General features: G+C 40.0%; 1 long non-coding RNA gene, 2 pseudogenes and 3 gene segments (V, D, J or C); 4 read left to right on the top strand and 2 right to left on the bottom strand.

The window, feature by feature from the left end:
- The first annotated feature begins 4,878 nt into the window (after window positions 1-4,878).
- On the top strand, window positions 4,879-5,345 carry LOC122116854. The segment is given in 2 exon segments: window positions 4,879-4,938; window positions 5,038-5,345. Coding segments are annotated over 2 exon segments (357 nt in total).
- A 1,280-nt stretch (window positions 5,346-6,625) lies between these two features.
- Window positions 6,626-14,528, bottom strand: LOC122116732 (annotated as a pseudogene).
- Window positions 14,529-22,950: 8,422 nt separating this feature from the next.
- LOC122116855 lies at window positions 22,951-23,175 on the bottom strand (annotated as a pseudogene).
- Window positions 23,176-40,515: 17,340 nt separating this feature from the next.
- On the top strand, window positions 40,516-41,063 carry LOC122116683. The segment is given in 2 exon segments: window positions 40,516-40,602; window positions 40,724-41,063. Coding segments are annotated over 2 exon segments (378 nt in total).
- Window positions 41,064-45,381: 4,318 nt separating this feature from the next.
- LOC122116736 lies at window positions 45,382-53,111 on the top strand. Its single transcript, XR_006149009.1, has 4 exons — window positions 45,382-45,527; window positions 45,651-45,929; window positions 51,087-51,088; window positions 53,101-53,111. It is a non-coding gene; the product is annotated as an uncharacterized LOC122116736 (long non-coding RNA).
- LOC122116731 lies at window positions 49,321-50,137 on the top strand. The segment is given in 2 exon segments: window positions 49,321-49,382; window positions 49,913-50,137. Coding segments are annotated over 2 exon segments (237 nt in total).
- Window positions 53,112-72,089: the final 18,978 nt, after the last annotated feature.

A 72,089-nucleotide genomic window follows, 5' to 3' on the forward strand; every position in this document is an offset into this window, starting at 1 on the left:
CTTAATTCTGAATTGTTCTTATATGCAGAAATGGTGACATCATTTAATAGCTATAGAATCCCTAACAGAAATGAAGACACAACTTTCTATGATCAATTTTTATTACTCCTTTGCTAACATTTTTAATTTTATGATTATTTGGTTGTCTTGAGACACAGAAATTCCCCACCCCTCTTTTACTTCACAAATGAGTTGCAGATGAGTCTCCATGTGCTCACCATTCAAGAGATGGAACAAGGTTAGACCCGACTTCCAGCTGTTGAATGTCATTGCCGTGTAGTGTCTATTATATAAATATAGCACAATTAATCTGCTATAGGTTATACTGTTTTAGCTATGGATCTTACATAGAAAAAAACTGTGATGGGAACAATTATTTTCCTTGGCTTTTGGAGCTCAGTTCAGGCACAGGATTCTATCTTATTTTTTTAAATCTATTTTTAAAATGTTTCTTTTGGTATTTTATTTTACAATTCTAAAGAACGTGCTTTTAGTCATATTTATTTAATAATTCATCAACATGTTTAGATATTAGATATCTAAAAAAAGTTTTCTAAACACGACAGAGATTTAGTGCAAAAATCCACAGACACATACATCCAGATGAAGACTTCCCCTGCTGGATTCTTCCATGTAGAGTTAGTTATACCATGGATCTAGATTATACCCATTTCCTGCCATGCTTTTAATTATACAACGTGTAGACAAAGAACAGAAACATATAATACATAATATAATACTTAAATATAAGCTTTACTGTGTTGTGCCTACTGTAGTTCTATAGGTGCAAATACAGAGTGTCAGATATCTCTTACTGATTGGCATTCAGCAGTCTACTTCAGTATCCAGACATTTCTGCCACTAGAGTGAAGGAGTTAGAAAGTTCCTTGTTTTATTTTTTAATCCCTACTGAAAAATCATATGTCATTTCTTCAGTGCTTTGGAATAAGAAAACTATTATATGTTCTTATTATTTATTTTCAAATAATTATAAATGTCCATAAAGTTGCAAAGAAAATTACTAGAAGGTTTTTTGCATCCATCCTCCAGCCTATCCCAGTACCAATATCTTGTATAACTTTGTTACATTATGTAAACCAGGAAATTGACATTGGTTCAATCCATAGAGATTCTGCAGTAGTCACTTGCACACTTTGGTGTTTGTTCATGTGCAGATGTGTGTGCATTGGGTGTGCTTATCACATGAGCAGCCCACATGTATGTGTGAATGTTGACAATACATAGGTACAACATATTTGTTTTTCTGTTGTCTACACCATCATGGAGGAACTGTTCTCTATCAATGCCACTGACTCCTGGGGCTTTCCATGAGCCATAGAATTCCCTCTTTCCCTCAGCCCTGCCCTACACTTCATAAAAAGAATATGTAAAAAAGGCCCATTTTAAGATTAGCTGTATTATTCAGTATAGCTTTCTTATGGTTCATCCAGCCAATGTATTTGATAGTTTAGCTCCTGTTTTTAGTAATAGAATGATTTGGTTGAAGAGCCACATGTTCTTTTATTTTTTATCAGTTAGGAATAGTTGGGTAGTTTCTTAGTTTTACTACTGATAAGGATTCTAAGACTATTTCTTTACAAGTTTCTATGTGAAAATGAAATGCATTACTCTGGGATAAGTGCCCTACCATTTATTTTTTTGAAATGTATTTTAACAGAGCTTTCAAGTTTAGAAGGCAATGTCCAAGTTCATATATTTTTTATTATCCAGGTGATGTACAGAGGGGTTTCAGTTACATAAACAAGGTAATAAGTGCATTATTTTTTGTCAAACTTGTTACCCAATTTCAAGGTCATTTTAACATTTCTGTAGCATTTTAAATTCCATTCAGCAATAGATGAATATTCAGCTCCCCACCATGTTTAGCATAGTTCCTGTTATCTTTATCCTTTTTCATTTCATTTCCTCTTGAAAGTTTATGTAGCTTTTCTTCTGATGATATAGAACCTTGTGCCAGACCTCATTCAGGTTCATGGCCTAGACCATAAACAGTTTCCTTCTGAACTGTACTTCCTTCTCCCAGGAAGATCCACAGGAAAGTCTTCCAGTATCCTCCTTCATACAGATCAGCAGCTTCATCTGTCAGGCAGAAACTTAAAACCCATGAAGTGTAAACCTGCCCACAGCTCTGGTTTGAGATCATTATTCCAAATTCTTCCATAGATTCTGGTGCCTGAGTCTGTGTGGACTGAAAATTCACAAGCCAGATGCCACATTTGCTGAAGCCAGCCCTGGAGCATATATCATGAAAATTTCAGAGGTTATCCTTAGAATCTGGCTTCTTTCAACCCTACTTGTGTCAATGCTTTTGTGGCCTCTCTTTGTCAATCTATTAATGTGTCCCCTAAGTTTACCAAGTGGCTTTCACATCTACACAGCATCCAGCTTCTTTGCCTTGTTTTATTTAGTACCAGCTTTGTCTGTTCAGCAGTTCACATGATAAAGGGAGCAAATAACTTACTGCAAAAGACAATAGCAGAGATTTGGGGGAACCATGTGAGAAGATTAGAAGTGAAATTTCAGAGGAGTGGAGGAGACAGGTAAATTTTTAGGTAGGATTATAAATCATCATAAAAAGAGGCTAAAAGAGAATTGTAATTAAAAAAAAAACAAACAGAAATCTTCCTGGAGCAGTTATATTAGCATTAGCGTTAATGTAGAAGTAAAAGATGTTGTCACGAAGACTCAGATGCAGTTCACATAGTGAATTGTAGTGAAGAGGACTTTAGTTATGCAGTGCATTACCTGTGGTTTACTGGTCTTTGAGGAGCAGGTTTATCCTCATGCACCTGCAGCAGCTATTTGGAATTATAATGTCTATTTCTATGTGTTATGTGCTTATTTGTCCCAGGATATGACATCTGCACCATGGAAGGTCTGTGTCCCGCATGCTGATCTCCCTGCTGAGGGAGCTCATCAGTTTTTCTACCTCCATTAGATTGTCCTCCATTCCCCATAGTGAGGATGTCTTTTCCATGCTGTGTGACTACAGTTCATTTCCCTCACACTTGACAATGTTGCATTTTCTCCCTTCTGTGTCTTTTCTAATCATATGGGCCTAAATACAGTCACTAAGAGCGTTTCTACTGATGGAACCAGTGGCTTATAACTGTACTTCTAGCTACACAGGATGTTGGGATTGTAGGATCATGGTTGAATGCTAGCATTGGTACAAAAGTCCATGAGACTTTTATCTCTAATGAGCCACAAAAAAGCTGGAGTTGAAGCTGTGGCTCAAGTGAAGGACCTCTATAATGAAAACTTTAAAAACCTGAAAAAGGAACTTAAAGCAGAACTAAGGAAATAGAAAAACCTCCCACACTCCTGGATTGGGAGGATTAACATCATAAAAATGGCAATACTGCCAAAGGCTATCTAGAAATTCAAGACCACGGATTGGGAGAAGATCTTCAGTAGCCATAAAATGAACAAGGACCTCATATCTAAAATATACTTAGGATTCAAAAAATTAAATATCCCAACTACAAATCCTCAAAGAAACAACTGCCCAATTAGTAAGTGGGCTAAAAACTTGAAGATAAACTTCACTGAAGGGTAAACGAGAATGTCCAATAGGCACATAAAGCACCAATCTTGAAGTACAATATTTCAGAAAAGCTTCTAGTCCCTATGATCAAGCCCCAGGCCAAGTACACACAATATGTCTTTACTTAAGACCTAAAAGATATGAATGATGAGGGACTATGCAGGCTTAAGCAGCACAGTGAAGTTTAAGTAGCGTTGATCCCATGCTTTAGAGAACATCTCAGCTTCTGAGAGGGAACAGGTTCCATTAAGATAGAAGACAAATGTCCTGCCAAAGCTTAGTAACTGTCTGGCACATAAATGCATAATACACACAAATCTAGATATGATGCCATGTCTTTCCCCAAAAATAAAAGAAAATTGCCTGATCTGAGCTGTCTTAGAGTGAGGTGATAGGTAAGAGTATTCAGAAGAGAAAGACACAAGCCATTTATAAGAAAGTACAGGGCACCAGTGCAAAGAACAGAAGACAGTCCATACATCTCAGATCACGAATTTAATTGCACATATTATATTTTTCAAGAATGTTATTGTTTATTGAAATATTCCTATATATCTCATTGTCTTTCTACCTACACATCTATTATCAAGTTTAATAACATTTTTGTCTGGACAATAAAGACCATTATTAGACTTATATGGTGGTTCAGGGAAATAACCCGAATGCTCTAGGCATCTTTTTTCAAAAAATCCACAGATATCAAATGAGGGACACTTCTATAATTAACTTTCTTAGAAATGTTTGCCTTGTTGGGTGCTGGTGGCTCATGCCTGTAATCCTAGCTGCTCAGGAGGCTGAGATCTGAGGATCACGGTTCAAAGCCACCCAGGGCAGGAAAATCCATGAGACTCTTAGGCCCAGTAAACCACTTGAAAACCAGAAGTTGGGCTGTGGCTCAAGTGGTAGAGTACTGGACTTGAGCTGAAGAGCTGAGGGATAGCATCCAAGCCCAGAGTTCAAGCCCCATGACCAACAACAAAAAAAAAAAAAAAAAAAAAAAGAAGAAAAGAAAGAAATGTTTGCCTCTGAGTAACCAAGTTGAGAAAAAAGAAAAAAAAAGAAGTCATGGATAATGTGGGAATAAAAAAATATTCTTACAGGAAAACAATATTATTCTCTTTTTCCTCATCAGGGAGAAACATATATAGAGGCAAATTTGACACATGGGGTCTCTAGGTCTATGTTAGGTCACTGAAATCTACCAGCCTACAGTTTGACCCAGCCCCTTATGATCTGCATGTACCCAGAGCACAGCCAGAGGAGTTCATAGGCTGCTCACACCCTGTGCTGAAGAGCATTCCAGACAGCACACAGCTTGGACATGAAGGCCCCTGCTCAGCTCCTGGGGTTCCTGCTGCTCTGGCTCCCAGGTAAGGATGGACAGTGCTGGGGATTACTTGGCTCTTCATGGAACTACTTGTATAGCATAATTAATTAAATGTGTAAAGTTTTTATGTTTCCATTGTCAGGTGCCAGATATGACATCAAATTGACCCAGTCACCATCCCTGTCTGCATCTGTTACAGACAGAGTTTCCATCACTTGCAGGGCCAGTCAGGGCATTAGAAATGATTTCCATTGGTACCAGCAGAGAGCAGGGAATGCTCCAAAGCTCCTGAACCATTATACAACTAGTTGGGATTCTGGGGTCCCCTCAAGGTTCAGTGGGAGTCAATCTGGGACAGAGTTCATTCTCACCATCAGCAGCCTGCAGCTAGAAGATGTTGCCACTTATTACTGTCAGCAGACTAATAGTTACCTTCCAGAAGTTATATAAGTTATAACATAAACCTCTCAGGGCTGAAGTGAGAGGTTGGACAGCCCCAGATGTTCCTCCTGGTGCCTTCACTTGCTCACAAAGCTTCTCAGATGCAGCCAGACTTAATGGTCCCTGAAAAGTATTAGGAAGAAGGACATGGAGGCATCTCCATACCATAACTCTCAATCCACCTGCTCATCCCAAGCAGCTCACACCTGACAATGACTCTTCTGACTTACAAAGAATGTACATCTGTACTCATGAAAGTACAGGGTGTGCTATAAATTCACATTCACTCAAAGTAGGGTTTTAACAGCAAGGTAGTGTAGTTGTGAAAAAGGTTAAAAATAATTTGTATAGAAAAAATAGTCACTAAAATGTTTTGAAAACAATTTTTATTGCCACGTTACTATTGTAGTTGAAATACATTACGATGTTTTGTTATATGCACACATTTTGCAATGGTGTAAACAATGTAATTAACAAGGAGGTCAAGCACCTTAAACATTTATCAGTTTCTTCTACTAAGGGAATTTTGTTCTTTAGCAATGAGATCTTTGAAAAAAACTATTTCAACTGATATGTTAACCACATATGAAACATTTTAATCTAATTATCAGAAAATTAGTTTCTCTTTGATGCTGAATATCAAATTAATATTTCTCAATACCATTTTTTCATCTCTTGGAAGTAGAATGAAATAATGATTTTATAGTAACTTGAGGAAATACAAAGGAGAAATAATATAAATTTGTATCTTGTTTTAGAATGATTGGACATCATTTTTTTCTAATGTTTATTCAGTGTTTAGATGGTCAAAACACCCTTGGCTTGTGGCCCAGTTAAATAAATACACACATAGATAAAAGTATGAAAAATGTGAATAAATAAAATATATTTAAGACACTTATGTGACTGTATAACAGGTACAGATAAAATAGTGACCCATATTACTTCAGTATTTCCAAGAGTAGACTGAAAAGGATCTTCCGTATACCATACATATATAGAGTCATAAATTCATATTTAATAATTTAATATGCATTTTTATACATGGACATGTTTCTGGAAGGAAAGGAGTTAGATAGGGAAGGACAGAGTAGAAAAATTAAAAGAGTGACATTATTCAAGACGCATTGTATTTATAAACTGACATGTTTAATGATAACACTTTTTTTGCACAACTACAGAGAGATAATAAAAGTAGAAGTAAAAACAAGAAATGTGTATCAAGTTCTAAATTTCTTCTTTTCATGGGCACAGAACCTGGCACTTATTACAGGGGGAGTTAGGGATGCTCATTCGGTCCAGTGGTGGCCTCAGTGCACAGGTAGTACAAGCACATGGCATCCTCAGCCGGGGCCCTGTGTGACTGGAAGAACACTGCCTCCATGTGGCCACACTTCTGGCATGGGTGGTCTTTGATTCACGGCAAAGTGGGGTCCTGGGACATGTCAGCGATGATCTGGGTCAGCTAGTGCACTTCGTGCTTGATTTTTTGATGTTAGATGTTGCTGCTGTCTGCTTCCTGCTGGTAGTCACAGTTCCGGCACGCACACAGCAGGATGGGGTTCTCCTTGTCTTCCTGTGGGTACAGCATGTTTTTACATTCCTGGCAGAAGCGAATACCTACAAAGCCCAGCAGGTTCCATAGTTATGCACTGACCGTCCAGCCTCCCCTGCTTGTGCAGACTGAAGCTCTAAATTTCTTCACTCTCCTCTCTGCTCTCCTGTTTCTTTGAAGGTTATGTTTGAATAGATTGAATCTTTTATGGCTTCTAATCTCAGATGAGATTAGAAGTGATCTCATCAGTGTTGGAAAATATACTTCCAGAAGAGACTGTGATGAGAGGAGTTCACAGCTTATGACCCAGTGAGGTCGTGGTGCAACTCACTGAATATATACAGGAAGGCATTGTCCATAGCGAGAGTTTCAGTCAAACTCAGTTAATGCAAAATGAAGTAGTTATAGACATATATAAGGCACACTTCTCCCAGAAAAGTCCTTCTTGACACATAGGAAGCAACACAACTAAACATAGATGCAAAATTATTTTCTTTTCTACTCAGAATTTATCCAGAAATCAAAATCAGCAGCAGAATCCCCAAGAGCGTGTTACAAATTCAAAATTACAAAATCACCTCAGATCTACTGAATATATGACAGCAAGTTAACAATGATCCCTGTTAGGTTTAGGAATTTGTGTTCAGGAAATGAGTATAACAGATACTACAGATTTGATTTTTACTCCTCAACACATTTAAAAGCATTTTCATTTAAACCATATTTCTCAGACTTTGTTTCTCTATCTCTGTCTCTGTCTGTCATTCTCTGTCTCTCTCTTACACATACAGATAAATGTACACACACACACACACACACACACACACACACACAGCCCTGTACCAGTCCTTTATTATAACAGAGGAATTGACCTAAGCTCTGAATGAAGAAGAGTTTTGTACTCAGGCAAGGACAGTTCTGTCTGTGTCACAATAATATTTATAAATAGAAAACCAGCTTCAAGTTGAGATGGACAAGCATATGGCTGTCTTCACATTATAACAAGTGAATATTATGTGACTCATTTCATGAGAGCAGTTTTAATACTCTCAAGGAATAGACAGCCAATGGTCTAATAATTTCCCATAAGAAACCTCTTTGCAGGGCTAAATTGGGTACATTGTGACATCAGCACAAGCCTTCTTCACTATTTGCTCATAATTGCCAGGTGATGTTCTGCCTACAACAAGTCCAGAATCTTTGGAGACAGGAATTAGAGACTGAAAACTGAGACAAATAAGCAGAAACAAGTTGTTTCGGATTGGGACTGAAGACCTTTAAAGATTGTATGTTAGTTTAAAATAAGCAGAAATATATATATATATACATATATATATATATATATATGTATATATATACATGCTCATCATGTGTATATGTATAAAATTATGTACAAGTATTTACACTAGGGCATTTCAAGTCAACATGTCAGTATACGAATGCGGTACATCTTCATCAATTTCATATTTCCATTACTCTAAAGAGAGAATTTTAAAGAATTATTAGATTAATTTGCTATAGAAATATAGTGTGGAAGAATGGCAGAATATTAGTGGATACAAAAACTATTACATTGAATATATAGTCACACTTTCATGTATAAACATTTCTATCATTTTCCTTTTCCATTATAAAGGCCATCAGGATGCTACCTGTAAGAGAAAATTTTGTTCTCCCTGTCAATTCTTTATCCTAAGTCTTAATAGGAAGTTCCTAGGAATCAGAGTTTCTAACACTCATAGCAAACATCCCTGAACAGATGTGAACTATGCTATCAGATGCATCTTCAGGTAGCTCAAATCTGTGCACTGATTGGTCAGCTCCCTTGAGGATTAGTGCTGCTGGTGGTGACACTGTCTTTTTCTGGACTAGCTGAATTAGGTTCAGGAGAGATCAGCCTCAAATCTATTCCTTTCCTAGAGACTATGCTAGACATAAACTTAACTATCACTGGGTCTCTGATTCTGAATTAGGTTGGTAGGTGCATATGTCTCTTCAAAACCATACTTCCACAGTGGGTCCTTCTTCCCAGTGCTGCAAGCATCATGGATTTTTATTGGTTATTACCAAGCGATGTCACTTTTCTCAGAAGAGCAGGCCTTACCCTCCCCACCTGGCTATTTGCATATTGCTTCCTAAGGACAGCCTTCCTTTCTAAGTCTGAAATAAAAACTCAGCTCTGAACTTGCCTTGACCTGTCAAGACTCCTCATCTCACTCCTAAAATGAAGTCCTTCTCTCAGCTCCTGTGGCTGTAAATGCTCTGGATCCCTGGTAAGAGCAAGGGGAGATGAGGGATGAGAGTGGGTTGAAGGGTGTGTTCTCAGGGCTCAGTTGCGACCTATGCAAGTGTTAGATGTTCAGTTCTTGTTATCTATGGTGGGGCAATTGAGATTTAGTTCTGGGAAATAGAGAAAATTTCAGAAGGATCTAAAACTTATGCTTTTGTGAAGATTCTTCTTGGTTAGAATAATGTAGTTGACTCCTGGATACTCATTTATATTTTAAAAATACCTTTATTTCTAATATGAAATATATTGTAAGCCAAACCATGAAATATAAACAATAGGTAATATATCAAAATACAAATAAAAAGCATGCTTTTCTATGTTTGTACATAACCTTGCACTTCTGTCTTATTCTAAATTCAGGATCCAGTGGAGATGTTGTGCTGACCCAGACTCCACTTTCCCTGCCTGGCACTCTGGGAGAGATGGCCTCCATTTCCTGCAGGTCTAGTCAGAGCCTCTTGCATAGCAACGGAAACACCTATTTGGATTAGTTCCTGCAGAAACCAGGCCAGTCTCTACAACTCCTGATCTATTTTCTGAGGTTCCGGAGATTTGGCCAGTGAGGTGAGGGGGAAGGTCAGGCAAAGATTTCACATGAAAACAGGGTGGAGGCAGAAAATGTTGGAGTTTATTGCTGCTTTCAACATACACATGTCCTCCCACAGTGATACAGCCCTGAACTAAAAACTTCCTTCTCGCTATTTGAGCTGCCTTGAAACATTGCTGGACTTGGGGGCACTAGACAAGATTGTCTGGGTTGCTTTGTATGTTCCTCCCCTTGTTTTTGTTTTCACTGTATTTAATGTTGGTATAATTTGAGGAGGGGAAGGGAAAAAACAAATTATTTAAATAGGGATACAGGTGGACCCATCGCAACAATGAGATGTTCAAGATGTTATGTCAAAAAATGAACTTTACAACTTTGACGGGGTGAGGGGGTGTGCTGGGGGCAGGAGGGTGGAGATGGGAGGGCAGGGATGGTAAGGGGAAACAAAGGAGGTAGCAATAAGAAATGTACTCATTACCTTGCTCATGTAATTGTAACCCCTCTCTCTGTATGGTATTTTCACAATAAAAAAAGAAAAAAGAGAGAGAACTGGAAACAGCACATGTCTTGGAGCTTACTTTGATAAGAATCATTTTATATGCTCATATGCACAAGCTGGTACAAAAGAGCAGACAGGGGAATTTTCCCTCAGCCAATCAGCTTTTCTTTCTTCAGCCAAATGCATGGTTTCTCTCATTCATATTGATCAGCATTCTGTGGAAAAGTAGCAAAGAACTGGGCTCTCTCAGTTAGCTCTGTCCTCTCTGCTTACTTCACACTCCTGGATTCTGTGCTTACTCATCACTTGATGGGTTAACAATGGGGTGGTGTTACTGGTAGGAGGTAAAAGCTCCTAGTTGGAGGAAATACATTTGTGGGACTGTCCTTATGCCTAAATCTTGCCCTCACTTCTTCCTATATAATTTTGGATTCGTGTTTGCCATGAGTTGAATAGCCTGTAGTAGATGGTCCCACATCATGAAGTTCTGCCTCTTCATAGGCCAAGGAAGCTAAGGATTGTAAACTGAAATCTCTGACAAAATGAGCCCAAATGAATACTTTCTTTCTTCTGTTAGGTTGTTCTTGTCAGTACTTGGGTTCAGACACAAATATTAGGAACTCACCTAAATATTCTGACTAGCAATCTGTAGTTTAATCAGGTAACAAGGATCCATGCAAAATTTCAGAAACTAGGCTTTAGCACATGCCTATTTTGGCTAAGAAGATCTTAAGTTGGAAAAAATTATTTAGATATACACAACTACTTATCAATACCATGATCTCAGGCCTCAAAATAATAATGGTTTTAGAAACTTGAGGATATATCAAGACTAAACAATTACTAAACATTTTGCCTATAATCCCCAAAGGTCACAGAAGGAAATAAGTGGATTGAAGTTGAGGCTATATTGGCAAATCATTATCACAAAACTCTCTGCATGAAATCTAGGCATTGTGCTACTATTTTATACTAATGGCTATAAGGGAGGTACAGATAGATGGAACATGGTCTTACCTCTATCTGATAGACAAAACTAAAACAGAAAAGGCTAGGTGTATGGCTCATGGAGTGTGGGTGGTTGGGGAGGAAGGGATGGTGGGACAACAACAAGGGAATGGGTAACAATGATCAACAAGTAATGTACTCATCGCCTTACTCATAAAACTGCAAACCCTCTGTACAGCATCTTTAAAATAAAATGAAATAAAAATAAAACAGAATTGCTTAGCAAGCTCAAGGCTTTGGACTACAAGCCCTTTACAAATGTGTTTCTGTGTTGGGCATTTTGTGACCTGAATTTCTCTATGTACCTTGATCTCTAGATGTTGCTTATGAACTCTAGAAGTGACTCTTTGGCCACTGAGGAAGATCAAACAAAATCCATGTCAGAGGCAAAATGAGTGACCTGCAATACAAGAGCTCCAGTCAGATCAACAGCCATTAAGAGTGTGAATAGTCTTGAGCAGGTGGCTCATGCCTGTGAATCCTAACTACTCAGAAGGCCGACATCTGAGGATGTCAGCTGGAAAGTCCATGAGACTCTTATCTCCAATTGTCACTGGAAAACCAGAAATGGACATGTGCCTCAAAGTGGAGAGTGCTAGCCCTGAGTTCAAGCTCCATGAGTGACCAAAAAAGTATGAATTGCTGATGAATGTAAGTACTTGTGTTGTATGCCAAAAAGTTTTTGAGTGGTTCATTGCACATTATTTTCGTTAAAAACCAATTGCTTCACTATAGATATTTACAAAACAATCGGAAACAGGAGAAATAAAAAAATCTACAAAATATATGAATGAATAGAATAGATTTTAGTTCATTTATGGTAACATCCAAGGAATAGTTAGTACTATTACCAATATTACAGAATTATATAATGTAATATACAGTAATGTGTGGTAATATATAAATGGAGCAATAAAATGTGACTTTATATGTACAATAAAGACTTTTCAAATATCATTAAGTTCACAGTTAAAAAATGAGTGGCATATATCCCTATGGGCTATAGGTTTTAAAACATGCATATAGATTTATTTACTGCTACATACATACATGTATATGTGTGTGTATTTATAAATATCAAGAGAAAGATGCATCATGTGCAGATACACACACAAACACACATACACAAACACAAATTATGAGGCATCTGATGAAATGTAGCTTAGTTTGTCCAGAGCCTGTCCTAAAGACAGAAATGTAAGAATGTAGAGCATGGAGACTTCTGAGGAAACATATATATTGCTAACCTACATATTGCTAAATAATCTTATTTCTACACTTACTATTCTCATGAAAGTTTCAAGAAAACAGAAATACTTTGGGAACCTTTTATAGTAGTTCTGCATTGTCAAATTGGTAGGATTGCTTGCAGATTAAGAAAGTGTATTTCTGAACCTGTCTGTGAGAAACTCTTTAGAGAGAATTGACTGTGAGAGGAAGATCCACCTCATAGTCCACAGCTCCTTTCAGTAGGATGAGGTCTCTCGTGCAATAAAAGAGCCAGGAGAAAGAAGGAGAACATTCACTGTGCTTCTTGGGTGACATGATGTGAGCTCCACTGTACTCTGCCCACATGGCAGCGTAAAATTTCTGATCTAAGATTGAAATAAGGAATTCTTCCCTTCAAGTTGCTTTTATTAAGGTCTTGTCAGCAATTAAAAGCTAAGTACACATCTTGATAACATGTTCTAACTAACTTTGACCAATGATATAAGATGGATGCTGTACTGAAGAGCATTTGGCATCACAGTCTCTGGGTTGAGAGGGATGGCTATTATTTATAGTGGAAACTTTGCCAATTTGTTAGATAACAATATGGTGAGGTAGATTTCTTTAAAGAGGGTGTATAAGTGAGGGAAACTATGTTTCTAAGCAGATGGTGTAGAACAACATCCTGAACTTATCTATTTAGCCTCAGGATGATGAAATGTAGGTGTGATTAAGGAGGAAGAGGTGCCAGGAGGTGGATTCAGAACACTGGTATCTGGGTGCCATATTCTTGGAGCAGGAAGGGAGTGGCAACTTTAATCTTAAAACAGTTTGTAGACCCTTTGCAGGGATGGGAAGGGGGAAAAAAGGAGGAGGCAACAATGCTTGATAAGAAATGTACTCATTACCTTGCTCATGTAATTGTAACCCCTATGAATGGTATTTTCACAATAAAAAAGAGAAAAATAGAAAAAAAACTTCTCAATAGTTTGTGAACAAATCCACATCTCATGATAAGTCCATTGGCACTGAGTGCACTTGACATCTGTAACTAACAGTGATGAATTCACACTGAGAGTATCAGCCTGCTTTTCTTCTAATTACAATACTTTCCCAGCACATTGGTTTCAAGAAGTGAATACTAGCAACCTTGTAAATCGTCAGGACTCAATGGCCAATAGACATAAAAGAAATGCAAATCAAAACAACATTGAGGTTCCACCTCACCACAGTTAGAATGGCTATAACCAAAAACTCTAATAACAACAGATGTTGGAGGGGATGTGGACAGAAGGGAACCCTACTTCATTGGTGGTGGGAGTGTAAACTTGTTCAACCACTTTGGAAAGTAGTATGGAGGTTCCTCAAAAGACTCCACATAGAGCTCCCCTATGACCCAGCAATCCCACTTTTGGGCATTTACCCAAATGATCAGAAGCAAGACCATACTAAAGCTACCAGCACAACTATGTTTATTGCAGCATTATTTACCATAGCTAAGATATAGAACCAACCCAGATGCCCCTCAGTAGATGAATGGATCAAGAAAATGTGGTATATATACACAATGGAATTCTATGCCTCCATGAGAGAGAATGGCATGGCCCATTTTTTAGCAAATGGAAATATTTGGAAAAAAAATATATTAAGTGAAGTAAACCATGCCCAAAGAAACATAGGTCCCATGTTTTCTCTTATTTGCAATAACCAGTATATGTCTGAGACAAGCAAAAATGGTCAGATAAGTTTATGTTAGGTGAAATGAACCCCACAATAAAGACTCAAATGTTTTTTTTCTTTCTTGCTATTGTTTCTAACATATTTATAAGATTATTTCTTTGTAGCTGAGACGGTGGCTTAGTGGTAGAGTGCTTGCTTTGCATGCATGAGGCGCTGGGTTCGATTCCTCAGCACCACATAAGTAGAAAAAAAAGCTGGAAGTGGCACTGTTGCTCAAGTGGTAGAGTGCTAGCCTTGAGCTGAAGAGCTGAGGGACAGTGCCCAGGCCCAGAGTTCAGGCCCCTTGATTGGACCAAGAAAAAAAAAGATTATTTCTTTGTTGGTTTGTATGTCCCTCCGCCATGGTATAACCCCTGTTTTCACTGTATTTGATGGTATTATAACTTGTGGAGGGGAAAGAATAAAACAAATTTTTTAAATATGGATACAGATAAACCCATTGCAACAATGAGATTTAAAAGACGTTATGTTGAAAAACGAACTTTTTAACTCGGACGTAGGGTGGGGTTGGGGGGTGGTGACTGGGGTGGTGGAGGAGATGGGAAGGGATGGTAGGGGAAACAAAGCAGGAGGTAACAATGCTTGATAAGAAATGTACTCATTACCTTGACCATGTAATTGTAACCCCTCTGTATGATATTTTTACAATTAAAGAAGAAAAAAAATCTAGCTCACAGGGAAACACTGGTTCTCCCCATCTGCACCATGGCATGCATGAATAGTGATAGATTTTCCTTTACCACTTAAGCCCTCTACATGCCATGGGACCTATGTTTCTTTAGGCCTGGCTTACTTCACTTAATATAATTTTTTCCAAGCCTTTCAATTTCCTAGGAAATGGGGCAATGTCATTCTTTCTGATGGAGGCATAGAATTTCATTGTATATATGTACCACATTTTCTTGATTCATTCATCTACTGAGAGGCATCGGGATTGGTTCCATATCCTAGCTATGGTAAATAATGCTGTGATAAACATGGTTGTTGTGGTAGCTTTGGTATGATCTTGTTTGTGTAAATGCTCAAAAGTGGGATTGCTGTGTCATAGGGGAGCTCTATGTGAAGTCTTTTGAGGAACCTCCATACTGCTTTCCAAAGTGGTTGAACAAGTTTACACTCCTACCAACAGTAGGGTTCCCTTCTGTTCACATCCCCTTCTGCATTTGTTGTTACTGGATTTCTAGATTGTAGCTATTCTAACTGGGGTGGGGTGGAATCTCAACATTCTCTTCAATGATATTGAAAGCAAAAATTCACTATCACACTCTTTTATATGAAGCCAGCATAACCCTCATACAAACCAGGCAGGGACTCATCAAAGAAAGAGAACTATAAACCCATTTCTTTGATGAATATTGACGCAAAACTTCTCAACAAAATCTTGGCCTAAGGACTTCAACAACTCATCAAAAAAATTATACACCACAATCAAACAGGAATCATTTCAGGGATGCAAAGATGGTTCAATATATGCAAATCAAGTTATAAAATCCAACACGAGTAAGGATAAGAACCACACAATTATCTCAATAGATGCAGAGAAAGCATTTGACAAGATCCAACACCCCTTTATGATAAAAGCTCTGGAAAAACTAGGAATCTACAGAACATTCCGCAATACAATAAAGGCTGTATATGACAAATGTACAGCCAGCATTTTACTAAATGGTGAAAAATTAAAGCCATTTCCTCTAAATTCAGGAATGAGAAGAGGATGCCCACTCTCTCCACTCCTCCTCACCCTAGTATTAGAATGCCTAGATGATGGGCCTCAAGCCAGAAATCTCAGGGATCATGCCCATGTCCTGCAGCCTTGCCTAGCTCCTGAGGATTTGCATGTGTCCATGCACAGCCAAGTGCCTGAACACTTCTTCATGGTTCCCAGTCAGCACACAGTATGAGTGAAAGCCCCTGTTCAGCTCAGAGGATCCTGCTGCTTTGACCCAAAGATACAGAAGGATAGTACTAGGAATTTATTGAGCCCAAGGTTAACAGTGATGCCTTACTCCTCATGGAAACTCCCAGAACATAATTAATTCTGCGGATATTTGGTGTCTGTTTTCAATATCAGGTGCTAGAGTGACATCCTCATTTCCCAGTGTCCATGCTCTCTGTGTGCATCTGTAGGAGACAGTCTCTATCACTTCCAAATCCAATCAGGGATTAGTCGTGATTCACAATGGCATCACCAGAAACGAGGTGATGCTCCTAAACTCTTGATTTATTGGGCATCACATTTACAGTCTGAGGTGACATCCAGATTTAATGGCAATGGACTGGAGTATTGACAACCCTCTCAATGTTGTCTGTCTGTCTTCCATCAGCCTCAGGAGCACCAACCAGATAATGCTTCTCGTGTCTTATAAAAAACACAGATCTGTCATTCTGAGCCTCTGAAACATGGTATCCAGGTGGATATAATTTGCAGTTTGTCACACAAGAGGCCTTTGCCCGCCTTGTGCTCCCTTTACACTGCTGCACCCACCTGCTAATTTGCATAGTGCTCCCTAAGGAGGACTTTCCCTTTTGAGTCTGAGATGAAGGCTCAGCTTGCCCTTGTCTTGTCCTATCAGGACTCTTAAAAGAGAATTCTTTTAGTAAGCTCCTGGGCTGCTAATGCTCTGGCTCACTGGTAAGTACAGAGGGAGATGAACAATGAAATCATGTAAATCGCAAGAAAATGAAAGAAACTAGATAATCATATTGAGTGACATAGGTCAGGATGCAAAAACAAAATAGTATTCGGTCCTACTCACTTGTGGAACCCAGACTTAAATGATGGTAATGATGATGGTGGTGATGTTGATGATGGCATTGATGATGATGATAATAATAATAATATAATATAATTTAACATGAATGACAAAATGGAAAATATGTGAAGGGAGACAGGTGAAGGTGAAAGAAAGGGACAAAAAGCACACTAAGTGTAGAAGATGAATTGGTATATAAATAAATATATACTTTCATATACTCACATGTGCATTCGAGTTATGACGTTCCTTTACACAGTATGAAAAATGGTGGGAGTGGGAGAGAAAGAGTATAGCAATAGAAAGGAGGTGGTGAGTTTTTGAAAATAAGCTGCATTCAGGTAGGGATTCTCATCACAAACTAACCTCCAGTTGTTAATATATGACAATTACAATTTATCCAACAATAAAATAAATAAAATGCCATGATTATGCATATAAAACTCCTGGGAAGCTGCACAACTATTAACCAAGAACGGTAAAACTCCAAATGAAAACTTGTCAGCTGCTATGTCATAAAAAGGCCACTAGATAGAAAACAAATCTCACAAAGAAAAACTTGAAACCTAACCTTGTCAATAGGAGCTTGAAGCCATGGAGTTCCATCTCAGGCTTTCATGGCACACATGGCATGTAGGACCATGTTTACAGAGGGTATTGTGTCTCCCCACGTCCACTTTGTAAACTTTAATCAAACCTGACAAGGATGATGCACAAGTTTCTTTTTTTTTGGAGGGGGGGGGTCCGGTCGTGGGACCTGAACTCTGGGCCTGGGCCCAACACACAAGTTTCTTGTAGTGAAGTTATTAAGGACAGGTCAGAAAGGTGCGGGGAGGAGGGTGGACCCTGCAGATATGCAGCCCTGAAAGGAACATGTGCACACACACTGTCCAGCTGTGGAAGGTGAGAGGGGGTTGCAGTGTCAGTGCTGTCCCCAGCAGTTCCCAAGAGTCCTCTGCAGTGATCAGGCCACTGATTGTCCTTAAAGGCACAGATGGTGTCCTGAGCTTCATGATGTCAGGCTAGAAATATAACTGTTTATTGTTCGTAGCATTCTTTTACAGTGTTCGAATTTAAAATGCTGAGTTAGACAATTAGAATTATATTAATTAATGTTTTAGTTTACTAGGTAATTTACTATGTATAAACAATAGATATATAAATTCTACATTCATTTGTGATGTGCTCCTCTCTATTTGAGAGGAATAGACTTTTTCCTTGGACCCAGGCCTCACTCAGGTCCATGACCCAGACCTTTAACACCTTTCTTTCCTGTATGCTCTTTCTTCTTCCAGGAAGATTCCCAGAAATGTTTTCTTATGACCTGCTTGGTCTTCATCTCTTTCCTTGGTTTTCAGCCTCATCTCTCAGCTAGCTGGTTACATTCCTCACACCTCAGGGCAGTGTAAGCCTATCTGCAGCTCTGATATGAGACTAGTATTCCAAGTCTTCCATGTATTTCAGTACCTGAAGTCTGTGCAGATTTCAAATTCACAAGTCCCATGCCACATGTCCACACATGCTGAAGGCAGCCCTGGAGTGTGGCTCTGGAGAATGTAATGTGTTATTCCCAGAGCCTGGCTGATTTTAACCACACTCAAATAGATACTCTTTGGGTCTCTCTACTTCATCCTATTATAATGGCCCCTTGAATTTATCAGATGGCCTTCACAACTATAGCAGCCAGCTGCTTTCTCCTTGTTTTATTTAGTACCAGCTTTGTCCTGCAGTGCATGTAAGAGACACCAGATCCCTCCCAGCAAGGGCAGTAGGAGCTATTCAGGGGACCATGTGATAAGATTAGAAGTGATATTTCAGAACAGTGAAGGGGGTGGGCATATCTTTTAGGGAAATATATAAATCATCATCAAAATAGGAAAAAAGAAGAAGAAGAAGTAGAAGAATTATGTGAGCATGTAGTGCAGAGAACATTAATTTTTTAAAGGATGGAGGTCATCAAATCAAGACTCAGATGGAGTTCTGGTAGTAAACGGTACTGAAGAATACACTGATTGGGTAATGAGTTACTCATGGTCTATTGGCTTTGAAAGAGCAGTGTTATCTTTACACATCATCTTCTTGGACTTCCAGTGGTAAGTTCCATGTGATCACCCTGTTCATTTAACTCTGGTATGACAATCTACACAATGTGATGGAGCATGTCCACATGCTAATCTCTATGTGGGGACCTTTTTCATTTCACTTTGGCTTCACTGACTGTGATTTCCCAGGTGGAAGATGTTCTTTGCAAACTGGGTGGCTGCAGTTTCTCAACCCCACCCTTGACCACATTGTAATTTGTCATTTCTGTACCTATATGAATAATATCTCCTACATACAACTTGTGAAAACTGCTTTGTTGGGGTAATGCATATAATACTAGCCACAGGAGGTTGAGATCTTACGATTAGGGTTGGAATTCGTGTTGGACAGAAAAGACTATGAGTCTCTGTCACCACTTAAACATCAAAAGGTTGGAAGTGAAGCTGTGACTCATTTGGCACAATTTCACCCTTGAGCACAAAAGCTCAGGGACTAAGTCAAGGCCCAGGCCTAGTACACAAAAAACTGCTTGACTTAGGACCTAAAAGACATGTAAGTTGAAGGACTATGCAGGCTTAAGGAGCATAATGAAGTTCAAGTAGAGTTGAGTCCTCGGTCTAGAGAATAACTCAGCTTCTGAGAAAGAAAAATTTCCATTAATAGAAGAAACAAATGTCCTCTAAAAGTTCAGAAATATCTGGCACATACATGCATAATACCCACAAAGCTAGATAGGATTCCAGGTATTTTCCTAAAACTAAAGAAGAAATACCTGAGTGTCAACTGTTCTAGAGGAAGGCGTTAGGGAAGAATATTCAGAAGCGAAGCAATCCAGTCAAATATATGAGTTCACAGGACACCAATGAATGCACCAATGGATTGTCCATATACCTCTGATCATGACACTTTGTTGCACATATATTTTTCAGTGCGACCTTCCAATAAAGACTTTGAAAACTGTCCACTTCTCTCTTTTTATCAATGCATCTATCTGTCTTTCTACCTACACATATATTATCACTTTTATAGCACACATGTCTGGGTATTAATGATCATTATTAAACCATATAACAAGGTTCAGGCAAACAACCTGAATACTCTTAAGAATTCTGTGTCACAAACTCCACTGATACCAGAGTTAGAGGCATTCTAAAATTACTTTCCCTTGGAAATGTTTGTCTTTGAGTGAATGATTTTAGTGAAGGAAATCATACCAAGTCATGGATAAGTTGAAAATGTTAAAAATTCTATTTGGGGTTGGGAATCGAGCTCAGTGGAAGAGTGCTTACCTGGAAAGTGCAAGGCCTTCAGGTCCGTCCTCAGATCTGGAAAAAAATCTATTCTTATCACAGGCCAACAGAATCATAATGATTTCTTGTCTCTAGAAACACATCATCTACAAGCACATTGGACATCTGGGTTCCTCAGGACTGTGCTTTGTCACTGAGATCTGCTAGCCTGCGGCACTGACTCGTACTGCCCAAGCCATGTTGATTTGCATGTGCCCAGAGCTCAGCCCACTACACTGGGAACTTCTTCATAGGCTGCTCACACTCTGTGCAGGAGAAGTTCCAGTCAGCACACAGCATGGACATGAGGGCCCCTGCTCAGCTCCTGGGGCTCCTGCTGCTCTGGATTGCAGGTAAGGAAAGATGATACTGGGGATTATTCATCCAATGTTCAACTGAGCTACTTTGCTGTTCATGGAAGTACTTGTACAGCAGAATTAATTAAACTGCTAATGGCTTTTATGTTTCCAATGTCAGGTGCCAGATGTGACACTCAGTTGACCCAGCCACCATCCCTGTCATCATCTCAGGGAGACAGAGTCACCATCACTTGCATAGCCAGTCAGGGCATTACCAATTATTTACATTGGTACCAGCAGAGAGTAGGGAAAGCTCCAGAGCTCCTGATCAGTTATGCAACTACTTTGCAATCTGGGTTCCCACCAAGGTTCAGTGGCAGTGGATATGGAACAGAGTTCACTCTTGCCATCAGCAGCCTGCAGCTTGAAGATGCCGCAACTTATTTCTGTCAACAGAGTCATTATTATCCCCCACAGTGATACAAGTCATAACAAAAACCTCCCGGCAAAGCAGAAGTGAGGGGCTGGGCTGCCCCAGCTGCTCCTCCTGGGGCCTCTACCTGCACAATTGCCTCTACTCTACACAACTACTCAGACACAGCCAAACTTTAAGGTCTCTGGAGAGGTCATGGAGGCATTTGCACACCCTAACATTCTGTCCTCCTGCTCATCCCAAGCAGCACACACCTTCTGACTTTAAAAATCACTGATCTATACTCATGTTTCACTTACATTGTGCTAACAATTTGCAGCCACCCAAAAGAAAGAGGCATTTTAGGTATATCAAACCAGGTTTTAAACGCAAGGCAATAAAGCTTTAGAAAAGATTTGGAAAAAATTATATTAAGTGAAGTAAGACTGACCAAAAGAAACATAGGTCCCATGGTTTCCCTTATTTGCAATAACTAGTATATGTCAGCGTCAAGCAGAAAAGGTTAGATAAGTTGATGTTAGGGAAATGAACCCTAAGATATGTATTCAAATGTTTTTCTTACATGCGATTGTTTCTAACACATTTATAAGATCATTTCTTTGTTGCTTTGTATGTCCCTCCCCCATGGTATAACCCCTGCTTTCACTGTATTTGATGTTGGTATAATTTGTGGAGGGGAAGGAAAAAACCAAATTGTTTAAATAGGGACACAGGTGAACCCATTGCAAAAATGAGATGTACAAGTCATTATGTCAAAAACGAACTTTACAACTTTGGTGGCGGGGAGAGGGGTAGGAGGAGTGGGTGGAGGGGCAGGAGGAGGATGGGAAGGGATTTTAGGGGGAAACAAAGGAGGAGGCTACAATACTTGATGAGAAATGTACTCATTACCTTGCCCATCTAATTGTAAACCCTCTGTATGGTATTTTCACAATTAAAAATTATAATAATAAAAAACAGGTTTTGTTTTCAGATTATAAAGAATTCTTCATCAAGTCTTGAAATATAATTTCTTGATTAAAATGGAAAATTTCCAGTTCACTGAGAGGTACATCCATGAGTTATCATATATATATATATATATGTATATATATATATATATATGCCACTAGCAATACATAAGATAGCAAATTTACACAATTCCTGTTATAGCCATGGTCTGATTCATAAGATACTTCATCCATCTGCCAAAGGCTCTGAGGATACCGAGCAGAGCATATCTTCTGAGACCCCACTCCGCTGGGCCTACAGCCCACAAAGCTCTCCCTTGCAGGTCTGTATTGGTGGCTCTACTCAAGAAGCAGTTTTCCCTGTATTTGATGTTGGTTTAATTTGGAGAGCGGAAGGGAAAAAACATATTGTTTAAATAGGGATACAGGTTGATCCATTGCAACAATGTACAAGACACTATATTGAAAAATGAACTTTACAATTTAGACTGTGGGGGGTGTGGAGGGAAGAGAGAAGGGAGTGTAGTTGTGGAGATGGGAGGGAAAGGATGGTAGGGGAAAACAAAGGAGGAGGCAACAATGATTGATAAGAAATGTATTCATTACCTTGGTTATATTGTAACCCCTCTGTATTAGTATTTTCATAATAAAATCCTTATTTAAAAAAAGGAGTTGTTTGAAGATATTGAAAGGTAAAGAAAAACAGAAATAGGAAAGGAACAAGATAAAAGCCTTGCTCCTGTCATTGCTTAAGGAGGTAAAGAAAAGAAATAAGTTAATAGAGGAATAGAAACTTCTTAATATTCCTTAAAATAACATGAAGCTCAGACCTAAGTGAGACATAAGTCAGGCAAAGCAGTTCTCAACACTTTCAAACAGCATGTTGAGCATCCTTTGAATATCAAAGTGTGAAATAAGAAAGCAACAAAATCATGCTCTGAGAAAGAGGTTAGAAAGGACAGTTGTGTAAAGCTTAAGGTTGAAAATGGTTCTCCAGTATCAGTTCTTTGGCTTGCTGGGTAGTAGCCTCCAGAACAGCAAGATGTGAGGCTCTGGTTTATGGATGCTATAATGACCCCATACCGACTCTGCTGCACACCAAGATTCCTCCTTGCAGATTCAGACAACAAATTGCTTTTAGGGACAAGCTCCATTATGTCATTGGGCAACATGTCATGCTGGCATGTCCTATTTATCTGAACAGTAAATTTGTTTATACAACATGAATGCTCCATCAGTGAAATTCTAAATGCAAGCTTCTAACCATCAAGCAACTCATAGCAGCACATTTGAAAACATTTTCGAAAAGTAATTTTATAAAGAAAAAATAGTCATTGAAAAACAATTTTGATTGCCGTGATACAATTGTATTTGAAGTACACTATTGTGCCATGATCTAAACATTTGTACTAACAAGCTAGTTCATCACATTAAACATCAATTTCTTATAGGCATGGGATATTTTCAGCTAATTATGTCTTTAAGAACTTATTTCTGGGGCTGGGAAGGTGGCTCAGGAGTAGAGCGCCAGAGTTGGCCTGAAGAGCTGAGGGACAGTGCCCAAGCCCAGAGTTCAGTCCCCATGACTGACAAAAACAAAACAAAACAAAAATAAAATCTCCCTTATTTCTACTCATGTTAACAAAACATCCAATCTAATTATCAGAAAATTAATTTCTTTCTGATGGTGATTATCAAATTGGTTATTAATTGTCAATGCCATGGTCTCATCCCTTGAAAGTAGAATAGAACAATGACATTATAATAACTTAAGGAAATACAAAGACAAAACTAAGAAAAATGTGTTACCCAATTTTGGAAAGTTTGGACATAGATATGTCTTTTTCAGTTACTAGACCTCAAGGTATTATTCAGAGTTCAGAAGGTCAAGGCAGCCTTGGATTCTGGCTAGGTTCAAATAAATACACACATAGAAAAATAAAATTTGAGAATTTGGGAATAGATAAAATACATTTAAGACAATATTTAACAGGTTCAGATACATACTGACCCATTACATCAATATTTACTATAGAGTAATGAGAAAGGGATCTTACATATACTGTACAGTTTTACAGGGTCATAAATTCACATTTATTAACTGAAAATACTTTATATATGGAAATATGTATAGAAAAAAAGGGTTGGATAGAGAGGACTTGGGTAGAAAGATGAGATGGTAATATGGATCAAGATGCATTATATTTATAAACTGCCATGTTTAATGTACCATTTATGTAATACTCATATATAGCAAAAATATAATTCAAAACCAGAAATATGCCTGAAGTTCTCAGTTGTCCACATTCTCATCTCTGTCCACATGATTCCTTGCAGGTTGTAGATGGACTGGATTGAGACTCTTAAGGCTTCTAAACTCATAAGCGATTAGAAGAGGTTTCATCTAATTCAGAATAACCACAGTAAAGAAGAGAAGGAATAGAGTGCTGGAAAGTGCACTTCCTGAAGAGGCTGTGATCACAGGAGCTCACAGCTGAAGACCTGGTGAGGTCAGGGCCACTCTCAGAATATATCCAAGAAGGCATTGCACAAGACCATGTTCACACGTGTCTCTTCTTATCAGCAACTTTTAACCATAGCAAGAATTTCAGTAAGACTCAGTCCACAGAAAATGAGAAATTTGCATGAAATATGTTAGGGACACTTAAGCAAAACTACTTCTTGACACAAAGGAATCAAACACAACTAAACATGGATGAAATATTATTTTCTTTCCTATTCAGAATATGTCCAGAATTCTGAATCATCATCAGTATCCCTGAGAGCATCTTCCAAATAACACCTTAGATCTACTGAATGTGAATCCTCACTGATTCTTAGGAATCTGAATATGCTTCCTTAAGGTTTAGGATGTTGTTTATGAGAGGAGAGGAGTATCATGGGTAGAGAGATGCTTTTTATTCCTCAATCAGCCCATTAAAGAGCATTTCTATGTAAACCACATCCAACACACACACACACACACACACACACACACACACACACACACACACCCTTTATCAGTCAACTGAATTAAGCTCTGAATAATGTTTAACTCAGTTTTAGATACAGAAAATTCTAGATGCAGTAGTTTCATCTGCCTCTACTCAGGTGAGGCCTGTCCTGTCTGTTGAACAATTTGCTGTATTAATGTAAAGAGAACAAGTAGTAGCCAAGCGCTGGTGGCTCACGCCTATAATCCTAGCTACACAGGAACCTGAGAGCTGAGGATCAAGGTTCAAAGCCAGCCCAGGCAGGAAAGACCTTAAGAGTCTTATCTCCAATAAACCACCAGAAAACTGGAAGTGACACTGTAGCTCAAGTGGTGGAGCACTCTCCTTGAGCTGAAGAGCTGAGGGACAGTGCCCAGGCCCAGAGTTCAAGCCCCATGACTAAGCAAACAAAAAAAAAAACCAAAAAAACAAAACAAGCTGCAGTTAGATTAGTCCAAACATATGGATTGTAAGAAGCAACTGTTGTGAGAACTGACTGATATAGCCCTTCTGAGAACAGGACCTCCAATGAATTAATCACTTCCCACAAGGAGGCTCTTCAGATGACCATGTGGGGTCTTCTGGAGCATCAGCACCAACTTCCTTCTCCACGTGTTCCTTCTTACCATGTGATATTCTGCCCCATGACAGAGCAGAATCCTTGGAGACAAGAAGTAGGGATTTAAATCTCTGTGACAAATAAGCAGAGACTGGTTAATATAGATTGGGAAGGTAGACATTATAAGATTTTATGTTAATTAAAGATAACCAGAATTACATACCTATATTTGCCTTTACATAGTTTAAAAAAGAGGTTAAAAAACATGTCAGTATAGCAGTAGAATACATCTTGATCACTTTCTCCCTTTACTCTCTAGAAGGAAGATTTAAGAAATTCTGTGAGCAATTTGTTGTGTAAATACAGTGTGGAAGATTAACAGGATAGATAATTGATTTTAAAACTCATTACACTGAAGTAAAAATTTATAACATTTTTCTTTTATCCTTTTTAATTTAATTTAATTTTGTTGTAAAGGTACTGTACAGAAGGGTTACGTAAGCAGGGTAATGAGAACATTTCTTGTCAAATATTGTTACCCATTCCTTCATCTCCTACTATCCCTACACCCAACCCACCCACCCCGAAGTTATAAAGTTCATTTCCAACATAGTGTCCTGTGAGTATCACTGTTGCTTTGGTCACCCTTTGTCCTTGTTTCACCATTTTGTTATTCTCCTTCTCTTCTCAAGTCATAGAAATGTGTATAAAAGATGCATGGTTCCAGAATATAAACAGTGACTACAGGGGATAAGCCAAAGGGAAGTTAAAAAAGATATAATAGGGCTGGGAAGATGGCTCAGTGGTAGAAGTGCTTGCCTTGCATGCCTGAGGCCCTGGGTTCGATTTCTCAGCAACACATAAGCAAAAAGAAAAAAGCCAGAGGTGGTGCAGTGGCTCAAGTGGTAGAGCGCTAGCCTTGAGCTGAAGAGCTGAGGGACAGCGCCCAGGCCCAGAGTTCAGGCCCCAGGACTGGACCCCCCCCCCCAAAGAAAAGATAAAATAAAAAGAAGGAACTTGATACAGTATAGAGACCACAACAAAGTCAACAAAAAAGACCTCTTGTTTCTATATCTTGGAGTTCATTTGGATTAGCATCATTTTATGTTGTGATATTTACATAGCTATTGATCTATTGTGATCCTCTGCAAGGACTATACTAGACATATACTAATTATTACAAATGAAAGAAACTATGGAGCCTATGTTTCTTTTGATCGGCTTACTTAACTTAATATGGTTTATTCTAAATCTTTCCATTTTCTTGCAAAGGGATTTGTAGGGCTCCTTTACCCAGGAGAAAACTTTCTAAATATAGATCGAGAACACAATGAATCAAAGAATGGATGGATAAATGGTATCATATTAAGCTGCAGAGCTACTGCATGGCAAATGCCATAGCCAGCAAGATAAATAGAAAGCTCGCAAACTGGGATGAGATATTCACAAGCTATACAACAGACAAGGCCTCATATCAAAAATATACCTAAAGCTCAATAAACACTCCTCAAAAATCCTCAAAGAAATAACCAGCCCATTAATCATCAGGCTAAAGAATTAAGAGTCTATTCTGGAGAGCAAATAAGAATGGCCAATAGACACCTGAAGAAATGTTCAACATCTCTGACCATAAGGGAGATGCAATTCACAACCACATTGAGATTCCACCACACCCCAATTACAAGGGCCATTATTAAGAAAACAGATAATAATAGATGTTGGCAGGGATGAGGCCAGATACTACTCTGATGGTGGGAACATAACGTGATTCAACCACTATGGAAAGCAGTATGGAGGTTCCTCATAAGATTAAACATAGAACTCCCTACAATCCAGCAATCGCACTTCTGGGAATGTACTCAAGTGACCACAAACAAGGCCCCATTAATGTTACCTGCACAATTGTATTCCTTGCAGCAGTATTCACCATAGCTAAGATATGGAACCAACACTGATGCCCCCAATAGATGAATGGATCAAGAAAATGTGATATATATATATATATATATATATATATACATATATATATATATATATATATATATGCAGAGAATGATAATCAGTTTTTTCTTAGTTGACCTAAGTGAAAAAAATGCCACAAACCATACAAATTATACTAAAAAATAATATCTTTATGAAAAAATAAAATATTTACTCCAATTTGACACCTTCATCATCATTTGCTGTCCTTTACAGAGATAATCTCATTGAATTCAACATTCAAAGCCAATGTAACTTTTACTCTTATCTCTTTTAATGGCATTAAGGCATCATATATAGCTAAATTTTCCAGAAGACATTTCAAACTTAGCTTTCTTACAGAACCAAACCTAGAAATGATTTGTTTTCTGGATGTTTTAATAAATAAAGTTCTGGGTTTAATTTGGGCTTATTACCCAAGATTACATTTTATTACTTGGTTTTGGGTTAAATTATATAAAAGTATATTTTCTTAATATTTATTTATTTATAACTGCTGAGTTGAACATGGAGCCTTATATCATCTTGGGTAGTCCTCTCTCCTTGGAAAATTCCTCCAGCATTCTTTGATGGTAGTTATTTAGGAGATAGGACTTGTGACCCTTTGTGACCATGTACTGATCTTCAACCCAATTTCTCCAGATCTCACCCTCCCAAGTAGCTTGGCATACAAGCTTGATCTTTGCTTCCAGCAACAATCTGTAAAACCCTTTCCTCTAGTGTTTGTTTGCTGTCCGGGGCATGTTTCAGAAGTGAAGGGATGTAGGCAAAAATGGCTCCAAAAGCTGGTTAATCTGGACTCAAATGTACTATCATTCTTCAGAAACTACTTGCACCTGAAGAAGCTAATTGTAAACAGAACTCTAAGTAGCCAGGTTTGGTTCCAAGGATACTATGTAAGTGATCAGATGGTGTGAAAGAAATAAGCAAATGTGGAATCTTTTAGAAAGGAATTAAAAAATGGAACCATTGCAGCAATTGTCATTGTGAGCTTACTATATGTTAAGACAATTTAAATGCACAGTTTTCAAGAATTTCCAGTAGTTAATTACTTTAAATATCAACTGTACTATTTCAGTAGAAACACAATAAGAAAGGTGAATTGAGAGATACCAGAATAGGAAATTACAAAGATAACTGAAGTATTAGTTCTTGTGTTACCTCATGCAATACATTATTTTTAATACTTTTTTATTGTAAAAATACTGTACAGAGGGTTTACTGTTACATGAGCAAGGTAATGAGTACATTTCCTAACGAGCATTATTGCCTACTTCTTTGTTTTTCCCCTACAATCCCTTCCCTCCCACCTCCACAACTACCCTGCATAATTGTTGTCACTATTTATTAGTTTGGCTCTGGTCTGGGGTTGAACTCAGGGTCTTGTTATCCTTCCTGAGGTTTCCTTCTTCAAGGATAGTGTTCTACCACTTGACCACTTGAGCCAACACTCCACTTCCAGCAATGATTTTGAAGCGGGGGAGGGGGGGATGCCTTTGCGGAAGAGTAGTTCAGTGGGTAGGACAGTCTCCTGTACTTTCCTGCACGGTCTTTTTGCAACCATGGCCTTCAGATCCCAATCTTCTGAGTAGCTAGTATGGTAAACTTGAGTCAGAGGTCCTCCAGCTTTTCCCCTGTTTGGAAAAAAATCTGATTAATTTTCGCTGTCCAGAGGCCCACTGAGTAGTCTGTGCTTGATCTGAGTCTGAGACACACACACACACACACACACACACACACACACACACACACACACACACACACACAGAAACACACAGATATTATGTATATGTTTGCTTGTATATCTGTGTGTGTTTGCTTGTATATATGTGTGTGTGTTTGCTTGTATGTGTGTGTGTGTGTGTGTGTGTGTGTGTGTGTGTGTGTAGTCTTTGCATTATACAGGTATTCCGTGTGCTATTTTTGCACATATTCATTCATATATTGGTATAAAACTTAATTTTATTGATTTTGACCACGTTTGACTGCTTTCCCCTATCCACAGCCTGTCGGCACAATGTGTGCACTTTGTGGGTCTAGGTTTGGGTATATGGTCCATCTCCACACAGCTGTTCCCTGTGAATGGGAGGAAAATCCATTTCCTTCTGGAGAGTAATAAGACTTATTAATGTATATGTCTTATAAACCCAATCCACATGGAATACCTGTTCCTTAGGACATCTTCCTTCAAGTTGTATAAGGACAGGAATTAAGGAGGGAGGAGTAGCCATGAGGTGCTAGGGTCCCAGGGGTAAGGTAAGAGTGGACATATTGTGAGACTGTGGCCTTGGCAGAAGCATGGGAAAGCCAGTGGGCAGTGTCCTTTGGACATCCCACCAGTGTTCCAGGCCTCTCGAGCTCATCGCCAGGGGCACCTGCCATTATCTTAGTTGTTCTCCCGAATGGTCTTGAACATGACCCGGGCAGTTTTAATACAAGTGGCCTTTCTGGTGTTACCCATAGATCTGGGCACAGCCATGGTGGTGCAGGAAGGGGCACAGTCTAGGCTTGGGATGAAACTTCCTTCCCCTGAGACCACCCCTGTCCTCACCCCGCCAGCACTAGCAACACTACCAGCACCCCTTCCTCCTCCTATACCTCCAGCTGCTGGCTGACCAGCACTTCACATCACACTTGGTAGGTGGGCAGAGATGTGGCCACTCCCAGTGCAGGCCAGGTCGGGCTGGAGTTGACCTCCTCAGGACACTGTGCCCCTGTGTTCATGGCCCAGAAGCTTGTGCAAGAGCCAGGAGGAGGCTTTTCTGGATGCTGGTGTAGAAGCATCTGGGCCTGTAAGCCTCTGCTCATGTTGCTTTGGGCAGCCCAGATCCTGGCACTCATGGCTTTCAGACGCCATTCTTGGTGTTGGCAAAGCCACAGGTACAGCTCTTGCCAGGAGTCTCCTTCTGCTGCTTTTTAGTCTTTGAACTGTCTTCTATACCAGACTTGCCCCAGTTTGTCTATACTGCTCTGGGCCAATGTCCTAGGCAGTTGTGAGGAGGGGACTTGTGGAAGGTCATGCAAAGTGCATCTTGGGAGACCCCCTACTAAGATGTGAGGGCTTAACAGGCAGGAGTCCGGGAAGGGCTTAGAGGAGGAACTGTGGGAGGAGGTGGGGCAGCCAGAGGACTATATAAGGCAGGCAGCTGGCAGGTAGAGTCACTCTGGACACTGCCAGGAAGTTCCACGTGCCTCGCAGTGACCAACCAGAGATGATTGCTCAGTGCACAGTGAGTGACCCATGGCATCCAGGAACCCAGGTGCGTGGCCCAGGCACCTATATAAACTTGGACATGGTTGGCAACATGATGGAGGTGGCCAAGTGTGTGTGTCGAGCTGTAAGGCAGATTCAGGAGTGCCTGGCCTCCAGCACAGATGCTGAGGAGCTCCACAAATCCTTGAGTCTGTTCTCAGTCATTCCCATCACGGCAGAAATCCTTGCCACCACGGGTGTCAGAAGGCTAGTGAAGAGTTTTAGCAAGCACGCACAAGTGGCCGGTTTGGCCAAAACTGGCCAAACACTGGAAGACCTTGACTGTTCTGAGCCACAAATCAGAGGCTCTGAGCCAGGTCCCTGGCCAGGATGGAGGTCTAGAGCCCAGGAAGTATGATCTTGTGCAGGGGGAGGGTCAGAGGGAGGTGGAGGATGGTGAGAGGGAGCAGGAGGACCTGTTGAAGGCATCAAATGTGGACCTGTCCTCTCAGAGCAGGGCGAGTGAACCCCTGGATGGAGGAGTCCAGATGTGTGGTTCCCGTGTCTCTGTAGACATGGCCAGAGGTGGCATGGAGACGCAGACCGCCGAGTGGGTGTGGGGAGCTGTGCGGCTGCTCCAAGAGCACCTGGCCTCCAGCACACATTCGGAGGAGGTCCGCAAATCCTTGAGTCTGCTGTCGGTCTTGCCCATCACGGCAGAAATCCTTTGCACCATGGGTGTCAGAGAGATGGTGAAGGGTTTTAGGAAGCACCCGCTGGTGGGCAGTATGGCAAATGAGCTGGACCTTGGCTCTACTGGGCTGCAACCCAGCGCATTTACTGGTGCTTCTACAGCAGGTCTCTGAACAGGATGGCGCTCTAGAGCGCAGGAAGGAGGCTCTTGTGCTGTCAGAGTCAGGGTGGGCGCAAGAGGACAAGTTGAAAGAGTCAAGTGTAGTTTGTGGCTCCGGGGGAAAAGCCATGGTGCCCAGGAAGGGAGGCCCCAGCTCTGGGCCAGAGACCCCATGGCCTGGGAAGCTGTGTAAGCTCCAGGGACCTGGCAAGCAGACTGCCAGCCCTTGGCCCAGTAGCAGGTGGGAGAAGCATCCCCAAGTGGCCCCAGCATCCTCTGGGGGCAGCATCAGTTCTCATCACTGGTCCATGGACAGCTCTAGAGGCCCTCAGGACCCTGGGCCCACTGGTACTGGGGGCACGCCTGGCCTCGGCTGCCCTCCCAAACAGTAGGTCCGGAATTCACCAAGGTGCCTACAAGAAGGTCTCCCTTGGGAACCCCAAGGACAGCACAGAGCCAAAAGAGGGGTGCTGATCCTCTGTGGAGGAGAAAGGAGGATTAGGCCCTCTAAGGTCAGACTTCTGGCAACCCAGAGAAGCTGTGTGGAGGCAATCACCAGAGCGAATCCCAGCAACAGCATGAATTTCATGCACCTCCACAGTCTTTTGAGGATGCCCTCTACTAGACCCAGATGCTGCCGAGGAGACAGTGGACCAGGGACAGGATTTGTGCAGCTGCCTCGGCTCTTGGAGGTCTGAGAGGTAATAGGTCCCATGGTCCCATTAGACTTTCAGATTCCGTACATGGCTCAGTCTCAAGGGTGATCACGGGACAACTGCCCAACTATGCAGCCAGTGTCACCAATTCCACACAAGAAGCCAGGGTGGCAATAGTGCCGCTCAGCACTGAAACCCTTAATTTCCCTGGGTCGCAGGCCAACTCAGGTGGCTGCCTGACCTGCAGTGGATGTCCCCATTTCCTCCACCTGGGATCAGAGCCTCTGTGCCCTGGGAAGTGGGAGAAGGAGAAGGCAAGGGGGAGGGGAAGCAGCCTTGCCTTTGTCAGAATGTCCCTGAAGATTCCTCTGTACTGTGGACCAAAGCACAGCTCCCTCACTCCCTGGCACACCCAGGAATTCCAGGGCCTCCCACAACACAGTGCTCCAGCCAGTTCCAGGCCGCCCTGCATTCTCCTCGCACCGGTTTCCAGGACTTATACCCATTCTCCACACCAGCATCAAGGGCACACTCACCCCAGGCCCTTGGCACACAGGGTCTGCAAGCAGAGAGTGCCAGGGTCTGGCCTGCATAAGCAAAGGAAAGCAGCGGCCAACGGGTCCAGATGCATCTACACCAACCTCCAGAAAAGCCTTCTGGCCCTGGTGCAAGCTTCTTGGCCAGACTATAAGGCCAGCCATGTCCTGAGGAGACAAGGTCATACCCAACCTGGCCCACAGTTTGAGTGTGAACATAGCCAACCACCTGGCAAGTGCTGCTGGCAGTGCTGGTCAGCCAGGAGCTGGAGGTATAGGAGGAGGAAGGGGTGCTGGTAGTGTTGCTAGTGCTTGTGGGGGTGGAGGAGCGAGTGGTCTGGGAGGCAGGATGTTTCATCCACAAGCTCAGACAACAGCCTGTGCCCCTTCCAGTACCACCGTGGCTGCCCCAGGCCCATAGGCAACACCAGAAAGGCCACTGATATAAGAACTGCCGGGCTCATGGTCAAGACTATTCACGAGGACAACCAAGGCAATGGCAAGTTCCCCTGGTGATGAGATCAAGAAGCCTGAAATAACAGGGAGATATCCAAAGGACACTTCCAACTGACTTTCCCATGCCTCTGCCAGGGTCACAGTCTCACAATATGTCCCCTCTTACCTTACTCCTGGGACACTAGCACCTCATGGCTACTCCTCCCTCCTTAACTCCAGCCCCTATACAACTTGAAGGAAGATGTCCTAAGGAACAGGTACCTCTCACATGGATTGGTTTAGAAGATATATAAATTAATAAGTCTTAATACTCTTGAGGAGGGAGGTGTTTTTCTCCCATTGATAGGGAACAGCTGTGTGAAGATGCACCATGTGCCCCCACACACAGACCCACACAGTGCACACATTCTTCAGATCAGCTGTAGATAGGGAAAAGTAGTCAAACGTGGTCAAAATCAGTGAAATTAATTTTATACCAATATATGAATGAATATGTGCAATATTGTGGGGGAATTTCAAATCACAGAGAACATCTACGTAGAGCAAGAATAGACACACCCATGTACACAACAAACACACATAACCAGTGTGTTTGTATGTCTCAGGCTCAAATAAAGCACAGACTACTCAGTGGGCCTCTGGATAGGGAAAAGTAATCACGTGTTTTCCAAAGAGAAGAAAAGCTGAAGGACCTCTGACTCAAGATTCAGTGAAGACCATGATTCCAAAAAGACCAGATAGGAAAGTACAGGAGCCTGTCATCTCCACTGAACTACTCTTCCTCAAAGGCATCCCACCCTCACAATCATTGCTGGAAGTGGAGCTTTGGCTCAAGTGGTAGAGCACTATCCTTGAGGAAGGAAACCTCAGCAAGGGCAACCAGGCCCTGAGTTCAAGCCCCAGGACCAGAGCCAAAAAAATAAATAGTGACAATTCAAAATTTATGAAAAATCTTGTAAATTAAAAAGGGTTTAAATATTTTTAAGAACAGCCAGGTGAAAGATGATTCATGGAAAAGCTGAGAGACACAGGTGGTGGCCCTCAACCTGGGCTCCAACTGGTGAGGCAGCTGGAGAGTCACACTGGAGCCAAGGGGTTCATAGCCAGGCTACATGAGAAACCAACACTTCATGTCCTAGGAAGCATTGTGTGTGAGGGCTTGGAGGCAGAGGGAAGAGGACAAGGAAGCAGTTAAACACCATCTTTATCAGCACAGGTTTGGATGGACATTACTTCCAGGTGCTTGATAAACCTGAGGCAACCATCCCTGTCCACACCACATCATATACATCAAGAGGGAGAGGCTCCAACAGCACTGGTCTTGCAAAGTCCCCCTTTCATTTTACCTAGAATGCTGGAGATTGGCATGTAGGGTATAGAGAGGTGTTAGCTACCATTGATTTCATGCCTTCATTCAGTGGGCTCTGGTGGGAATGTGATGGCTGTCAATGACATGAGTGCAAAAAGAGGTCTAGGGTATTTCTTGTGAGCAATGAATGACGAAGAGGCAGTAGCCTGGCTCTCATAGAGTCTGAACATCTGCAAGATTCACAGGAGTGTAATGCATTGTCTGTAGCTAACAATGTCCTGTGCTGATCCCATGCAAAGAAACCTGATGCTCTGTCAGTCCCCTTATTGCAGGTAAAAAGAGCTTACAAACTGCTTTCTGCTTCAAGGGGTAGACTAGCACAGCTGGGTTTAGGAACATATTACATGCTGTGACATGATAACCGAAGATCCATCAGGGTTTTCCCAACATGGAGCAGGGGCAATAGGAATCCATGTTCATCAGTCAGATCTGCATTAGGAATGATCTGTGTAACCATAGGAAGCAAGGACACCTGAGCCTGTGCAAGATTCTATCTTTTTCCATAGCCACCAGCAGCCTTCTTGCACACCCAGTAATTAGCTAATAGCCAAAAGCAGATCTTGACTCTGTAACAGAGCTTGTACTGGATTATGATGTGGCTCATTCCTTTTACCTTTACCCCCCTAGAAGTTTCTACACCAAATGTAATCTTGTGTCGAATATAAATTTATCAAATAATGGGGAAAAAAAAAGACCATCAGTCTAAATAGAAGGAATGATGTTTACTGTGACGTCTTATACTTCCTGGTCTTTATTCTTCGGCTTTATTGTGATGACATGAATATACACCTTTATTTTATTCTTTAAATAGTTTGTCTAGGTAGATTACTTATTTGCTACTTCCATGATGACAGCATTGTAAGGGGGTTAAAAATCCCTTTCAATAGGGGTTTAAAGTGATAGTATTTTTATGATCATCACAAAAATAAAAATGTAATCAAACAATATATCAATACATTATTCTGATAATATAACCATCCGAATTTGAAAATAAATATGGCTTGCTTATTTCACAGGAGCTAATGCAGATATATGCTTTTCATTTAATTTCTTTTAAAATGTTGCTGTATGATGAGTTCTCAATAATGCTTGACATTTCAAACATTTACATGGTATAATGAAAATAAAAGAACACTTCCATCACCATGGTAAGATAAAGAAGACTTCAGTCAAGGGAGTAAATTAGAGAAATATTTAAAGATAATGGCAATTCCTATGAACTCTAATTGAGAAGAACTGGAATTTGACATTAGTGCTTCCTGAATTCAATGGTATTTACAATCATCTGGTCCTTACACCAGCAAAACACTAGGGGTCATTCAAGTCATATATGTACAGACATTTTTCTCTACAACTTCTGGACTAAATTTTTCAGACTCCATTCAAAGGATAGGAGGAGAATAACAAAGGAGAGTCTAATAATGCTCGACAAGAAATGTACTTATTACATTACCCATGTAACTATAACCCCATCTACACTGCATCTTTGCAATAAAATAAATTTTTAAAAGACACCAATGGCTCCCACTTCTAATTCTACCTAACTGAGGGTTGAGAATATGTGGTTTGAAGGCCATCCTGGACTAAAAAGTTCACAAGACCCCTTTTAAGCTGATAGAGCTGGACATAGTGTTGTGTACCTTTTATCCTAAGCTATGCAAGGGTATGAGATTTGGTGGATTGCATTGACAATTGGATTATTTTAAGCTCATATTCACCTTTTGCTGCCACCTTAATGGAACTCCAAGATGTGGTGTTTAGCTGCTTCTTTCCTTGAAAGTAGAGACAGGTCTTCAACCACTGAATAGGATGCATAGCCCTTCTTGCCGGCTATTCATAGAGCACAGGAGAGAGCTACAAAGCAAAATTCTACCTTTAAACTGTATTCAGATGCAGAGAAGACTGTTAAGAAATGTCTACTTAGGGGATAAGAGATTTCAAACTCAGAAGCTAGTTAGAAAAAAACAGGCAGGTTAAATTCTACATGCCCTGAGATTCAAGGATCTACTCCTTCCACCCTGAGCTTGGAGTAATGTTTTGTGCTTTGTGACTAGACATCACTTTTGTATTAAGGAAACACTCCCCATTTCATCAGAAAGAACATCCATTTAAGCCTTGGAAGGAAACTGTTTCTGTGTGAATTAATCTGTCCTCAAACAGTAAGGGATGGGCTGTGTGTGATGACAGAGTCTAAAGGACAGTGTGCAGAACCTGTGGTCCAACCATGCTCCTCGACTCGCCAACATCTGCCTCCAGGGGATGGCAAAAAATTCCTTCAACAAGTAGTTTTCTGAGGCACAGGAGGTGCAGCAGCCAGACAGTGTCATGGCCCCAAACAATAGCACTTGGCAACACAATGGACATTTCAAGGCAGTGCACCTGCCTCAGTCTTTTCCTAAATGGTGGCCAGATCGTAGGCACTTGGGGACACCTACTTCCACAAAAAACAACAGGATTAGGAATTTGAAGCACGTCAGAGGCTACATTGGGAAAATGATACTTTCTATTTTTTATTTTTTTAATTTAATTTTATTGTAAAGATTCTGTACAGCGGGGTTACAGTTACATTTCAAAATGAATGAGTACATTTCTTGTCAAGCATTGTAACCCTTTCTCTTATTTTTCTCCCACTATCCCTTCCTAGCTTGCATTATTTATCTTTTTATCCTCATGCTTGTTCAGATTCCTTGCTTGTCTGGTCCTCTATAACATGAGCCACACCTCCAGTCCACCTTCTTGAATGTTAGTTGGGATTTGATCATGATCCTTGAGATCTCCATACTCCTGTATGGTTAGGAATATATTCATGAGATACTGATATCTGACAAATGTTTTCATGATTGTATTTTGATTCTATGAGCTCATGACATAATTTCTACTGCTTCTTCATTTTGCCTCAATCCAAATTTCCATATTGGATAATTACAGTGTTAATGGTTGGGACAACCATAACAAAATTTCACAATTTTAGTGTTCAGAGTAGCAGATAGGAATTGTTTTGTCATATATTTGATTGCTGGAAGGGGAAATAATGTGTCTGTGCAGCTCTGACAAAGCATCCTGTTCTTCAGCAGGTTTTGATGAAGGTCCAGTGAAATTTCAGCCATTGCATTGAGACAAATGAACAGTGGATCTACTCTTGTGTTTTAATCTGGGAAATCTACATTTCAACTATGGACTCCTTGTTGTGGGTGCTCTACATACAGCCTGGGATGAGATGAAGTAAGGTTCTCACTAAGAGCTATACACCTTGACAGGATCACATTTTGCTCATCAGAAAATTAGTCATTCTGTCCCATTGTACACAGAGAAATAGAAATATGATTAAGTGCCCAATTATCATGAAGAAATAATTTAGGTTTCCTACTTAGATTGTAAAAATACCTCCATGGAGTTTTATATTCCCATTTTTAGGTATAAACATCTCTGCTGTTATTCAATTTATTTTTTTTAATGTTATGAGCTCACTAACTATAAGAAATGGGCTTTTTCCTCTGTGTCAAATTTTTCAGCCATTATCACTCTGATTAGTTTATTAGATCCAATAAAACATTTCTATTATTTTTGGTAAAATTTATTTTATTGTAAAAATGCTGTACAGAGGGGTTACATTTACATGAGGAAAGCAGTGAGTACATTGCCTGTCGAGCATTGTTACCCTTTCCCTAGTTGTTCTCCCTCTATCCCTTTTCCCCCACCACCCTCACCCCTTCATCCTCCCCTTCCCTCTCCTCCTCCTTCCCCGAAGTTATAAAGTTCATTCCCAATATAATCTCTTGTGGATATGTTGCAATGTGTCATCCTATGTCTTTGTTTCACAATTTTGTGATTGCTCTTCCCCTCCTCAAATTAGACAAATGTATATACAAGATGCAGTGTATCAAAATCAAGTACAGTAACAACAGGGGATATACCGTAGGGGGAAGAACATACAAAGGAAACAAAATAATCACATAGTACTTTAAAAATAACAACAATAAAGAAAGACCTCTTGTGTCCATATCTTGGGGTTCATTTCACTTAGCATCATGTTATATGGTCATATGTACATAGCTTTTGAGCTTTTTCTGCTCATCTGATAAAATTGTTCTATATATACACTAATTATTGTAAATAAGGGAAACCATGGGACCTATATTTCCTTTGGTCTGGCTTACTCCACCTTAGGTCTCTGGGACTGATTGTCTTTTTTTGCCAGTCCTGTACTTGAACTCAGGGCCTGGATGCTATCCCTGAGCCTCTTTGTGCTGAAGGTTAGTGCTCTACCACTTGAGTTACAGGACCACTTCTGGCTTTTTCTGTGTATGTGGTACTGAGGAATTGGACCGAGGGCTTCATGCATACTAGGCAAGCACTCTACCGCAGAGCCACATTCCCAGCCCAGGACTGACTGTCTTATTTCACAATTAGTGGGATGATTTTTTTCTCCATCCTCATATACACTCTTCTTCCACCTGCAACTGAGAGCTATTCCTCTAATTGTTCTTCTCTCAAACCCACGTCAGAGAATGATAATCTAGAGACGTTGTCTCCACCAGGACTGCATGTTTACCATAAGCCAGGTCCAGCATCTAAGCTCTACTCATTATGTGGAGGGGGGAGAGGAAAACATGAATTTATTTCTATACTCTGCTTTGCTCCAATAGTGTGTGAAATAGTTCAGTGAGCAGGGTTGCTATAGGAACCTGTCATGTAGGGCCTGGTACAGATGGACTCTGACTTGGGCAATGCCTGGTCTCTGAGCTACTGGCCTTTGGGGAGCATTGTTATCTTTGTGCACCTGCAGCAACTGCTTGGACTCACAATAAGATGGTGGATTCATTGTCAAGCAAATGTCCTGTCCGTGTCTTTCCAGTTGTGACATCCAGCACTAGGGTGAACAGCTCCCTCACATGCTGGATTCCAGGTGGAAGCCTCCCTCATCGTACTCTGGATTTATCACCTGTGGCATTTTCCCTTGTCTTCTCTGGGCTTTGCAGCTCCGGTGTCCCACTTCACACTTCACTATGCTACATGTCATCCTTTCAGAGCTTGTTTATATCATAAACTATGAGTTCAATCACTGAAAACTTCTTTAATTACAAATTCCATTAAATGGGAGGTACTATAGGAATTTACAGTTTTAAGAGGCAGAGTAAATTGTAGTTCAGCCTTGGTTTAGAGAATAGCTCAGGTTCTGAGGAGGAATAACTTGGATTAAGAACAATAAGGCATGAATGTCATCAAGACTTTAGGAGACTTGCAGCTGAGAAATGTACAATGATAATAAGGTTATGCCTGTAGCCAGGTCCTTTCTGTTTACAGAGAGCCAATGTCTGATATTAAGTCTACTGCATGATGGTGGTGGGAAAGTACATTCAGAAACATAGGACAGCAACCTGGAGTTGATTGCAAAACCCAATGGCTAGCCTGCACATTGTAAACCATAGCACAATACTGCACATACTTGAATTTCATACTTTTCATTGTCTTTCATTAAGTATTAATTGATACTTGTTTATCATCTATTTATTTAACTACCACTCTCTCTATCAACTACATACCCATGTAGGCTGAGTAATTGATTGATTGTGTCTATGATTAACAAATGGGTTCAAGGAAACCAAAGACTTAGAAAATCTGATCTAAATCATTAATTCTACATTTTGGGACCATTTTTGCTTGAAAAAATGACTTAGATAAAATGCTATCATGAAAAGCATGTCATGACCCATGTATAAATTAAAGTTCATTGTATTTAACCAGAGAAGCATTGTGTCCCCTGAACCACAGAGAGAAACGCATGCTCTTCAGGTACAACAGTGCTACCCTGGTTTGATTTTTTGTATCTGGGGCATCATGTCTGGGCTGAGATACTGAAATCTGGCATGTTGGTGCAGCTGTGCTGGCCCCTTCCAACCCCTACTGATTTGCATGTGCCCAGAGCGCAGCCCACTGCACTGAGCAGTTCTTGAAAGCTGCTCACACCCTGGGCAGAAGTCAGTCCTAGTCAGCACACAGCATGGACATGAAGGCCCCTGCTCAGTTCCTGGGGCTCCTGCTGCTCTGGATTACAGGTAAGGAAAGACTACGCTGAGGGTCTCCTCAGTCTGCTGTAGTCAGTGATGCTTGTCTGTTTTTGAAGCTTTCTTATAATATGCTTGATGCTATGTATACTTATTACTTTTCCAATGGCAGATACCAGATGTGACATCCAGATGACTCAGTCTCCATCCACTTTGACTGCATCTCCTGGAGACAGAGTTTCCATCACTTGCCGGGCCAGTCAGGGCATTAGCAATGTGTTAAACTGGTACCAGCAGAAACCAGGGGGAGCTCCAAAGCTCCTGATCTATCTTGCAAACAATTTACAATCCGGGATCCCCTCCAGATTTAGTGGCAGTGGATCTGGGACAGAGTACACTCTCACCATCAGTAGCCTGCAGCCTGAAGACATTGCCACTTATTACTGTCAACAGTATTATAATTACCCACCCACAGTGATACAAGCCATAACATAAACCTCCAGGAAGCAGAAGTGTGAGCCTGGGCTGCCCCAGCTGCTTTCTTCAAGCTTCCTCTTGCCAGAGCTGTCCTTGAATCATAGTACAGGAATCCTGCCCAGGCTAACCTGGACCAGCTAGCTTCTATACCTCAATCTTTAGAGTAAGTGTAATTATAGATGTGTGATACCGGCACTGTGCTATGTGTTGAAATATTAATATTACATTCCAGACTAGAAACATGGAAATACTCTGACTTTATCCAGGTTATTTTATTCTTGAATAGATATTCACAATGTGCACAAAGACACTTCAAAGTTATTTCAAAACTTTTATTTTGAGATTTTTCAATACTTCATGCATGAATTTCATTAGCAAGTAAAGACAGTTTTCCACTTCCTTTTTCTGCTTCAGGTCTTTTGTGCTTTTTATCCAATCAGTTTTAGCTTTTCTTATTGCATTTGGAGAACCTCAGTACAATTTTAGGTACAGAAGGTAATAGTGAACATTTCATAGTTTAATGCAGCTTGAGTAGTAAAATGCTTAATAACTATATCAATGAGTACAAAGTTTGTTGCAGGGTTTTCCTATTTATTAAAGCAGGTATTTTCCATTATTCCTGACCTGCTGATATGTAATGGATAGCTGTTGATGCTATTAGAAATATTGTTTCACATAAATGTAGACAGTTATAGTTTTTCTCTTTAACTCAAGCAGAATGATGAAATGCAGAGATCAGTTATCTAATTTTAAAAGAGATTTCTACTTGTGGAACATATTCGACTTGATCAACATACATTGCCTGAGAAAAATAAGAAATGAGAGAGAGAGAGAGAAAGAGAGAGAGAGAGAGAGAAGCAAAGTAGGAGATGGAGATGAATGGAAGGAGAGAAAGGGGAGATGAAAGGAGGATAAATTTAGTTTATTTCTATTTTCTAAATGCTAGTTCGACTTAGCAATCAAGCTGAAATTATCAAGAGAAACACTGAATACAAACAACACTGTTGCCACTGGGTATCCAGCCATCCTGTGCTCTCCTGTAAGGTACACTGAAGGTGAGATGTTTCTTGAGCTTAGTCCCTCTGTCCTCCAGACCAGTTCCCACCAAGAATCACAGCAGTGTTCCTAGTTCACTGAATCTTCTCTGTTTTAATCTCAAGAATCAAGGAATCTTTGACAGTCAGAGGAACAACACTGACGTCTTTTATTTATAAAAATAAAAATGGAGAAACCTCAAGATAAAGCAGATCTTCCTTAAGTCAGAAGCCCTCTGATTCTCAGATTGACAAGTGAACATATGCATGCAACTTATGCATGATATTTATGTATATATACCTAATATATGAGATACAGTATGTAATAATTAAATATAAATTATATACAATATATTATGTGTTATTTTGTATATATGATGTATTATTAGATATTAGTCTATGATTTTTCTGATTTTCCCTATTTTATTGTTTTCACGTTGTTTGTAAAGTTGATATGTAGAGGGGTTACAATTACAAATGTAAGGTAATGAATAGATTTCTTTTTGAATAGTGTTCCCCTCTCCCTCACTATCTCCAATGTCTACCTTGCCAACTACTCCCCCAGCCCAAGTTGTAAAGTTCATTTCCAATATATTGTCTAATAAGTATTATTGTCACATTGTTTTGTTATTATATGTTATGTCATTTATGTATCTTCTTAAGATTTAACAAATTTTTTAAACAATGTATAGGTGAACTCTTCTATTTTACAAAATACTGTCCTACTGATTATAACTTTACCTGGAAATATATCCAACTAATCATAAGGAATAACTTGAGGGAAAAACTCACTCTGAAAGAGTTTCTATGGTAGGTATTGAAGTTTTCACTAAATATCATGAGTTAAGTATTAGGGAAAAGGTATACAAAAAGGTGAATTAACAGCAATTTAAAATGACAAACGTAGGGCATCTCTCTTTTATAGGCAATGTTTTAACAGTGGATGTAGGAGGAAATGTGTTGAGAAGTTGGAGATTTGCTTCAGGGGTTTGTTGCCATTGAAGAAAATACTTAGGATTATGAGATATATGATCCTATGAGTGAAAATAGCCAAGGGAAAAATTGGTCCATGGATGGAAGAAGGTAAAATCCCAGAGAAAGATACAGAAAAGTGTTCAACACTACTGTAACAGTTACACAAATGAGGATGCTGAAGCAGAGAATTAAGGAACTTAACAGCTGCCACACTCCATAAAGCATGGAAGGGCGGGGCCAGCAGGGCACATTGTTTGACCTCAGACTCACAGGATAGCAGTTGGATTGTGTCTATGGATGTGCATTTTACCTTGAATCTACAGAGATATGGAATAGAGTGGCACAGATGAAAATGCTTGCTTGAGACACATGTTGCAGATGAAAAAGGACAGTTTAATTTTTATTGGGGAACTAGAAGACAGACAGGGAGGACATTCAGAGACAGAGAACTTAAGCCAAAGTAAAGAGCGGATCACACTGTCCTTCAAGACATGCATTATTGAAGACCAGCCATCCAATGAGCACAACTTGAAGGAGCAGGAAAAACCCAAGGTGGATTCTAGGTAGAACCTGATTTTCTTTTTCTTTTTCTTTTTTTTTTAGTATTCCACAATCTTATTTTTTAATTGTGAACATACTGTACAGAGGGGTTACAATTACATAGGCAAGATAATGAGTATATTTCTTATCAACCATTGTAGCCTCCTCCTTTGTTTACCCTTCCCATCCCTTTCCAGCCTCCCCCTCCCCCACCAAAGTTGTAAAGTTCGTTTTCGACATGACAACTTGTACTTCTCATTGCTGCATCGGGTCTACCTGTATCCTTACTTAAACGACTTGTTTTTCCCCTTCCCCTCCACAAATTATACCGACATCAAATACAGTGAAAACAGTGGTTAAACTGAGGGGGAGGGACATACAAAGCAACAAAGAAATAATCTTATGAATGCGTTAGAAACAATCACATGAAAGAAAAAAAAACATTTGAATACATAACTTAGGGTTCATTTCCTTAACATCAACTTATCTGACCTTTTCTGCTTGACTAATACATATACTAGATATTGCAAATAAGGGAAACCATGGGACCTATGTTTCTTTGGGCTTGGCTTACTGCACTTAATATAATTTTTTCCAAATCTTAACATTTCCTAACAAATGGGGCAATGTCATTCTTTCTGATGGAGGCATAGAATTCCATTGTGTGTATATACCACATTTTCTTGATCCATTCATCTACTGAGAGGCATCTGGGTTGGTTCTGTATCTTACGTATGGTAAATAATATACTAAACACATGTGCTAGTAGCTTTAGTATCGTCTACACAAGATATCTTTATGTTCATGATTCCTACCTGACGCTCAGGGCATAACAGTCTTATTACACAAATTGTGAAGTGGTTGATCTCCACTCTCATATCCACTCTTCTTTCCTCCTGAATCGTAGCCATTCCTAAAATGTCTTGGTCTGAAACCCAGGTGTGGGGGGACATTGTGTGTACCAGGAGTGGATGTGTATCAAAAGACAGGTCCACCTTCAAAGTTCTTCTCATTAAATGAAGGTAAATAGAAAGGCATGAGTTTTACAGTTTCATCATAGCTTCCTTTGGCTTCAGAAGTGTAATATTTCAGGCCACAGATACATCATAACAAGGGTCGTAGTTGGTGAATCTCTCAAATCCAGATCCACATGCAGTTCATTTGGTGAAGGATGATGAAGAGCACTCTGACTTTGGCAGGGACTTTCCCTGTGTGTGAGCTTCTGACTGTGAAGAGCAGTGTTATTTTGTGTACCCGCAGCTGCTTGGACTCACAATGATGAGAGGTTGATTCACTGTCATGTAAATGTCCTGCTAGTGGCTCCCCAGAGTGACATCCTGCACTAGGGTGGACAGTGTCCCCACATGCTGGTCCTGATGTGGGAGCCTTCCTCACTGTGCTCTGCCTTCACTGTCTGTGGCAGTTTTTCCTTGCTTCCCATGCTAAGGATGTCTTCTCCATTCATTGTGTATTCATTGCCTTGCTCACCCTTTATTGTGTTTCCTTTCATCAAATCTGAACCTGCTGGGACCACAAGTTCTAGCCCAGTTACTAAAAAAATGTTATTCTGAACTGGAAGAGACGATAGCATAAGAACATGAAGGTTTATGAAGCAGAAGAGACTGAAGTAGATGTGAGTTCTTGGTTTAGGGAACATCTTATCTTTAAGGGGAGTTTTTTGGGCTATTGATAGGAGACAGGAATGTTACCTGAGAGATTTGGAGACTGCTAGTTCAGAAATTCATGAAGATCACAAAGCTACGTTTATAGCCATATTTTTAAATCTTTCCAACCCTGCTGATTTTCATGTGTCTTGAGCACAGCCCACTGCCCTGAGAACTTCTTCAGAGGCTGCTCACACCCTATGCAGGAGAAGGTTCCACTCAACAAACAGCTTGCACCTGAAGGCCACTGCTCAGCTGCTGGGGCTCCTGCTGCTCTGGCTCCCAGGTAAGGAAGAACAATGCCAGGGAATACTCATCTCATATTAACAGAGCAGCTTGAGGCTTCGTGGAAGTACTTGTATAATATCATTAATTACATGACTAATTGTTTTAATTTTTCCAATGTCAGGTGTCCATTGTGATGTCCAGTTGACTCAGTTACCATCCCTGCCTGTATCTCTGAGAGAGAGAGTCACCATCACCTGCAAAGCCAGTCAGGCCATTAGCAATTATTTACATTAGTAGCAGCAGAGAGCAGGGAAAGCTCCAAAGCTCCTGATCTATTTTGCACCTACTTGGCAATCTGGGGTCCCATGGAGGTTCAATGGAAGTGGATCTGGCACAGAGTTCACTCTCAGCATCAGCAGCCTGCAGCCTGAAGATTTTGCCACTTACTACTGTCAGCAGGGTAATTACTTACCTACCCCTGTGACACCAGTCATAACAAAAACCTCCCTGGAAAGCAGAAGTGAGAGGCTGGGCTGCCCCAGATGCTTATCCTGGTGCTTCAACTGCTGACAGAACATCTCAGATGCAGCCCCCATTTTTAAGTTCGCTGGAAAGCATTGAGAGATAGGTTCTAGAGTCAATTGCATACCTTAACTGTCTGTCCTCCTGCTCATCCCAAGCAGCACACACCTGACACTGCCTCTTCTGTGACTTACAAAGAACACTGCTCTGTACTCATGTATGGTCTAGTCTGTCCTAAAATTCTGCAGTCAATCAATAACGAAGCCATTCTATATATGTCAGGGAAGGTTTTTAAAGGCAAGGAAAAATTCCTTGTGAAAAGCATTTTGAAAACTACTTTTTTAAAGGAAAAGTAGTCGTTAAAATTTTTTAATTCAACTTTGGATTTCCATGAAATAATTTTATTTGAAGTACCATATGATTTTTGGGGATGCTAAATAATGTAATAAACAAGTGAGTTGAATACCTTCAAAATTTATCAACTTCCTGTCAGGGAATTTTATTTCCAGCAAATGTATTATTTTAAATAATTTCAACTCTCATGTCAAAACATACAATATTTTAATCTAGTTCTCAGAAAATTTGATTTGATACTGAGTATCATATAATTGTTCTAAGCTTTCGAAAGTAGAGTGGAAAAATAAGTTTTTAAAAAACTTCAGGAAATATCAAGAAAAAATTAACTAATACTTTGGATCAGGTTTTGGAAGGTTTGAACATGTTTTTTTTTCTGGTGCTTGATCTTAGAAGTGTTATTCAGAGAGCAGATAACAAAAGCACCCTTGGCTTCTGGCCTAGTTCACATAAATCCAAACTGAAGAATGGAAATAAATATATGTGAATAAATAAAATACATTTAAGACACTTGTGGAGTCATGCACTAGGTACAGTTATATAGTGACCCATTTTATACCTATATTTATCAGAGTAATCAGAAGTGACTTCCATATATCCTACAGACATACTGAATGTCATAAGTTCACATATATTAATTAACATGCATTCTTACACATGGAAATGTATATGGAAGGGAGGAGCTGGATTGGGAGGGATGGTTCAGAATGATGAAAGACTGATAGGTAAAGAAGAATTGCATTTATAACCTCATATGTTTAATGGAAATCATTTTATACAACTCCTTATAGATATTAAAAACAGAATTTAAGACGAGAGGTGTATCGAGTTCTCACTTGTCCACACTCTCACCTCTGTCCAAGTTCCTTGCATATTGTGGATTGATAGGATTGAGTCCCTTCCACCTTCCAATCTTACATGTGATTAGAAGATGGCCCATATCATTCAGAATATAAACAGGAAAGCAGAGAGGGAGAGCAGTGCTGGGAAATGTATTTCCTGAAGAGACTGTGGTGATGGGAGCCCATAGTTGATGATCCAGTGAAGTCACCGCCCAACTCTCAGAATATATCCAGGAGGGCATTACCCCATACCAGATATACACATGACTCTTCCTATTAGCAACTTGTAACTATAGCAAGAGTTTCAGGAAGTCTCAGTTCATGGAAAATGAGATATTTTCATGAAATATGTAAGTGACCATTCTCAAATAGAAATATTTCTTGACAAAAAAGAAGCAAACACAACTAAACATGTATGTACTAGTATTTTCTTTCCTACTCAGAAGGTGTCCAGAATTCAGGATCATCAATAGCATCTCTGAGAGCATGTTACCAATACAATATTACAAATCCACTTCACACCTACTGAATGTGAATCTGCATTTCAGCAAGTTAACAAGTAATCTTGGTAAGGATTAAGAAGTTGTATTTAGAAGAAGAAGAGTATCATAGGCAGAGAGCTGCTTTTTACTCCTCAATTAGCCTATTATGAGCACTTCTATTTAAACCAAATTTATCTCTCTCTCTTTCTCTCTCTCTCTCTCTCTCTCTCACACACACACACACACACACACACACACATGTGTGCATACACACAAACATGACACACTATTGTCAGTCCTTTTCATTAACAAAGTAGCTGACCTAAACTCTGAATAAAGAAGAGTTTGTTTAAGTCATAGTTTTAGATGCAGAACATCCCTGATGCTGTATCTTCATCTGTCTTTACTCTGAAGACTCTCTTGCATGTGGTACAATATGTTGTGTTAATAAAGAGAGAACCAGTTGTAATTTGAGGTGGCCAAGCCTATGGTTTTCTTCATTTGATAGCAGGTGACTATTATGAGAACTGCCTCACTGCATGAGAGTATCTTTAACCCTCTGGTGAGCAGTGGGTATAATCTCCAATCCCATAATATAATCACTTTCCACAAGTCACCTCTTCCATTGGCCTGGTTCATCCATTGGGGCAGCAGTACAAACACCCTGCATGTGCTCTTCCTTCCCTCAGGTGAAGCAGAGACTAAAATCTCTGAGACAAATAAACAGAGACTGGTTAAATTAGATTGTGACTGGAGATATTTGGAGATTTTATGTTAATTTAAGATAATCAAAATTATATATATATATATATATATATATATAATTTCAAGTAGTTACACAAAATGGTCTCACTTCAGTATGTCAATTAATAAGTACACCATATTTTGATCCTTTTACCCTTCCTGTACTCTCCTTTGATTAATTTGCTGTACAAATACATTATGGAGGAATGACAAGGTATTTAGTGAATTTAAAAAACTGTTACATTGAATTCATTCTTTCAAGGGTAATAATTTTTCCCATTACGTTAAAAGACCATTAGGGTACTTACAACCTGCAAGAGAAAATTTTGTTATTCTTGTCAATTCTATACCCTACATCTTAATATGAAGATCCTGGCAAATAGAGATGCAAGCATCCCTAAGAGATAACCTGGTAACTATGGTATGCCTCTTCATCTATCTCAACTCTGTGCTTTTATTGGTGAACTGTTTTGAGAATCAGTGCTGCTGATGCTTGACACTGTGTCTTTCTCTAGATTAGATGAGGGAGGAATGGAGGACCTAGACACAATGTCTATTCCTTTCCTAGAGTTTCTCCTGGACATAAAGCTGCATATCATTGGGCCTCTGATGCTGTTTTAGGGTGGTGAGGTGATGTGCATCCTGTTTTTCCCTCAATTCCAGATATTATCAGTGGAGTCCTTCTTTCCATGCTAAAGGCATCATGGATTTTATTGGTTGTCACCAAATATAGAACAGATCTGCTGCTACTTTTCTCAGAAGAGCAAGCCTTACCTCGCCTTGACTCTTCTCACACTGTTGCCCCAACCTGACTATTTGCATACTGCTCCCTAAGGAGGACCTTCCTTTCTAAGTCTGAGATAAAGGCTCAGATCAGAACTTGCCTTGACCTGTCAAAACTCCTCATTTCAGTCCTAAAAATGAAGTCCTTGTCTCAGCTCCTGTGGCTGTTAATGCTCTGGATCCCTGGTAACAGCAAAGGGGAATGAGAAATGAGAGTGGGGTGGCAGGGTGAGATCTGAGATTCCAGTTGTGCCCTATCCATGTGTTAGATGTGCAGGTCTTGTTAATCATGATCGGGTAAGTGAGGATTAGGTCTACAGAAGGAGTGAAAACCTGTGTTTGGTGAGGATAATGTATTATGCCTAGAGCCCTATTTATGCTTAAAATTATCTCTATTTTTTCACTTTAATGAGCATGGAAGATAGGGAGATGCCTTTTCCTTTTTAATTAAATCATTTAAGAGCATTTCTACTCAAATACCCCATTTCTCTCTCTCCCCCTCACACATAATCTGTATTAGTTCATTCGTAAAACAAGTTAATTTTCATAAGCTCTGAGTAGTTTTGTTTAACTCACAATTTTAGATGCAAAATGTTTTTATATTATAAGTCAAACCATGTAATATTAATAATAGGTAATACATCAAAATAAAAATAAAAAGCATGTCTCTGTACGTTTGTGTATAACATTGCACGTCTATCTTATTCTAATTTCAGGATCAAGTGGAGATGTTGTGATGACCCAGACTCCACTCCCCTTGCCTGTCAACCTAGGAGAGCTGGCCTCCATCTCTTGCAGGTCTATTCAGAACTTTCTATATAGCAATGGAAACACATATTTGAAATGGTTCCTGCAGAAGCGAGGGCAGTCTCCACAACTCCTGATCTATGAGGTTTCCAACTGAGAATCTGGGATCTCAGAAAGATTCAGTGTCAGTGGGTCAGGCACAGATTGCACATTGAAATGTAGCAGTGTGGAAACTGAGGATGCTGGGGTGTATTACTCCTTTCAAGCTACACATAATCCTCCCACAGTGAAACATCCCTGAACTAGAACCTCGCCTCTGGCTGGGTGAGCAGCCCTCATGTGTTGCTGGTCTGGGAAGCAGCAGAGAAGATTGTCTGAATGACCTGAGGAGGAAGATATTGTGATCAATGTGACTGGGTGGACATGAAGAGCGCATGATAATTGGATGCCTTGGAAACTACAAAGAGCAGGAGAAAATCATGTAAGGATAAAGACCAGGAGACTTTAGGTAAACAATGAGGTATCTAGTGAAAAAAATATGTGTCTCTTAAGTAGTACTATAGACAATCAGTGATATAAGCATCAAGTATCTTCTATGATTTTATTCCCTTCATAAGGAAACTTATAAAACTTCCATCATGCACATGGTTTTGGCCCATACATACAGTCTATGTTATGTTTTCTGTTCAGAAACTGGAAGCCCAGTTTTACTTTGTCTAGCATCTTCTCTGTTTGTCTCCAAACCCTGTATAAATATCAAGCCCTTCACAGAGTTCTCTCACTGGTTCCTCATTGAATCAAGCTTGGGCTGATACAGTACTGGAATCTCCACAGTGGTCTCTGGCCTTGTGTGCTCTGGGGCTCTGGTTCTATTTAAGACAGTGGAGTGTGATGAAGTCCTGTAATAGTGTTCAGAGGTCACAGAACTGAGACTGAGCCCTTGTATCTGTCTTGTATTCTGTCTTACATCTGTGTCTAGATTCTATTGACAGTTTTATGGTCTGAAGCATTGTATATCTTTTAGTGTCTCTAGGACAGAAAATCTCCATCACTTGATGGACCGAAACAATTTTGGAAGAGTCTGAATTTTTCTCACATGCTATGTCAACCTGGATGCAATTCATCCTCCAGCTGGGTTCAGAGCTGTGGGATAGACCATTGATTTTCAAGTACCAGCATGGTTGTTCTAGTAATAAGGCTTGTGATCATGATCCTGAACTGGGCTGTCAGCCCATCAATGTAACTGTAAGAGGATCAGACACATGCATCCATGGGACCAGGCAGAAGCAGGCAAGCACAGGAGAAAGAATATTATAAGGTTTATTATAGAAGCCATATTTCCCCCAAGTGGTAGCACATGGCCTCCATCACCATCCAGATAGCAAGAGGGTGTGAGGGATAGGAAGTCAGGTAAATGGGAGTTCAGGTGGGTCTGGTCAGAGAGAGGGAGGGGACAAATTATGGACGGAACTCCAGGATGGGAGGAGGGCCCAGTTCTGGGTGGAGCTAAGGAACAAAGCTGAGCACAACACTAACAGTAACTACACAGAAATATATTAAACTCAATTTTTAGTCCTTTAGGGACCATAGGTACATTCCCAATTGTGATGAGGGAGGTGCTGAGTGAATTTGGTTTCCTTTTCAATTGAGATACATTTCTTTCCTTTGTAAAAAAAAAAAAAAAAGCTCCGCAGTATCTTCTGTGAGAAAAAGAAATGAGATTGCAATATGGTGTCAGAATGCAAATGTGGATTGAGGGAGATACAGACCCTGTGTCCACAAAGCAGACAAATCCTCATGTGACCAACATGGTAATATAGTCAACACAAGTGTTGCTGCAAGCCACGAGGCCAGACCTCTGGTTCCTGTAGGCAGGGCTGTGAGCCTCCTGTGGCTAGAGTAACAGGAGTAGCTGTCTTCTTTGTAGTTCATAGTCTGAAAATTGAGCCACAGATATGAGGGACCCTCCAGAGGCTCTATCAGAGGTGGCATTACTGAGACTGCTAGGAGTTTGTTGCTTGAGGATTCCCAATAGTTTGTAATTCAGTATTCCAGCATGTAACATTTTCTGATTCTCAATAGTTTGTAATTCAGTATTCCAGAATGTAATATTTTCTGCTTCTTAGACTTAATATTTGAAGCCAAAATAATAACTAGTCCACCAGATAGCATCAATAAAGTTTCTTTGTTGTTGCTAATTATCATATTTTGACACTAGATTTGTTAGAGGAGGCCAATATGAACAACCTTCCAGGCCTTCACACTGAAATCAAATAAGAACAGGGAGACACTAATTCCTCCACCTGCACAGTCACATGGTACAATTGGAGGAAAAAGGACAATTTTCCTTCTGGGAATCAGTGTTTTGTTCTTCAGCAAAATTCATGTTATTCATGTTGTTCAGTGTTGTGTTGAAAACTAGCAGAGACCTGGTTTCTCTGGGTGTAGTTTTGTCCTCTGTGTTTACTTCACACTATTGGATATGTGTTTATTCACCCCTTGATGGGTTAACAATAGGGTGGTGGTATGGGAAGTGTTAAGAGCATGGGGTGGGGCTCAGTTGGAGGAAATACATCACTTGTGGGCATGTCCTTGGGGCTAATCTTGCCCTTACCACTTCCTATGGTTTGTTTTGTTTTGTTTTTGTTTTTTTCCTTTGGATTCTATTGTACCTTGAGTTGAGTAGCCTCTGCTAGATGGTCCCACAACCTGATCTTGGGCCTCACCTCAGGCCAAGGAGGTCAATGATTGTGATTTGAAATCTCTGAATCTATAAGCCCAAATTAGTACTTCCTTCCCTTATTTGTTCTTGTCATGTACTTGGTTTTACACATGTTCTGGGGAAAAGAGTCCACCATTCATGTAAAGACAGAATCATGTAAAAAGATGACATTTTTGGGGAAGTGGATAGCTGACCAGGTAGGGACTCAACACAGACTCTGGAGCTGAAACTGCCACCCCGTTTGGGCCTCAAGCTAGGGATTTTAAAGACAATACTCATGTGGTCAAGCCTGTCAACATGCAGGTGGCCAACAGGATTGTAGCGCACACACAAAGATTGCATATTTATGTCAGTGGCCAATGGGGTTACAGTCTGTCTCATTGTTGGGTCTTCGTCCGTCCCAAGAAAGACGGACGGGGTCCAAGGAAAGGTAAGTGCAGTGCTCCCCCGATCCCCAGCCTTCCTCAGCCTGGGAGACAATCAGACACAGTGGAGAGCCAAATCAAGTAGGAAGAAAACTCGTTTATTAACAGAGAGCAGCCCTTTTTAAAGCCCAAAAGGGCAGGTAGAATGGCGGGGGGGGGGGGGGGGGGGGGGGGGGAGGGGGGGGAGGGGGGGGGAGGAAACTACACTGTCAAGGTCACACCCTATCATGCACCTAAGCTTCCACTGGCTGATTATGCACTGAACCTAAGGGAAATTGGGCTCTGCCCACTCTACTCTTTCTCAGTGCCATCTTTGCTGCCCATGTGCTCTGCATCTCATAGTATCTGTTTGAACTAACCTATCATTCTGGTTTGAATTGGGATGCAAATTGGGTGGTCTCCACACAAAGCAGGTGGATATTCTCATTCATGGGGACATAGAATAGGCTGCTCCTTTCTGGCAGAGCAAAGGTGGCTGGGCTGTGTTACTGTTGATAACCAAACAGGGCTGCAGATCCTGTCTGGGTTATTGATAATCAAACAGGGCTACACATCACACAACCTGATCACAACAATCCTAAGGTGCTTTCCAAACAGTTTCCACATTTCCTGGGGTCTCAACAAACAGCGTATTTACTGACCCTGGGGGCTTTTGAGAAACCAGTATTTTGATTCTCAAGGGTGGGCAGGAACTCCTGGTATATTAAAAGAGGAGTTAGTTTTGGCTCACCCCAACAACACACACAAAATTTATGAAAACACCCATACCTACTGCATAGCAATCTGTAATTTAAGCACGTAATAAGGATCCATACAAGGTTTGAGAAATTAGGCTTTAGGGGAAATCTATTTTTGCTAAGGAGATCTTCACTTGGCAAAATTATTTAGCCACATATCAATATTCATCAATTCTGTAATCTCAGGCCTCAAAATAATAACTATTTTTAGAAATCTGAGCATATGTCAAGATTAAATAGCATTCAAAATATTGCCTAAAATCCACACAAGTGAGAGAAGTAAAGAAGTGGATTCAAGCAGAGGTTATTCTGGCCAATTGTTATTAAAAAGCTATCTCAAAAGAAACCTAGGTATTTGGATAATCTCCTATAATCATGGTTACTAGGGCTGTACAGATAGGTGGAACATGGTCTTGCCTGAATCTCCAAAACAAAACTAAAATGAAAAAGTTTAGGATTGCTGGGTCATAGGGGAGCTCTATGGGGAGTATTTTGAGGAACATCCACACTGCTTTCCAAAGTGGTTGAACAAGTTTACACTCCCACCAACAATGCAGTACAGTTCCCTTCTGTCCCCATCCCCTCCAACATCTGTTGTTATTAGAGTTCTTCATTATAGCCATTCTAACTGGGGTGAGGTGGTATCTCAATGTTGTTTTGATTTGCATTTCTTTTATGGCTATAGAGGTTGAGCATTTCTTCATGTGTCTATTGGCCATCCTTCTTTCCTCTTCAGAGAAGTTTCTCTTTAAGTCTTTAGCCCACTTGTTTATTGGGCAGTTGTATCTTTGAAGATTTGTTGATGGGGGATATAATTTGTTGAGTTCAAAGTATATTTTAGATTTGAGATCCCTGTCCGTTGTATGGCTAGTGAATATCTTCTCTCAATCTGTGGGCTTTCTATTGATCTTGCTAGCTATGTCCTTTGCCATGCAGAAGCTTTGCAACTTCATGCAATCCCATTTGTCCAACCTTTCTTTGATTTGTTGTGTTTCTGGGTCTCTATTAAGAAAATTTCAGCCTGTGCCAAGGAGACCTAGGGTTTCTCCTATTCCATCCTGTAATGTTTTGAGAGTGTCTGCTTTGACTCTGAGGTCTGATCCATTTGGAGTTGATTCTGGTGCAGGGTGATATATAAGGATCTAGCTTTAGTTTTCTACAAGTAGTTAACCAATTTTGCCAGCACCATTTATTGAAGAGGCTGTCTTTCTTCCATTCTATTTTTTTAGCTCCCTTATCGAAAATTAGATGGCTATAGGTCTGTAGGTTCATTTCTGGGTTTTCAATTCTATTCCATTGGTCCTGAGGTCTGTTCTTGTGCTAGTACCAAGCTGTTTTAATTACTATGGCTTTATATCAGAGTTTGAAATTTGGTATTGACATTCCTCCAGCACTATTCTTTCTATTGAGGAGCGTTTTTGCTATTCGGGGTCTTTTATTGTTCCATATGAATTTTTGGATTGCCTCTTCTATTTCCTTGAAAAATGAGGTTGGAATATTGATAGGTATCGCTTTGAATTTGTAGATAGCCTTGGGAAGTATTGCTATTTTCATGATGTTGATCTTTCCAATCCAGGAGCATGGGAGTTTTTGCCACTTTCTAAGTTCTGTTTTGATTTCCTTTTTCAAGTTTTTAAAGTTTTCATCATTGAGGTCCTTCACTTCTTTGGTTAAGTTAATTCCTAGGTGTTTTATTTTTTGTGGGGCTATTACGAATGCAGTTGCTTTCCTAATTTCAGCCCCTCTTTTCTCATTGTTGGCATACAGAAAAGCCATTGAGTTTTGAGGGTCAATTTTATACCCTGCTACTTTGCCAAAGTTTTGAATCAGCTTGAGTAATTTGGGAGTAGGGTCTATGAGTTTCTTTAAATACAAGATCATATCATCTGCAAAGAGGGAGAGTTTTACTTCTTCTTTTCATATTTGGATTCCCTTTATGTTTGCATCTTGTCTTATTGCTGCAGCTAGGCATTCTAATACTAGATTGAAGAGAAGTGGAGAGAGTGGACATCCTTGTCTTGTCCCAGAGTTAAGAGGAAATGGCTTTAGTTTTTCACCATTAAGTATAATGCTGGCTGTAGGTTTGTCATATACAGTGTTTATTGTATATAGGAATATTCCATAGATTCCTAATTTTTCCAGAACCTTCATCATAAAGGGGTGTTGGATCTTGTCAAATGCTTTTTCTTCATCTATTGAGATAACCATGTGGTTCTTATACTTGCTCCTGTTGATGTGATGAATAATATTAATTGATTTGCATATATTGAACCAGCTTTGCATCCCTGAAATGAATCCTGTTTGATCGTGCTGTATGATTTTTTGGATGAATTATTGAAGGTGATTGTCCAAAATTTTGTTGAGAAGTTTTGCATCAATGTTCATCAAAGAAATGGGTCTATAGTACTCTTTCTTTGATGAGTCCCTGCCTGATTTTGGGATGATGGTTATGATGGCTTCATAGAATGTGTTTGGTAGTAAACTTTCTCTTTCAATTCCATTGCAGGGTTGGAGGAGTATTGGTGTGAGCTCTGCTTGAGGGCCTTGTAAAATTCTGCTGTAAAAACATCTGGTCCTGAGCTTTTCTTAGATGGGAGGTCTTTTATTGTTGTTTCTATTTCAATGCTTGATATGGGCCTTTTAAGATGGTTTAATTCATCTTGGTTTAGTTTTGGCATGTCAATATTTGCTAGGAAAAGGTCCATTTCTGTCAAGTTCTCAAACTTATTAGCATAAACTTTTGAGAAGAATTCCCTTACAATGTTCTGAATCTTGGTTATTTCTGTGGTGATGTTTCCATTCTCATCTCTAAGTTTAATTATTTGGGTGCATTCTCATCTTTTTCTGATAAGATTTGCTAAGGATCTGTCAATTTTGTTCATTTTTTTGAAGAACCAACTCTTGTTTTGTTGATTCTTTCTATAGTTTTTTTTATTCTAATTCAATTAATTCTGATTTAATTTTAATTATTTCTTTCTATCTACTGGATTGGGGTTTATCTTGCTGCTCTTTTTCAATGAGGTTCTGATGTCTCATTAAATTGTTGGTTTCAGATCTCTCCAATTTGTTGATGTAGGAACTGAGAGCTATAAACTTGCCCCTGATTACTGCCTTTGCTGTGTCCCAGAAGAGCTGGTAATTTGTGTGCTGATTTTTGTTGAATAGCATGAACATTTGAATTTCCTTTCTAATCTCTTCCATGAACCACTCATGGTTCAGCAGTGTGCTGTTCATCCTCCATGTGTTACTCGACTTTCTTTGGTGGCTTTTGGTGTGGAGTTCTAATTTTATTCCCTTGTGGCCTGAGAGAATGCAAGGTATAACTTCAATGTTTCTGAATTTAGACAAGTTTGTTCTGTGGCCTAAAATGTGGTCTATTTTAGAAAATGTTCCATGTGCTGCTGAGAAAAACGTGTATTCTGATGTTGCTGGGTGAAATATTTGGTAGATGTCTGTTAAATCTAGTTGATCTATGCAGTTGTTTAGATCTGCAGTTTCTCTGTTGAGTTTTTGCCAAGTTGATCTATCTAGTGGGGAGAGTGGTGTGTTAAAATCCCCAACAATTAATGTCATTCGATCTATGTGGGATTTGAGGGAAAGTAGTGTTTCTTGGATAAATTTGGGTGCTCTGTTGCTTGGCGAATAGATATTTAGAATTGTAATATCCTCCTGAAGGAGATATCCCTTACTTAGTATGTAGCAACCTTCTTTATCTCTTCTCATGAATTTTAATTTGAAGTCTAATTTTATCTGATATTAGGATTACAACTCCCATCTGTTTATGGGGGCTGTTTGCTTGGTAGATTTTTGTTCTAGCCTTTAACATTGAAAATGTGTTTGTTTTTATGGGCAAGATGTGACTCCTGAAGGCAGCAGATAGAAGGATGTTGCTTTTTAATGCAACTAGACAGTCTATGTTGCTTAATTGGAGAGTTAAGTCCGTTAATGTTAAGAGATATGACTGAGAGTTATTTGGGTGTTCCTGCCATTTGATCCACCTTCTCTGGGGCTGTAGCTACTGGGTTCTTCCTATGCTTCTTGGATTCTCCCATTCATGCCATTCCTGTAGTTCTCTTTGAGTGTTCTCAGCCTGCTCACGCCATTCCTGCCTTTCTCTTTGATCTCAAGCTGTTCATGCAATTCTTGTATATTTTTTAAGTAGCTTCCTCACTCTTATGATATTCCTGTATTAATCTTTGGTTTGACTCCTCTCTCTCAATCACACTCATACAGAGTCCTTTGTAGGTTTTTAATCTTTTCCTGTATTAACCTTTGGTTTGCCTCCTCTCTCTCCCTATCACACTCATACAGAGTCCTTTGTATGTTTTCAATCTTTTCATTTACCATGTTTGCCAGCAGTGTTTGTAGAGCTATTTGGGATCTCTCCTCTGGATTATTCATTATCTGTTCTGTACCCTGATTATCATGAGTGGGAGATGAGATACCAGGACTTGCCATTTTTCTTGTGTTTTTCTGGCTTACTCTGCCCATTTGGGATAAAAGTAACACCAGTGTTGTGCAGGAACACTATCTTAAGGCAAGCATCAAACAAAGTCTGTAGTTGCAGTCAAAAGTCTGCAGATATTATCTAGTTCAACAGATATGTCTATTCAACATCAAACAACTATATATTAATGGGCTACGAACCACAAAGAAGAATTTGGCAAACTAGAAATGATTAGGTTTAGGGAGAGATGTGGGTAAAAAGAGGAATAGAGGGATGTGGGAAGGCACAGGGAGAGTTAACTTAACTGAGTCCTAATCTCAAAGCAGGAAATAGGTTGGATAAGATGAAAGTAGATAGAGAGAAACTAAAGAGGAATGAGAAAGAGAAAAAAGAGAGAAGAAAAAATAGAAAAGCAAAAATTAAAAAATAAAAAGTGCAATGCTTAAAAATTATGCAAATTTGAAAACAAAGTATTCAGAGAAGAACGTGGATATAATGAGAGAAGGAGAGATATATAAAGGAGATGTGAAAAACTTAAAAATAAAAGTACTTAAAATATTATATATGTATAAAGAGGTAGTACTGCTATTAAGGAATTTAAGTCTAAGAGGTTTTGAATTGAGTAATAAATATCTGGATTAAGTGTGTACACAGTGAGGGATAAGGTCTAATCATCAACTACAGGTATATCTGAGGATGTGCAAAACAGCAATTAAGTCACACAAAGAAGAATGAAAGAGAAGAAAAGGTGAAAAGAATGAGAAAGAAAGGAAAAAAAAGATCAAAAGTTCAGTAGAGCTAAACAAAAAACAAAAAACAAAATTTTAAAAGAAAGAAAAACGCACACACACATATACCCCTAAAATAAAAATTATAAGAGGAAGAAAAAAAGTTACTAGAAAACAATTTTTTTAAAAAGGTAAACATTAAAAATTAAAAATAAGTTTTAGAAAAAAAAATTTTATACAAGGTACCAAAAAAGAATTTCTTTGATTTTTTTTGGGAGGGGTGGGAAGATCCTGTATCTCCTTTGTATCCTTAACGATCCTCTTATTGGACTCTCTGGGCTGTTTGTGGTGTTTGATTTTCCTGTGGCTTGGTTAATTTCTTATGTAAGTTTGTTTGAGCAGGGAAAATAATGCTCTGCTTTACCCAGGATTTTGTGATCCTCCTCCTAGGCTAGTTCAATGGGAGGGAGGTCTGCTTTGACTATCACAAAAGATGGAAATGTCTGTTTCCTCAAGTTTGGAGATGCTGCAACGAGGCTAGGTTCTGGGTAGAGTTGAGGCCTTTCAGAAACAGTAGCTTTTCCTGGGGGGCTAGCTTGTGAGAAACTCACAGAGCCCAGCCTGGAGCCATTCTCAGGATTTATGTTTATGGAATTTCAATTGATTGTCCAGGCTGCTAAAGGGAGGGGCAGCCTCTGGCTCTGTTTACCCAGTGAAGAAAGCCATTCCTGGGGATCGTGGCCCATTTTTCTCCGAGTGGAGCTGAGTCTGGCAGGTCAGCTTAGGTTCTTGCGATCAGCTAAATGACTCTAGTTTTCTTCCAAGGCCTGAATTGGAGCTAGCAGCTCAGCCCGGCTTGGGCCTTTGTCAGTATCAAATATGGAGATCTCCTGTAGTGGGGGGGAGGGGAGGAGTGGCCTTCCCTCCTCTGCTCCCTGAGAAGGAGTGAGGATGTCAGGTCTACTCACGTCGAGTCTTGGTTCCTGGGTCGTCTCTGGTCTGCGAACTGCAAGATGAAGATGTTTGCTCTTTGTTGGTTCTTGCTGGTGTTGGGTAGAATCTGCTCGATGGCCGCATCTGGCTCCTTCCTCCCGGACTCTCTGTGTTGCATTTATGGTGGCTAAGGCTGCCACCGATGCAGCATCAGCCACGGTTGCTGGCAAGTATTCAGGTCTGTCTCCTTGCCTGGATTTTCCCTCTCTGGCCTAACTCTCTGTACTGTGATGGCACACTTGGTGTGATTCTCTGGCTTAGGACTGTTCACTGGAACACTAAAACTGCTTTCTATGCAAGAGCTTGTTTATGCTTCACCTTCTCCTCAGCCATAGTCCAGCTGACTCCTCACAGTTCCACTTTCTCTGCATCCCCTCCAGCATTTGCTGTTGGCGGACTTGAGGATGTGGGCCATTCTGATTGGGGAAAGGTGGTATCTCAGGGTTGTCTTGATTTGCATTTCCTTTACAACCAGGGATGGTGAACATTTCCTCATGTGTTTCTTTGCCATTTTTAATCTCTTCTTCTGAGAAGTCTCTCTACTTCCCTTGCCCATTTAGAAATTGGGTTGTTAGGTTTGGGAGGGATTAGTTTCTTGAGTCCCCTGTATATACTGGATATTAACCCCAAGTCTGATATATTTCTGGCAAATATTTTTTCCCAGTTAGTTGGTTGTCTTTCTAGCTTGGTTGCTATAACTTTAGATGTGCAGACACTTTTCAGTTTAAGGTAGTCCCATTTGTCCAGTCTCTGTCCAATTTGTTGTGACCCTGGGACTCTGTTCAGGAAGTTCCTGCCTGTGCCTATAAATTCAAGAGTCTCTCCTAATCTGTCCTGCAGTAGTTTCAGAGATTCAGGTTTGTTGTTAAGGTATTTAATCCATTTTGAGTTGATGCTGGTGCATGGTGATAGGCTGGGGTCCACTTTTAGTTTTCTGCATGTAGCCTCCCAGTTTTCCCAGCACCAGTAGTTGAAGAAGCTGTTTCTTCCACTGTATGTCTTTGACTACTTTGTCAAATAGCAGCTGACTATAGAGGTGTGGTTTTATTTCTGGATCTTGTATTTTATTCCATTGGTCTTCAGGTCTGTTTTTGTGCCAGTACCATGCTGCCTTTGTTAGTATGGCTCTATAGTAGAGTTTGAAGTCTGGTATGGAGATCCCTCCCATGTTGACTTTTTTGCCTAGAATTGTTTTGAACATTCTAAGTCTTTTGTTGTTCCATATGAATTTTTGGACCATGTTCTGTATTTCAGAAATGTACATCATTGGGTTTCTAATAGGAATTGCATTGAATTTGTGTATCAATTTTGGCATTATATCCATTTTCATTATGTTAATTCTGCTATCTAAGAGCATGGAAGATCTTTCCATTTCTTTTTTTTTTTTCAGGCAGGAGAATAAGTTTATTTACCTAACTGCTGCCCCCCCATCCCATACATGGTGGAGAAGCATGGCTGAAAATGAGGGGGAGGGCGTGACCCACCTCTGGGCTAGGACTTATCTATGCCAGGGACAGGCAGAGGTGTGGCCAGGTGGGGGAAAATGTATACCACACTGGATCTGGATGTGACCTCAGAGCCTGGGACCTTCCTAAGGTCAAATGGGAGGCATGTGACCAGAGGTGGTCCAGGATGTGACCTAGCAGGAGGAGAAGGTGACAGCTTCCAGGTCTGCCAGTTACCTAGGTAACAGATACTGGGCAGAAACTTTCAAGAGGGAGGGAGGTGTCCCTGTTCAGATCTTACATTCCAGCCTTTCATAATTATGAAAAAGCACAAAGATTCTCTCTGGCTACTTCCTGCTGGCAAGGGGCATCGACAGTAGGGGTATAAGGATGAAATGTGGTCCCCTCTGGGAAGAAGGCAGCAGGCAACAGCTGTCATTTGGTAGGTGTGATTCCTTAGATGAAGTCTGGAGGAGGCAAATTTCTTGGATGAAGTCTTCAGGATCTCATGAGGGTGACAGGAGCAATGAAGAGGTAGTAGGATGGTCTGGGCAGGAGTGAGTCCTGTCTTCCAGGCTGGAAGAGATGAACTGGATCTGGACTGAAGGTAAACTGGCTGCCACTGAACTACAATTCCAAACTGAACAAATTTCTCCCATGAGGGCAAGATGGCCCATCCACCACATGGTCAATGCTAGGAGAGCGGAGTAGAAAAGTGGTGTGGATGTGGATGTGAAGGCCAGCCATGGTGTTGGTGAAGAGTCTTGCGTGGTATCTCCAGGCAGTTTGGTTCACAGAAAAGGGGTGGTTAGGAAATTCTAACATTTCCAACTCAAAAACCCCATCCAAGTCACGGCACCATATATAAGACATATTAAATAGGTAAGTTTCATTAGGAAGCTGGTGAAGAGTACACCACAAGCTATTCAGGCAGAAGTTTATTTCCCGAATTGCTGCCCCGCCATACATGGTGGAAAGGCATGGTTGTAAAGGAAGTGTGTGTGGGGGGGGGGGCGGTCTTTCCATTTCTTAGTGTCCTCTATAATTTCTTTAAGTTTTTATAGATTTCATTAAATAGTTCTTTTACATCTTTGGTTCGGTTAAATCCTAAATATTTTTTTTGGGGGGGGGTGATATTGTGAATAGAATTGCTTCCTTTATTTTCTTCTTTGCTTGTACATTGTCGATGTACAGGAAGGCGACGGATTTTTGTGGGTTGTTTTTGTATTCTGCTACTTTGCTGAAGTGGTTTATAATTTCTAAGAGTTTGGGGATGGAGTTTTTGTGTTCATGAAAGTAGATTATCATCTCATCTGCCAAAAGGGATAGGATAACTTCTTCCTTCCCTATGCAGATCCCTTTAATGTCTTTTTCTTGCCTTATTGCCCTGGCTAAGGGTTCCAGGACTATATTGAAGAGGAGTGGAGACAGTGGGCATCCTTGCATTGTTCCTGATTTTAGGAGAATTGGTTTTAGTTTTTCCCCATTAAGTATGATATTCAACCAACAGTTTTTTAAACCAAAAAAAATTTTCATGAAACTAGGCAAAAAAAAGAGTTCTTCAATTTTTTTTGAAGGGGGGGAAATCTTGTGTCTCCCCTGTGTCTGCAACCAGTTTCTTGGTGGAGTGTTTGTTTTGCTTGTGGTGTTTGGTTTTCCTGTGGTTTGGTTAGTTTCTTAAATCAGCTTGTTTGAGCAGGCAAAATGAAGCTCTGCCTTCCCTGGGTCTTTACGACAATCCTCTCAGGCTGGTTCAGTAGGAGTGTGATCTACTTTGATTATCACAAAAGAGGCATGTGGCTGTTTTTTCCAGCTTAGTGTTGCTGTGCAGGAGCTAGGTTGTAGGCAGCACTGTGTAAAGTCAGCAATGAGTAGCTTTCTCCCGGATGGACTATCTCCTGAGAGAGTCAATCTGGCCAGCCTGGAGCTATTCTCAGGATTTGTGTGTAACAAGTTTCTAATTGTTTTACTTTTACCCTCCAGCAGCTGGAGTTGCTGCCTATGCTGCATGGGTAGGTGAGCCTCTGGGTTTATTTACCTACTGAGGACAGTGTGCCCTGCCCAGGTGGAGCTCCCTCTGCTTGGGAAGGACAACTTTCCCCAGGGGTGGAGCTGAGCCCCACAGGTCAGTTTCCTATGACCTGTTGAATGCTCCTTTTTCTAACGCCTGAGTTAGATGTTAGCTGTTCTGGCCTGGTCTTTCTCAATATCAAAGATGGAGTTCTTCTCCAGGGCTGAGGGATGAGCTAACATTCCACTGCTGCTCTATGAGAAGTATTGAGGATATCTTGAGGGTACTAGCACCTTTTGCTTGGTTTCTGGGCCACCTACGATATGTGATTATCTATGGTCAGCAGGATGAAGATTTTCACTCTTCGTCCGTTCTTACTTGTGGTGATAGAATCTGCTTTTACACTGCCTCTGGTGCCTTTGTCTTGGACTCCTTCTGTAGATGTGGTGGCCATGGTAGCAGCTGCTGCTGTCACCCCCACAGACCCTACAGTGTTTGAATCTGTCTTTGGAACCAAGCTGCCTAAAATTTTCCTCTCTGGCCAAACTCTTTGTACTATGATGGCACACTTGGTGTAAGTCTAGCCTTAGATTTACCACTGGAATAGTAAAACTGGTTTCTACCTGAGAGCTTATTTAGCCCCCATGTTCTCCTCTGCCATCTTCCTCCAGACTCTCTTGGTTTACATCTTAACCTGCAGCAACTTTTTCAAAAGTTAATGCAAAGAATGGAAATAATAATAGAGAGAACATCTGAAGAGACAATTCTAAAAATGATAAAATACGACAACATCGACAAAGCAGCATGATTTTATCATTTAACATATATCCCATATATTGCAAGAAATGTCCTTGAAGATAAACTTCTTGACCCTAGGAAAAATATTGGCAACAAATAAAATGCATGTACATAAGGTGTGTCTGAACAATCATCTCACTCTCGCTCTCTCTTTCTCTCTGATCATAAACACACTCACCTGTACACACACACATGCACATATACACACATACTTAGACACACACACACAGTGGATTTTTTTTACTGTAAAAGAAGGATGCTTTCTGTGAACGGATGATACAAGTATATATTGTTAATAAATTGAAGAATTATTTGGAATATATTTCATATAAAGAAGAAAAATGATTTGATATTCTAATATTAGCGGGGGAAAAAACCTAAACTACAAGCATACAGCAAGTGAGTGTGATACCCAGTACCTGTGATACCCAGCAATGTGACAGAAGGATTAGAGATGTGATTTTTCTTTGAGCATGACTTCCTTCGTTTTGTTAATTCTCACTTGGTGTGCAATATCAAACTTACACATATACAAAAGGAATAGCTTATGAGAAAAATAAAGGAAGGTGAAATTATGATTCTTTAAGAGGAAAAGGAAAATATGAAAGTCTGAGAGAATCCACTATCCTGAATGATTAGTTAGCCATACAGTCAGGTCAGTAGATAATGTATTAAAAATAATATACAAATATAATTCTTGAATATCCAGGTGAACATAATTTGATATATTGAAGTTTGGAATTTTATTTCTCAAGTAATGTATTTAAATTATAAATTAAAGAAGCACCAATCATACAATTTTCATCTACAGGACCCCAGATCTCTGTGACCAGAAATGTGATTGAGGAAAAAGAGCTGAGACATTAAATAGTACATCATAAGAACACTGAAGAATTCCTAAAAAAATTTGTATTCTTTCCTTTTTTGGAACCAGGAAGCAAAATAACATGTCAAGCACCATTGTCATCTTCATACATAGTGCTCATCTCATGACAAAAGAAAGGGTTTTCTTTTTATTCAAATAAGCTCATGAAAGTCCATGATTTAGGAAATCAATGGTTTAGAGAAGATAACGGTGCATCTCCTTCTTCTATGACCATCAAGCAGGTGTATCCCAGATCCCAGGAAATTAACAATTGAAGAAGATGAGATCCAACTGGAACTGAGAATTTGAAGACAAGCTTTCCTCCTTGACCGCCATTTCTTTCTGCCCAATATGTCCCAACAATGACCAGGGAAGACATTAGCCAGAAAAAGAGATACTGCCTGTTAAAGCTTTAAAGCTTTTGTCTCTGTGAAAACTTTAGTTTCTGTGAAATCAAATGGTTTATTGAGTCATGACACATAAGAAAAGAAAAACATCATGTCCTAGGATAAGTTCCTACATCCATCAGTGAAAATACTGAATAGAAGTAGGACCATTTTTCTCTGGATCTAAACACCAAGAGCATTTTTGTCAGCCTTCACAAAAAGTTCTTGCAATAATTCTATGTTAGCTAGAAATGAGACAAGTTAGATTGCACATACAGCGGTCAAGTGTGGCTGTTTGTAAACAATGTATTTGGTGTTTAGGGATTGATTGGGGTTAGCAGTCTATAAATTCATTGTTACTAAAGATTTCTAAGTTATGTGTGAGAGGCTACTCAGGTTTTAGTATTTCAATTAACTTTCAGAAACCTTTTGTCACACTTTCATTCTTTGGGCCTTTAACTTTTAAATGATTAACTTCCTTTATCTTTCCCTTCCTCTTCTTCCAGCTTTCAAAATTTAGGATGATTGTTTTTATCATGCCTTATAAACAAAGAGTAAAAAAAAGTATAGCACAATAAAGACTAACTGAATCTCTAGAGCCCCAAGTCAAGTGACATTGAAGTCTCTCCAGTGAAACCTAGGGAGAATTGGCATTGAGGATTTTCAGGAATGGTGGTGGAGTTCCAGTTCAGAATCATTAACATCTAACTGAAGACTACATCTCACTAACTCATTCAGCCATAGTCCTAGATTATTCAGAATAAAAACATTCAAGAATGTTATGTCTAGATAACGAATGACATCCATAGATGATGATAGAAGAATTATATCCCTCTAATATATATTGTGTCCTTCCAATGCTGTTACAAGGAGGAAGGAAGTTTTCAGTTTGCTTCTTCCCACTTAACCACAAGAAAGGACACATTTTCCCAAGGATTGCTCATGTGTTTGGAATGTTTGCTTATGTATCAAAATGATTTTGGTGGTTTACACTACCACTCATCTTTTTGTTAAGTTATTTCTTTCTCTCAAAAGAGTTTCTATGTTGTTGAGTTTCCAAAGTTTGGTCCCCTGAATTCACAAAGCTAATTCACAAAAAAATGGCAGCAGTGTGTTGAGGAAAAAGAAAATAAGGCTCATTATTTGTAACATGTCAAATGAGAAGAATAGTGAAGATTTGAAATCAAAGCTCTATTATCCTACTAATCAGGGAATAGGTCCCAGTTTTAAGAGGCTGCTCAAGGGGTCTGCTACAGGCTACATGAAAGATGTCCATCCCAAGACTAAATGGTAGCACAATTGGTTCTTATCTCTTGGTTTACTGTTGTCACATCTCTTTAGTTCTGTGTTTGTCTGACAGAGATTTAAAAACTTCCTGGGTTGAAGAGATGAGAGGTGACTGCCTGTTTGGGTTGAAAGTATGTTAAACTTGTATTCTCCATCATGGGCATGTGAGAGAGAAATGGGAAACAAATGCCAGTTTGAATTTTTAAACATACAAATTTGTCCAGTAATACAAACTGCCTAGGAAGAATACAGAGGAGGGAAAGGACAGGTAGAGGAGAAATAATGCAAAAATTTACATTGGTGTAAAAATCAGGTTTGGGAATTCTAGAACCCAACAGAACAATGCACTAAATAGATATGTCATCACTTGATTATGGCAGAAGAATCAGTGAATATATAACAATATAAGTTTTTTAGTAAAAAATCAATGAAAATTGAACAGATAATTCCTCAGAGAATTATAGGTTAATTTAGTGATTACTATGGTAAGACTGTGTATAAAAATCTATAAAGCAGATCGGTTCCGGGAAGATGGCGGAGGAGAAGCTGGAATCTGAACAAGCTCTTGCATAGAAAACAGTTTCAGAGTTCCAGTGAACAGTCCCAAGCCAGAGAATCACACCAAGTGTGCCATCACAGGACAGAGAGTTAGCCAAGAGAGGGGAAGCCAAGCAGACACATCTGAGCGTCTGCCAGCAGCTGCTGCTGCGGCGGCAGGGTCGCAGCGGCGACCACAGCCGCGGCCATACCTGAGCACTCACACAGAGAGTCCGGGACAAAGGAGCCAGACGCAGTGGGCGAGCGGATTCTACTCAACACCAGCAAGAACCGACAAGGAGCGGACAACTTCATCCTGCACTTTGCAGACCAGAGACGACCCAGGATCCAAGACTCGGCGTGAGTAGCCCTACTTCCTCACTCCTTCCCAGGGAGCAGAGGAGGGAAGGCCACCCCTCCCCCCCCCCAGCACCGGTGATCTCCATCTTGGGTACCGACAAAGCTCGGAGGAGCAGCTAGCTCCAGCTCAGGCCTTGGAATAAAACGAGTCATTTAGCAGGTCACAAGAACTTAACGGCGAAGTGACCTCACAGACTCAGTTCCATCCAGGGAAAAGTCACCCAGCTCAGGCGCCAGCCATTGGAGTGGCTCTCCTCACCGGGTAACCAGAGCCAGAGGCTGCCCCTCCCTCTAGCAGCCACCACAATCAATTGAAAAACAGAAACCCTGAGAATGGCTCCAGGCTGGGTGCTGTGAGTTTTTTTCACAAAATAGCTCCAGGGAAAAGATACTGTTTGTTGAAAGGCCTCAACTCTACCCAGAACCTAGCCTCATCACTGCATCCCCCTCTTTTGTGATTCTCAAAGCAGATCACCCTCCCAGTAAACTAACCTGGGAGGGGGAATCTCAAAATCTTGGGTAAAGCAGAGCATTTTTCTGCCTGTTCCAACAAACTGACTTAAGAAACCAATCAAGCCACGGGACCACAAGCTGACCAGAGACTCCAACCACACTCTGGTTACAGACAAAAGGGAGATACAGGACTCTTCCCACCCATCCCCCCCCCAAAAAAAAAAAAATCAAAGACTTTTTTTTTTTCTTCTTCTTCTTCTTTTCTTTTTTTCTTTTTTTTTTTTGTTTTTTTTTCTTCGTTTTTTGTTACCTTATATATATAAAAAAAATTTTTTGCTTTTCTAAAACTTTTATTCATCTTTAATTTTTGCCTCTTCTGAAAAAATAATTGTTTTCCATTAACTTTTTTTTTTTTTCTTTTCTCCTCTTATAATTTTTATTTTAGGAATACGTGAATGTGTGTTTTCCTTTCTTTTCTTGTCTTCTTTCTCTTTTTCTTTCATTCTTAATTATCTTTTTGTTTTTTGTCTAGCTCTACTGAACTTCTGATCTTTTCTTCTCACTTTCCTATCCTTTCCATCTTTTCCTCTTTGTTCTTCTTTATGTGACTTAACTCTTGTCCTGCACATCCTCAGATAAACCCATAGTTAACCAGTAGACCCTACCCCCCATTGTGTACACACTTAACCCACAAACTTATTACTCAATACAATACCTCTGAGACTTAAATTCATTAATAGCAGTACTACCTCTTTATACCTATATAATATTTTAAGCATTTTTTTAAAGTTTTCCACATCTCCTCTATGTCCCTCCCTTTCTCTCAACATATTCATATTCCTCTATAAATAGATGGTCTTTTAATCTCTAAAATAACATTAATTTTTACGTTTCTATTTTTTTTTTCTGGTCTCTTTTCATTCCCCTTTCCCTTTCTTCTTTCTCCCTCTCTCTCTACTTGCATCCTACCCAACCTATTTCCTGCACTGTGATTAGGACATAGTTAACTCTCCCTGTGCCTCCCCACACCAATCTATTCCTATTTTTTACCCACATCTCTCCCTAACCCTAATAATTTCTGGTTTTCCAAATTCTTCTCTGCGGTTCGAAGTCCTTTAACATATAGTTGTTTGATGTCGAATAGATGTATCTGTTGAACTAGATTGTATCTGTAGACTATTGACTGTACAAATGCAAACTTTGGTTGATGGTTGCCTTAAGATAGTGTTCTAGCACAAAACTGGTGCTATCTTCATCTCAAATGGGCAGAGTAAGCCGGAAAAACACAAGAAAAATGGCAAATTCGGGTATCTCAATTCCCAATCTTGATAATCAGGGGTTAGAACAGATAATGAATAATCCAGAGGAGAGTTCCCAAACAGCTCTACAAACACTGCTGGCAAACATGATAAATGAAAAGTTTGACAATGTACAAAGGACTCTGTATGAGCGTGACAGGGAGAGAGAGGAGCATCCCAGAAGTTTATACAGGAATATCATAAGCGTGAGGAAGCTACTCAAAAACTGATACAGGATTTGCGTGAACAACTTGAGAATACTCAAAGAGAAAGGGAGGAATGGCGTGAGCAGGCTGAGAACACTCAAAGAGATCTGCAGGAATCCCACGAACGGGAGGAAGCTAATCAAAGAGTAATACAGGAATTGAGAGACCAGGTAGAGAACACACAAAGGTCACTAAAAGCATTCATGGAATCCATTAACAAAGAGCTGAAGGAAGTCAGGGAGACCACAAAGGGAATGCTGAATGGAACCCAACAGAAGGAATGGGAGCCCAAAGAAACCATAACCAATCAACTAAGTGATTTGAGGACAAACACTGAACACCAAATTAAGGAAGTAAAAAAATTCATACAAGACCTAAAACAGAGCTTCAACAAAGAACTTGAAGCCATCAAAGCTGACCAACTAGAAGGAAAAGAGATAAAAAACAAAGTAGAGAGTCTTGACAGCAGGTTAGACCATGCAGAAGATCGAATCTCAGGGATTGAAGACAGCCTAGATATTATAGAGAAAGAACATACAACCATCCAAGACAAGTCCAAGAAATATGATAGATCTATCCAACACCTGGAAGACACCATCAGAAGGCCTAATCTAAGGATAATGGGTGTAGAGGAGCACCTAGAAACAGAAGTTAATGGTCTAGGAAATTTGTTTAACAGGATCCTAGCAGAGAACTTCCCAAACATGCAAAAAGATAGGCCTGTCCAGATACAAGAAGCCTTTAGAACCCCAAATAGACCAGACCAGAATAGGACATCCCACCGCCACATTATAATCCACACAGGATCAACTCAGAACAAGGAAAAGATCCTTAAAGCTGTCAGAGAGAAAAGGGTAATCACTTATAAAGGGAAACCAATTAGAATCACCTCAGATTTCTCAGCAGAGACAATCAAAGCAAGAAGAGCCTGGAACGATGTATGCCATGCCCTAAAAACAAACAACTATCAACCAAGAATACTGTACCCAGCTAAACTCTCCTTCATAACCGAAGGCCAAATAAAAACCTTCCATAGCAAAGAAAAATTGAAACAATACATCTCCACCAAACCAGCCTTACAAAAGATTCTTAAAGATGTCCTACACATAGAAAACCAACAAGACCGCAATAAAGGCCAAGAAACTGCACCCAAACTGAGAATCCAAGAACCATAGGAAGAACCCAGTTTTCGCAGCCCCCAAAAAGGTAGATAACATGGCAGGAACTCCCAAATACCTCTCAGTCCTATCTCTTAATGTTAACGGACTGAACTCTCCAATTAAGCGACATAGACTGTCTAGTTGGATTAAAAAACAAGACCCTTCTATCTGCTGCCTGCAGGAGTCACATCTTGCCCGTAAAAACAAACACATTTTCAATGTTAAAGGCTGGAACAAAATCTACCAAGCAAACGTACCGCATAAACAGGCGGGAGTTGCAATCTTAATATCAGATAAAATAGACTTCAAATTAAAATTCGTGAAAAGAGATAAAGAAGGTCACTACATACTAATTAAAGGATCTCTCCTTCAGGAGGATATTACAATTCTAAATATCTATTCACCAAACAATGGAGCACCCAAATTTATCAAAGAAACACTACTTTCCCTCAAATCCCATATAGATCCAAAGACATTAATAGTTGGGGATTTTAACACACCACTCTCCCCACTAGATAGATCAACTCGGCAAAAATTCAACAGAGAAACCACAGATCTAAACAGCTGCATAGATCAACTAGACTTAACAGACATTTACCGAACATTTCACCCAGCAGCATCAGAATACACGTTTTTCTCAGCAGCACATGGAACGTTTTCTAAAATAGACCACATTTTAGGCCACAAAGCAAACTTGTCTAAATTCAGAAACATTGAAGTTATACCTTGCATTCTCTCTGACCACAAGGGAATAAAATTAGAACTCAACACCAAAAGCCACCAAAGAAAGTCCGGTATCACATGGAGGCTGAACAACACACTGCTGAATCATGAGTGGGTCATGGAAGAGATTAGAAAGGAAATTCAAATGTTCATGCTATTCAACAAAAATGAACACACAAATTACCAGCTCCTCTGGGACACAGCAAAGGCAGTATTCAGAGGCAAGTTTATAGCTCTGAGCTCCTACATCAACAAATTGGAGAGATCTGAAACTAGCAATTTAATGACGCATCTAAACCTCCTTGAAAAAGAGCAGCAAGATAAACCCCAATCCAGTAGACGGAAAGAAATAATCAAAATTAAATCAGAATTAAATGAATTAGAATCCAAAAAAACTATAGAAAGAATCAACAAAACAAAGAGTTGGTTTTTCGAAAAACTTAACAAAATTGACAGACCCTTAGCAAATCTTATCAGAAAAAGAAGAGAACACATCCAAATTAATAAACTCAGAGATGAGAATGGAAACATCACCACGGAAACAACCAAGATTCAGAACATTATA

Source organism: Dipodomys spectabilis, unplaced genomic scaffold, assembly GCF_019054845.1.
Source record: "Dipodomys spectabilis isolate Male_0828 unplaced genomic scaffold, ASM1905484v1 ptg000137l, whole genome shotgun sequence".
Taxonomy (NCBI): Eukaryota; Metazoa; Chordata; class Mammalia; order Rodentia; family Heteromyidae; genus Dipodomys; species Dipodomys spectabilis.